General features: G+C 46.6%; 1 protein-coding gene across 1 annotated transcript; it reads left to right on the forward strand.

The window, feature by feature from the left end:
* Positions 1 to 3686: 3686 nt before the first annotated feature.
* On the forward strand, positions 3687 to 27508 carry CHMP6 (charged multivesicular body protein 6). The gene is made up of 8 exons (XM_088472850.1): positions 3687 to 3862; positions 13284 to 13393; positions 16823 to 16910; positions 19422 to 19508; positions 19598 to 19663; positions 19788 to 19868; positions 23520 to 23574; positions 27131 to 27508. Exons 1-8 carry the CDS (start codon positions 3800 to 3802, stop codon positions 27181 to 27183), a joined length of 603 nt encoding a protein of 200 aa, XP_088328976.1. The 5' UTR covers positions 3687 to 3799; the 3' UTR covers positions 27184 to 27508.
* Positions 27509 to 72089: the final 44581 nt, after the last annotated feature.

Below are 72089 nucleotides of genomic sequence, written 5' to 3' on the forward strand. Positions count from 1 at the left end.
GGGAAATGTCCAGTCCATCCGCAGTTCCAGCAGCAATAAACGTTGAATTCCCGAGACCTGTAGAATAGGAAAGCCCCACATTCTTCAGAAAAAAAATTTAAGACCACCACCTGCCTATTTTTATGCTAGAGATAGTTAATAATACCCCTTTTCCACTAGTTTGTCAGGTCGCACCCAGGATGATGTTCACGCGCCCATCCCGGGAGCGTCACGGCTGAGACCCGTCAGACAGGCGGCCCGAACCGGCACTAATGCCGGGTCGATGACGCCATCGATCCGGGTTACCCATTCACACTGCATCACGAGCTGGGTTGAACCTGCATTCAACCCTGCTCGACACTAGTAGGGATGAAATGCCGGGTCACTCGACCCAGCTTATTTCAACCTTGCCCTTTCACACAGCAAAATAGCCTGAGTTGCTGTGGGCTGACGTACAAAAACCTGGGTCATTGCTGGCAGTATTACACTGAGGAAGAGGAGGTACTGCCTTTCTCTATCTTGAAGGGAGCTAGCTAACACACTGTAAGGGCTGCAATGGAGTATTTAAAAGGAGATACTGGGCCTGATTCAGAGCCGCTTGCTCTGAATCAGGGCCAGGCTTTTTTTTTTTTGAGCGGCCTCTTGGCCGCTCGCATAGCTGTGGGTGGCCACCCACAGCTATTGTGAGCAGCCAGGATGATGGTCGCAATGGTCAAGACCATCGGGCTTGCGACGAGACCCTTGTGGTAGGGTCTCGCCCATCGCAAGCCCCAGAGAGCTTTCAGCTCTAACAGAGCCGGAAGCTCTCCACTGACATCACTTGTGAAGTCAGTGGGGCCGCCCCAAACGGCAGGCGTTCTCATGGGAACACCTCCGTTTGGGCAGCCACCCCCCCGGCCCGCCCACCAAACGGGGCGAGCTGTCACTCAACATCTACAGCTCGCCCCCTTTGGTGCGAGACTCGGAGCGACGAAGTGCCCGGGTATCGCGCATGCGCACGACGGAGCCGGCTCCGTCGTGCGCATGCGCTGTGGGCCACCATCGACCCGGTTGCGAGCGCTCAGCGCTTGCGACCGGGTCTGAATCAGGCCCACTGTTCTAGTGACCAATGTACAATACAGAGAGAATTCTAGTGAGCTATATATAATACAGCATTCATACGAACTCACCTCTATACAATGATCAGGGCATTCTAGTAACATGTTCACCAAACCTCCTGACTTTTAACCACAGAATCTGGACATCGTGTATGTGACTCATACCCAAGAAAGGAAATGTGCAACCTCACAATAAGGACATGACTACATCCTAGGCAGGTACCGCTTCTTACATTTCTCCATTTCCCTTTAAAGCTCCCTAAATTGCTATTCACGAGTGGTGTTAATGTCTCCTAACATTCAAACAGTTACGACAAGGGTGACGCAGCACAACAGACAGCTTAAATCGGGTCAGATGGGCAGTTTGTGTAGAAAATTAATATATGATCAGGAATATATATACATTCCTCCTGGCATATATGAATTTGGAATTGGGTTAGAAGGGGGAGTGGCCATGTCCCACAGTGTTTGTCACCCCTAGCTCCTACCCACATGTACTGGCATTTAAGTGTATCACCACTGAAAAATTGCAATAATTAGGAGCAATGTGTCACTGTGCAGGGCTTTTTTGCTTACCAATCAATTTCACGGTCACCAAGAACAGGGGTAGTGTTTCCCCTTAATGTTTTTTTCCTGACTATAGTTAAATTTGATTTTTGTCAGTACCAAATTTCCCTTGAAATCAGGTAAAATTACCTCTCCAGCTTAGGGGCATATTCAGTTAGCCGTGGGCTAATTGTCGAGCTGGACGGGATTCAATTAGCGGGGATTCCACGCGCGAGTCCCCGCTGTTTGACTTTACCTCGCACCTCATGTAGGTGCGAGGTAAAATCAGCATGAGGCCGACCCTATTCGGCCTTGCGAGAGAGGTTATTACACACTGATTCCGCAGATCTCGCAGTATCAGTGTGTTCTCACGCGGGAAAATAGCTATTTAATTGAATAGCTAAACCCCACGTCGCGGGGCTTTAGCCTGTCAATTAGCCGGGGGTGAAATCCAATGGCTAATTGAATATGGCCCTTAGTGTCTCCTTTTATGCTTTTTTTTTTTTATTTTTCCCCCATTCTTAATACATTTTAATGTTATGTATGTACCACAGCATTTTAACTCAAATAGTTTTTATTAAAGAGATAATGTTTCAGTACAGATCATATAAATCAGAAAAACAGACAATATTTTCTATTTAGAATACACACAAAAAAAAATTACATTATATATAAAACAGTATACAATATATAGCATAGAGACAAAATATAAAATAGAATAGGTTAAAGTAAATTAAAATATAAATCAGAATAGAATAAAAAATAATAACAATAGCATATACACTCATTGGAATTTAGAAACCAAATAAGTATATAACCACAGAATTACATACTACATCTATTTGAAACAATAACATTATTATCAATAGAGGGCATCCTTAAATCATGGGAATCATAGAAATCAGACCAAATTCGCCATTGAGTTAATGGGGATGAAACGGACGTAGAGTATTTAAAACCAAAAGTTTCCATTTCAAAGCTTCTTTGAATCTTAGGGATTATTAACGGAAGAAGGCGAGGGATGGGTCTCTTCCAAAATTGCGCCAAAGCCGCTCTTGTAGCTATAAAAATATGTCCGATTACATATTTATTATAAGTATGCACTGAAAGGGGAAAGTAATGTAGGAGGGCAATCTCAGGCAGCTGAGGAAGAACCTCCTTGGTTATCTGGGTAATTAACTGGAAGACTTCTGTCCACAGGGAGAAAATTACCACAGCATTTTAATGTTATGTATGTACCACAGCATTTTAATGTTATGTATGTACCACAGCATTTTAATGTTATGTATGTACCACAGCATTTTAATGTTATGTATGTACCACAGCATTTTAAGTGCAAATTTTGACCAGGTACAAAAACAGATCTGAAAATCTGTAGGTATGTACATACACTATATACAAATCATTCTAGTCACCTCTATACAGTACACAGAATTCTGCTGACTGATATACAACGAGGATTCTAGTGCCCTATATACAGTACAGTACAGAGTTCATTATACAATGAGAAGTTAGTGGGTGAGAAAGTCAGTTCTAAGTTGAGCAGAGAATAGAAAAATGATCAGGAGGAATATACATAACAGCCAGGGACCAGTGGCTTAAGTTCATCCCAGATGCCCGGAGGCAAGTTATAATTTGGTGCCCCCCATCACAGCCGCTGACACTGTAATGTAGCTATTCTCATGCAGACAGACTATAGATAGACGAAGGGAGCAGCTGATGGTCTGACATGGAGCTCTCCACTAGTGTATGGTGGCTTCTCAGGTGCCGGGAAGGGGTGCAATGTATTGGGCGGCTGTGACGGTACACTCCGGGTACACAGTTACAGCCCTAAGTGAGGTGAATATTGTCTCCCATAGTTCTGCCCCTGCCAGGGACGTATCTCCTGCCTCCCGCACAGTCGGATTCGTAACCCTCGTCGCGGCCCAGCATGGACATAGGGAACAGCGCCCACTCTATCCACTTCCCCCATTGTGAGAGGTGGGCGCGGTGGTTGCTGTAGAAAGGGAGCCGGCCGGCGTCTACTACACCATGGGTGCGGAGGCCGGACATACATCTAGCAGACTACATTTCCCGGCATGCTCTGGTGGATGACGTCACACTACACAAGCCGGTAGTACCAGAGCGTGGAGGCCCCGGGCACAGGGGGATGAGGAGACCGGCCACCGGGGAACAACATGGGAAATATCTTCGGTCGGAAGAGACGGAGCCGGGTCACTGAGCAGGACAAGGCAGTGCTGGTGAGAAGCGTCACCGAGACCGACTTCCTACACCCACACCCACCACACCTGGTTTTGCACACCGGGCCGATTCCCACTGCCGACACACACCCGACCCTTCACCTGATAAGGCTGGTTCTCCTTCTTGTTACTAATATACCTCCTTTTCCTACAGACACCCTCGTACCTGACTCAACATTCCTTCCTGTCCCTTCTACTCAGTGCCTCTGATGTCCATACACCTGCCTTCATCCTTTTTCCACCCACCTGCCTCTGCTGCCTGCATTCCCCGCCTCTGCTGCCTGCATTCCCTGCCTCTGCTACCTGCCTTACCCTGCATTCCCCGCCTCTGCTGCCTGCATTCCCTGCCTCTGCTACCTGCCTTACCCTGCATTCCCCGCCTCTGCTGCCTGCATTCACTGCCTCTGCTACCTGCCTTACCCTGCATTCCCCGCCTCTGCTGCCTGCATTCCCTGCCTCTGCTGTCCGCCTTACCCTGCATTCCCTGCCTCTGCTGCCTGCATTCCCTGCCTCTGCTACCTGCCTTACCCTGCATTCCCCGCCTCTGCTGCCTGCATTCCCTGCCTCTGCTACCTGCCTTACCCTGCATTCCCCGCCTCTGCTGCCTGCATTCACTGCCTCTGCTACCTGCCTTACCCTGCATTCCCCGCCTCTGCTGCCTGCATTCCCTGCCTCTGCTGTCCGCCTTACCCATACCCTCCAACATTTTAGAGTATGAACCCGGTACATGGGGGCGTGGCCACAGATAAAGGGGCGTGTCCACGGGGCTGGAGGCATCGGCGCTGGCTGGTTTAAAACTTGCAGTATAAGTGTTAATATACTGCAAGTTCTATATACAGGCGCTAGCGACGGTCAGGGCAAACTTTAGAGGAGGAAGGAGGACTGAGAATAGCCGGCTGTCACTCAGCAGCGCTGCGGGAGTCCTGTGTCCCAGCAGCGCTGCTTAAGAAATCGGGTAATTGTACCAACCCGGTACAAAACGGTACAGCCCCTGTTGCCGGTACAGACCATTAAAAAACGGTACTGTACCGGCTGAAACGGTATAGTTGGAGGGTATGCTTACCCTGCATTCCCAGCCTCTGCTGCCCGCCTCACCCTGCGTTCCCAGCCTCTGCTGCCCGCCTCACCCTGCGTTCCCAGCCTCTGCTGCCCGCCTCACCCTGCGTTCCCAGCCTCTGCTGCCCGCCTCACCCTGCGTTCCCAGCCTCTGCTGCCCGCCTCACCCTGCGTTCCCAGCCTCTGCTGCCCGCCTCACCCTGCGTTCCCAGCCTCTGCTGCCCGCCTCACCCTGCGTTCCCAGCCTCTGCTGCCCGCCTCACCCTGCGTTCCCAGCCTCTGCTGCCCGCCTCACCCTGCGTTCCCAGCCTCTGCTGCCCGCCTCACCCTGCGTTCCCAGCCTCTGCTGCCCGCCTCACCCTGCGTTCCCAGCCTCTGCTGCCCGCCTCACCCTGCGTTCCCAGCCTCTGCTGCCCGCCTCACCCTGCGTTCCCAGCCTCTGCTGCCCGCCTCACCCTGCGTTCCCAGCCTCTGCTGCCCGCCTCACCCTGCGTTCCCAGCCTCTGCTGCCCGCCTCACCCTGCGTTCCCAGCCTCTGCTGCCCGCCTCACCCTGCGTTCCCAGCCTCTGCTGCCCGCCTCACCCTGCGTTCCCAGCCTCTGCTGCCCGCCTCACCCTGCGTTCCCAGCCTCTGCTGCCCGCCTCACCCTGCGTTCCCAGCCTCTGCTGCCCGCCTCACCCTGCGTTCCCAGCCTCTGCTGCCCGCCTCACCCTGCGTTCCCAGCCTCTGCTGCCCGCCTCACCCTGCGTTCCCAGCCTCTGCTGCCCGCCTCACCCTGCGTTCCCAGCCTCTGCTGCCCGCCTCACCCTGCGTTCCCAGCCTCTGCTGCCCGCCTCACCCTGCGTTCCCAGCCTCTGCTGCCCGCCTCACCCTGCGTTCCCAGCCTCTGCTGCCCGCCTCACCCTGCGTTCCCAGCCTCTGCTGCCCGCCTCACCCTGCGTTCCCAGCCTCTGCTGCCCGCCTCACCCTGCGTTCCCAGCCTCTGCTGCCCGCCTCACCCTGCGTTCCCAGCCTCTGCTGCCCGCCTCACCCTGCGTTCCCAGCCTCTGCTGCCCGCCTCACCCTGCGTTCCCAGCCTCTGCTGCCCGCCTCACCCTGCGTTCCCAGCCTCTGCTGCCCGCCTCACCCTGCGTTCCCAGCCTCTGCTGCCCGCCTCACCCTGCGTTCCCAGCCTCTGCTGCCCGCCTCACCCTGCGTTCCCAGCCTCTGCTGCCCGCCTCACCCTGCGTTCCCAGCCTCTGCTGCCCGCCTCACCCTGCGTTCCCAGCCTCTGCTGCCCGCCTCACCCTGCGTTCCCAGCCTCTGCTGCCCGCCTCACCCTGCGTTCCCAGCCTCTGCTGCCCGCCTCACCCTGCGTTCCCAGCCTCTGCTGCCCGCCTCACCCTGCGTTCCCAGCCTCTGCTGCCCGCCTCACCCTGCGTTCCCAGCCTCTGCTGCCCGCCTCACCCTGCGTTCCCAGCCTCTGCTGCCCGCCTCACCCTGCGTTCCCAGCCTCTGCTGCCCGCCTCACCCTGCGTTCCCAGCCTCTGCTGCCCGCCTCACCCTGCGTTCCCAGCCTCTGCTGCCCGCCTCACCCTGCGTTCCCAGCCTCTGCTGCCCGCCTCACCCTGCGTTCCCAGCCTCTGCTGCCCGCCTCACCCTGCGTTCCCAGCCTCTGCTGCCCGCCTCACCCTGCGTTCCCAGCCTCTGCTGCCCGCCTCACCCTGCGTTCCGCACCTTTGCGCCCTCCTCAAACTGCGTTCCGCACCTTTGCGCCCGCCTCACCCTGCGTTCCGCACCTTTGCGCCCGCCTCACCCTGCGTTCCGCACCTTTGCGCCCGCCTCACCCTGCGTTCCCTTCCTCTGCTGCCTTCTCCACCCTTCAATCCCCATTTTTCGTTCCCGCCTCTGCTGCATGTCTCACCCTGCATACGCCCGCCTCTGCTGCATGTCTCACCCTGCATACGCCCGCCTCTGCTGCATGTCTCACCCTGCATACGCCCGCCTCTGCTGCATGTCTCACCCTGCATACGCCCGCCTCTGCTGCATGTCTCACCCTGCATACGCCCGCCTCTGCTGCATGTCTCACCCTGCATACGCCCGCCTCTGCTGCATGTCTCACCCTGCATACGCCCGCCTCTGCTGCATGTCTCACCCTGCATACCCCCGCCTCTGCTGCATGTCTCACCCTGCATACCCCCGCCTCTGCTGCATGTCTCACCCTGCATTCCACCGCCTCTGCTGCATGTCCACCTGCCAAACTACCTGTATCGGCCACCTGCTTCACTGTCTCTGCCGCTCACCAGTCTGCCTCTCCCTGACATGTCTGCCTGCCTTTTCCTGTCAGTGTGCCTCTCTCTGTCTGCCCCTCTCTGCCACCCACCTGCCTGCCTTTTGTCTGTCTGCCTTTTCCTGCCAGTGTATCTCTGCCTCCCTGCTGCCCACCTGCCTGCCTCTTTTTACCGATTCTCTGCTACCCACCTGCCCATCCCTACTGCCCCCCTTCTCCTCCTTGCCACCCACCTGCAACTCCATTGGCTTTTGCTTTTTTTTTATTTCACATGCCTTCATCTCCCTAATGATGAACGCTGCTAAATGTGGCTAATCGGCATTGTAATTATTAATGGGAGATTAAAGCATGTGTATGCATACAGCATATCTAGAGTATCAATCTAATGGCCATTTAAAATATTTGGGAATATGGACGTACACTTCTATTCTGATAATTTTACCAGTGAATGTTACTGTTATCCTATAATGCTGGGTACACACTATACGATGTGTGTACCCAGCGACGGCACGATACATCGCGCCATCCATACACACTGCACAATGCAGTGGACGACGGAGCGATGGGTAGTTCCATGCTGCATTTAGCAGCATGGCGTCGTTTGTGCTGCACAGCAGGTGAGTAGATGTGATGAACGATGCACAGGAGCGCGCAAAAGTGCATACATAAGAGACGATATGGACGATATATCTTTCCAATTCAGCTCAAAAGGACAATATCGTCCAAACGATATCATCTAGTGTGTACCCAGCTTTGGTATACAGGAAAGATGAACCCAATGTAGTAATCTGTATAATGTTACCTTGTATGTACCCCTAATGTTAATTGTCTACTAATGCTTATCTTCTTCATATTCCAGAAATTGTATCCAACTACATTATTATTCATGTACAGATTCAGAAAGCCTGCAGCTTTAAATGATCTTGTAGCTTGCTGTACCAATGTGACAATTTATTAATATAGCAATCCTAAACATTGTTTGCATTCCTGTCATTCTCACTTCTCATATTAGAATGGGAGAAGTTGTTGTGTTTTTGTTTTGTTTTTTTTATATTTACCCACTTGTTCACTAAACTATTGCCTTATGGGGGGTATCCACTTAGTGATTTAACGAAGCGATTGCACGATAACGACGTTATTGTGCAATCGCTTGCAAATCGGGCATGCTTTGGTCGGAAGCGACCAGCGATGCGCGTGCCCGCTGGTCGCTTCCCACATCTGACATCGCCCGTACATGCTGGTCAACCTGAAGATCTCGTCAGGTTCAGCATGTGCGGGGATGAGGGATGTGCCTGGACTGAACGAGTGAACGTTCAGTCTAGACACATCACTAGATATACAAACAAGAGCACGATTGCAATGTCGTAACCATGCTCTCGTTTGTATATCTATAAGTGGATACCCGCCTTAATAGACATGCCTTTAATACATTACATTTGTTAAATACACAATATTCTTCTGTATTCTCTTTGGCTCTTCTTTGTGGCAAAGACACAGCAGAGTTCTCCAAAACAGTTTCAGGTCTACACTTTCCAGGCACTCAATAAGCACTTTGCTAACTGCAATGTGCCGTTATTACCTATATGAGTTTAATTAGCATGCACCTCCCACATCTGAAATGCTGACTATATTATTAAATTCAATTAAAATGTAATAACAGTATATGCTTTATTAATTTATTAATTTATTAATTTTGTGACAACCATTACAATTAATATTTGTCATTTAGAGTTACACACGCCTTGATATTTTTATAGTAATTACTAAAAAAAAAAAAAAACACATTTAAAGAAAGTCGCATGTAAATAAATATTTATAAAATGGTTGTGTTTAAGTGACGTAAAGCATGTACTACTTGCTGTCATGAAATTCACAGACTGCCAGAAATGGAGGCTAATATGGATTATTCTGTAATCCCTTTGCCTAGAAACGCACTCCACAGGTAGATTTTACCATGATAATCTGTAACTACCATCCTGTAGTAACCTCCATTAATCTGTTTTTGCCCTCTGTGGGTCATATTATCTTTGGATTTCATGAATTTTTTTGCTAAGCAAGCAGAGTGCTTAAAATATAGCGATTACCTCCTTATTTCCAGATTGTACACTGTACACATCACTCACAATATTTTATTTTAGACAAAAATATATCTTAGATTCTTAGGGGTCAATCCATTTAGGTGCGAGTTTGTTTCATGAAACGTACACACTTTGCATGAACGCTCCCGAGAAACGCGAAATCCAATTAGAAATGCCTACTCACGCTACTCGCGTTGAGGGTGTGCAAATTTTCTATAGCATGCAACTTGAGAGAAGTGCATGAAAAAGTGGGGACACCATCCTGGACCCCCAAAAAGTGACAATTTCATTAGCAGAACTGTATAGAAGGCTGTTAGTGGGCATAAGGAAAGTACTGGGGTTTTCTTTTAAATGGTGTCAAAAGACTGATTGGTGCATTTAAAACAAATTATTAAAAGCTAACTTTTAATCTAATGCACCTTTTACACCCGAGCTAAAACCCGGGTAGCTCCTTGATGTAAAATGGGACAAAGTTGGATTCCCGGGTGGAGTGACCCAGCAATCCAGGTAATTTGCAGGGTTTAACATGGGAATAACCCATGAAACCCTGCAGTGTAAACGGCGCCTGGATCGCGCCGCATGCCTGCCGATTGGCCGGCTTCAGTGGCGCTTGGAGATGACGTCATCTCCAAGTGTCCACTTCAATGCCGGAAAAGCTGGGTCTCTGCAGACTCCTGGGTGAATGGCGCCGACTCGGGAATATCCTGGGTCGGCGCCAGGGAAATCCCGGTTCTGATCCGGATTGGAACTCTATTCCAACCTCCGGGTCAGACCCGGAATTGCGGTATAAAATGAATTAAATTAAAAGGCAGAAAAAATATGGTAATCTGAGGCCAAAAAGCAAATCTTTTTCACTTTAAAAAATACTTTAATTAAATTTAGGGTGCCTAAACTAACAAAAAAGTTGATTTGGGGTAAATTTGAGGCCATTTTTTTTTTTTTTTTTTTTGAACACCCAAACATGACATGTAATTATTGAGCCAATTAAACTAATTGAAAACTTTTTAATGTCTAATTATTGATTAGGGGGCTGTCTAAGCGACATTTTTAACTTAAAATGCAGATTTTTCCCAACCATCTCACACCCTCAGGAAGGTGCACACAAAAAATGCGAGTTTTCTCTGAACAACAAATGTGAGTTTGAAATTAGGTTGCAACTGTGCGTGCAGTGTGAGTTTGCAATGATAATGGCTTCCACAAGCCAAGTCGCACCTAATTGAATTGACCCCATAAAGTGTACCTGTCCCCTACAAATAGCAAGGTCGGACATTTTATATTTCATGTCTCAGTGATGTTACTGCTTCCTACTGAATGGAAAGGCTGAATGGTGATTTATTCCATTAAATGGCTGCCAGCCCTCAGTGTAGGTAAGAGGTAAACTTTTTAAGATGACTGCACTAAATTATCATTGCTTGTTTTCAGTCAAGTTAGGCTTTGTGTGATCTTGAAACTGATCATAATTTCTGATGAGATTAGATTTGGCAGCATGAATAATTAATTCAAATGATGGCGCGATAGCTGTATATGTGCAGCACATTGGCTAAGCATGAAGTATAATTGCCCATGTAGTCCTATCATTCTGCCCACACGATGTATACTCTGGACATCCACATGTCCTGTTTGTGAAACAATCTAGTTGAACGACTGTTTCATGTGGTGACCATTATTTAAAGAATGTACCCTCTATCCCCTGGCATTCATTGTAGTGTTAAGTGCAAATGGCTGGAACACACTGTAAAAACTGTGGTCATTTGGGCTGAAGAGGGTGCACTGTGCTATATGTTTAGATTTGACTTGAAGACTGCAACTTATGATGGTCTCTCAACCAATTGTTTGCCCAATTTGTCCTTGGAATGTCATGCTATTTTCAGTCACTACCACATGCAACAACAACCTGCATGTTCTGTAAGAAGAATCAGATGTTCTGGCAATAGGTCCTATAAAATGTAACTACAGTGGTGTGTGTCAGGGTCTTTGTATACATTGTCACCATAAACAGTCTGGATTCCTGGAGAGAGTGTTACAAGTTTCCTACCCCAGTTGTGAGGCTAAATGGTGGCTGGTAGAAAAGTGATCTTACTGATATCTTTGGACTAATAAAGGGACTTTTAATATAATGTCTGCTGAGGTACTCAACACCCTCCAAGATTTCTTAGCTTGTGCTAAATAAAATATTTGTAAAATTGTCCCCTTACATATGTGGACTCTAATGCTCTACACAATGGAAGATACTGTTCTCCATAGGATATATAATGTATAGGTAGCCTACTCTCATAGCCACTCCACTGATTGTCTCCCTACTCTCATTGGGTCACCAGAGGCCAAGTAATGCAGGTTGGGACTGCACATAGATGGAATACAGGTGAAATTATGATTACTTATACCTGCCTTTTTTGAATGTGTATTTTAAAGACAATAGCAAAGTTTGTTTTCTTATCATTGGGATCTCTGCTGATTTGTGTGTGAGTTTGGTTGAGAGAGAATGGGGTGGGGAGCATTCTTAGGGGTCAATCCAATTAGCTTTGATTATCTCGCAGGTGTGAGTCATCGCAGCAACAACCGCTCTTTATGGCAGCCCGAACTCGCACAAAGTGCTCGCAGCCACATAGGGCATATAAGTTATGGATTTCTTATATACTAGATGTGTATTTTGGGGGTCATTCAGACACGCTCGCAAGCGGGTCGATGTTCCCCCACTGCGCATGCGCACGACGGAGGGAGCTCCGTCGTGCGCATGCTCGAGACCCGGCGAGCGACGGGCTCTCCATCGCTCAGGGTCTCGCACCAAAGGGGGCGTGCTGTCCATGTTGATAGACAGCACGCCCCCTTTGGTGGGCGTGCCGGGGGCGTGCCTGCCAGACGGAGGCATTCCCATGGGAACGCCTACCGTCTGAAGCCGGCCCCACTGACATCAGTAGTGATGTCAGTGGGAGTGATTTTGGCTCTGATAGAGCCAAAATCACTCCAGGGCTTGCGGCAGCGAGACCCTACCGCAGGGTCTCCGTCGCAAGCCCGATGGTCGCGATGGTCAAGACCATCGCGACCATCATCATGGACGCTCGCATATGCTGTGGGTGGTCACCCACAGCTATGCGAGCGGCCAGGAGGCCGCTCCATTTTCATGGAGGAGGGCACTGATTCAGAGCGAGCGCTCTGGTCAGAGCGTTCGGCTCTGAATCAGGCCCTTTGTTCGATATCTGCACATGCTGTATCTATGCAGTTGGCATTTGTATCCTGTTAAAGCTCTGTACTATTTATTTTTGCCCTTTGCATTCTGATTTTTTTGAGGTCTCTTTAACAAACATGCACTGGGAAAATTAGCAATACAATAACAAGCATACACATTAAATTATTTTTTTATTGACGTGTTTGTACCTGTAAAACAGCAATGCATGCAATCTATTGTACAATAGCACTCTTTAATCCATAATAAATAGTATGCCATATTGTATTTGCCTCTAATGTATTTTATTACTGCATGGAACACACATTAAAAGCAAATAGGAATGTATGTAACTTATCACATTAATAAAAAAAAAAAAAAAACAATTTGCATATATGATTAAAGGGGTCCATACATCTGCAGCTAATTACCACAATAACCCAAATCCCCGACGCCTGGCTCAGGGAATCGGGGAAATCCAACATGTTGGATTTCACTGATTTGCCGATCCCAATGAAAAAATTATCGGAATCTGCAAATTAGGGATTTTTGACATGCAAACTTTCCCCGACTTATCGCATATCGGCATAGGGGAATTGCGGCGCTGATGTGTAGACCGCATAAGTGGTGTTAAAAGGTCTTATTAATAAACAAAGTCAGAACAGGTAACGGTGATAAATGATGCTGTGTTGCAGATGGGTTACCTATGTAGTTAGCAGAGTTATTCCTTAACTCCAAGCTAATAAGCCATTGGGCTGCTGGTTGACTCCTGTGTTTCTTGTCCTGTGTTGTCTCTCTCAGTCTTCTTTGATTAGTATACAGTATACTATGATATGTGTAATATCCTATTGCAGCAACTGAAGCAACAAAGAGACAAGCTTAAACAGTATCAAAAGAAGATCACATTGCACCTGCAACGTGAACGTGAACTGGCCAAACAGCTGCTACACGATGGAAAGAAAGAGTAAGTATAGAGATACAGCAATGTTTTTCTCAGGAAGAATAAACGGCACATTGATATTTACCCTTTTACCACTGACACTGGGTGCAAATGAGGTTTAGGAAGCAAATTCAGCAGGCAATCTAGTAGTGTATAAATAGATATGGTCATTGGCATGACAGTAACAGTAGGAAAAACAACTACATTTAAGCATTCAATAATAACTGGTTATATATATATTATAATGGCATTGTACTTGCTAACAAACAGTGCTACTGATATCATTGCTGTATGGAAGACATAATGCCATTATATTCTTGGAATTGTAAAAGTGACATCTACAGAGAGTATGACTTTATAAGGACAATTGTATTTGGTCAGTGTTTCATCTCTGCCTCAACTGTTGTTGAATAACTGAATGTAACTCAAACAGATCTTTAAAAAGCATCACTGGGGCTCGTGATGGGGCGCTAAGACGTGGGGTAGTATAGACATAAACGGCTACTTGGTTATCTCCCAGATGACCAATTTAATCACAGCAGGAGGTGACTAACTACCTTGCTGGTATATGAGCAGAATGTTACCCTAATCCCAAACCTACGAGACTGCAACCAAGATTCATAAACTAACAACCTCACACAGTACAGATGCATCTTTTTTTTCAAATCCCAGAAGAAGCCGTAACTAATACTTGAAACTGCGACCGGAAGAGCACACAGATATAACTGTCAGAGGTCATACAGATTTGGCCTTACACATCTTTGCTGCAGTCGCGCCAAAAAGCCACTCTCGGCTCGCCAGGTTTCATATGAGACTCTGCTAGTGCCGTGCATCTGTTTTGCGTCTTTTCTTTTGCAGAAAATGTGAGTCACAATGCGATGCAACTAGTACGCACAAGCCAACTGTGCTGATTAATGTGATATGCGACACTTGTATATCTGTGTGCGACTTCCAAGTTGCGTTGTGCATCATATACAGACTCTGGTGCACACAGTTATACAAATTTTGCATGTCAAATTAATCAGCGCAGTCTGTTGGCACATCCTAGTTGCATTGAATTGCAGCTTAGACAGATTTTCGTGAAAAGGGAAACCCGAAGCGAACAGAGTTGCAAGTGACCTGGCGGGTCACTCACACCACGCAAGTCGTGCTATGTAGACGCTAGATGTATGAGGACACATCAGTAAAGGGGCCTATCCATTTAATGACATGAAAATCTGAACGGCCAGCGTTCAGACTCTCATGTCGCTGTGGTGCGGGGAGCCCAACCTCCCTATCTATTAACATGCCGAACCTGACAACCGTCGTCAGGTTGACCGGCATGTTCGATAGACGGGGTTGGCAAGGACCCAGCGTGCACGCGCATTGCTGGTCCTTGCCGGCTATCCACTAGCAGACTTTCTGCACGTTCCGACCAGAACCTCCTAGTTTTGGTCGCATCGTGCAGAAAGTCGGCAAATGGATAGGCCCCTTTAGTGTGATTGACAAATGCCAATCTGAGCTGTCCGACAGATTTAACAATCCAGAGAGACACAAATCTCCAAATCAGTTACCACATGGTAGATACAGAATACAGCAGTTCTGAGGTGGAAAATTGCCTTCAGTGGGTGGAACCTTGGGCATTAGAGTCCTTAACACTTGTCACCTTTTCAACATCAGCACAGATAGCAATTCAGAGGACACACCAAAAGTACCATAGGCTTTAGCAAGGGAGGATGCAGTTACAGTATTAACCCTCTTCCACATTTGTGGCTGTATTGGTCTTGTACCATTTAGTTTGGGATGTTGAGAAATTTAAAGTAGTGTAACTCTGTTCAGGAAGTGAGAAGGGCAGGCCACACTGCACAAACTGCCATCGAGGGGATGGGAGAGTTGGGGTATTGTACGTAGGATTTATGTACAAGGTGCTCGAGTGTGGGGGAGATATAACAGCTGATATAATCCACTTGTAATGACAACCCTCTAGTTTGCAAATCGGAAATTTACTAAAGTCAAAACCGACCACAAATCCACTTTGGGCTTCGGACAAACAATCGATACTTTCACATAGATTATGATACAAACCAGAGATTTACTACCTACCGGTCAGTTTGTAAAATGACCGAAAAACAATGACAACCAGCACCAGGCTGCACAGCTAAGCTTACACTGTAGCAGAGAGACACACAGCGTAGGGTTCCTCTGCCATAATGTAAAACCAGCCCAGGACTGGAAATCCTCAAACTGGGGTCCCCCCTCCCGAGGATCAACTATTCCCCGCACCCCTGGAGGCGGTGGGTGTGGGGGTTAATGGTGTGAAATCAGATTTTAATATAGGTCCCAGCCAGCCTGCCCCTGCCAGCCTGGATTTGTTGATCAACAAGTTCCAGCATGCCCATACATTAAGGGCCTGCTGGCACCGGTAGTCCTCCTGTGAAGAAAATATTACAATAACGACAGGACACATACAACGAATGGGATAACACAAACGCACACTTCATACTTATCAACTGCTTGACTGTGCTCGGTCATCATCTTTACAGGGCGTAGTCCACTGGTCTTCAGAAAAAAACAAACTGGTCATTTGTTCCCATGAACTGTCCCAAAATGACATGTCACTCAGGAACACTGTCATTTGAAGTGAAGGCAAAGCACTTATTGGCCAAGAGACGGACGGTTTCTATGACAACGTCCGCTCTCAGCCAATCAGCAAGCTTTGCCATAGAAACTGTTCAGGTATAATAACCTGTATATTCACTCAATAAAGGGAGGATTGTCGGTGTGAGTATTCACTTTTATGTTGTAAAATATCCCAAAAGCTGGAGATCGAGGATATTTTACAAAAAAAGTGAGTACTCCCCACCAGCTCTCCTCAGTGGCATCATTGGGACGTTTTTCAAAATAAAGTTCTACTACCACCTCCTTTTGATATTTATACATCTTACATTTGTACTTATGCACTATCCTTTCTCTGTAAACCATGTTTATTAATTTTTAATGTATTATCATAACTAATGGTTTATTGTAGTACATTCTGGGAACAGCCATCTCGGAAGGCAGGCTGCAGTGTGTTTCAATAAAAAGTCTTGTATGTATTTATAATTTAATTTAAAATACCTTTAGTGTAGTGTTAAGATCCAACAACTTTGACTATGTAATGGTGAGTTTTATCAGTAGCTTTTTAAACCCTTCAGGGCCACAGTTGTTTGCAAGGTAAATAAGCAAACACATCTTGCGAACATGTTTTAGCTGGGAGTAGCACTGTCACTTCATGCACTGAGCTTTTGTTTTGCAGCACATTGGAATAGATATATTTTATAGGCACTAGGTAGAACTGACCAAACTGAAACCAATACATATTTTATGTATTATCATAGTTACCGTATATGCGATTATTCTAATATCCTTAAAGGTCACAGAAAGATCACATACTATACTTTTTACAAATTTTACATGTATTTATTTTATATCTAGAAAAGCCAAACTGCTGTTAAAGAAGAAGAGATATCAAGAGCAGCTACTGGAGAAAACGGATAACCAGATCACTAACCTGGAGAAAATGGTCAGTCTGCCCCATATGTGTTCCCAAATGAGTTGTAATCCATGTATCAGCTTTGTGTGTGTTTTTTCAGAGGCATCTCAGGCCATTTGAAAATCCTGTGTTTTCTTGCTGGGATGGTTATGTCCAGGGAGACAAGTAAATAATTATATTTTTTTTATAAATACTAGAGACACAGTACACAGCATATCCCTGCTGCTTAACATGACGATGTGATTACCTATTCTCACATTATTAAATAGTGATGCACAAATTTAAATATTGGGTCAAACACAATGTTTGGAGGTGTGACATTCAGTGAGAGACACTTGTTTGGGATAAATCTATAATTAATTTGTATTGGCCTTTGACAGAAAAACAAGCTCAGTATTTTGAACAACATACATATTACTGCAAAGATTTTTTTCTCATCAATAATTTTTCTTCAAAAAAGTTTTATTTTGGGGGAGTATATAAAGTAAAAGAATGGAAGTAATAGGGGGGGGGGGGGGGGTCCAGCAATAGAATACAGTCAATTTTGAACAATAGAACAACAAGTGAAGAAAAAGACCATAGCACAATAGAATACAATATGAATAGAGAGACTCACAGACTAAGGAGAGCTGCTTTTATCTAGTATGTATGTGTGCGTGTGTGTGTATGTAAAATATAAATATATATATATATGTATGTATAATATATATATATATATATATATATATATATATGTTTATCTGTTGGCGAATATCTTCTACAGCTCTCAAGCTAAGCTGGGAAATCTTACATAGTTATTTAGTATAAAAAAAGTAAGCTAATAGACCAAATAGCGACAGAGCAACAAATCTTGTATATAAAATTCATTGGTCTGTTTGTCTGTCTGGTTATGCATTTTGACACCCCTGCACTGATTGGGATGAAACCAACCTGAGGTGGTCCAGTTGAATCCTGGCCAGGTGTTAGGTGGGTTAGGGTCCCAGTTGGACCTCCTGTTGGTGTACGCTGGGCAGAACTTTGAACCGGGGAGCCTATTCTGGGCCTTCCACTGGATGGATTTGGACAACGTCACATAATAAAACATAACAACTTGAAGAACTTGAAGCTACTTCAGCTAGTTTAAACTAAAATTGAAGCAGATCAGATAGTGAGATATATGTAGTAGCTAGGCAAGCTCTCTTAGTAACACATTCGTGCCATGCAAACCACTTCATAATGGGAAAAGAAGCTGAAGAGGAGTATGGTATGAAAACAGTTCCCATATGAAAGTGCTATTGAACCTTATAGAAAACTTTATGAAGGAAGGGAGGGAGGGAGGAAGGGGGTCTTTACAACACTGGGCTAGGATGGCACAAGCTGCAATAAAAATATGACCTAAAACCGATCTTTGATGGGATAGGACCTGGGAGGGACAGAGATGGAGAAAACACCTCAGGCCAGAAACGCAGGGTGTAGGGGACATGACCAAAACACATGGAAAATCTGTCCCACTTCTCCACAGTTTCTCCAGCACGTCCTAGATTGTGCAGCTCACATAGCATGCAGCCAGTCAGGAGTGACTCCACAGCAATTTCATTTGCATGTTAGAAAGATTTAAACACTATGATATATGATGGAGCATAATGTATTTCAGTTCCCACTATGTGTTAGTAAGGGGAAGGCCCAGTTCTGATTCCCACTAATATTGGGAAGGTGGCTTAATAAAAGGGCACACCTAGAGTATATAACAATATCAATAAGATGTGTCACCTTTCCCACGACCCGAGATGTAAACCCGTGGGTGGAGCATGGATCAACCCTAGGGATTGAGTAACACTACTAAACCAATGTCAGGTAATATTTGAATACATAATAGGAAAGAAGGGAGTATTGCCCTTATAGGGAGGTAAAAGAGCAGAGAGAGCCACCAACAAGGATATCTTGTAGGGACACAAGTCGAGGATCAGCTTTCAAAGTACTGGGATACAGAGATTAGCAGTAGGAAGAAAGATCTCTTTATGCTGAGAAATGAACCTGACCCAGACTTGCAATGAGGCCCTCACAGTAGAGAGGCAAGGTCACGAGCATTGAGGTGTTCACAAAACATCCACCAGTGGGTAACCTTTGAAAGCTGCTGTTTCTAAAGCAACCCAGCATCTAGCAGGAGGGAGGGTGTGCCCAGTCCCAAAGTTGTGTAGTATGACAAGCTTCTTGACTAAATCAAAATAGACATAACCTGGGAATGCTAGCCTGTCCTGTTTTTTTTTGTTTGTTTTTTTCTATTAGAGCAGTTTTTGGAGATGTACCTTTCCCAACATAAGATGTTAATAAAGCCTGACATTTATGTAAATACTTCTTAGGGAAAATATAGGGGATAGTTTGAAATAAATGCATAAGTTTAGGGCATAACATCTTAAATGAAGCTAACCAGCCCAGCCAACAGATTTCATAGGAAAACCAGGATTTGGTAAAGGCCAGTAGCTGGTAAATAAGAAGTGGGAGGTTATAAAACACCTTTGCAAGGATTTTTTTTACATAATCATGATTTTCTTTAATCTACAGGTTGAAGATATAGAATTTGCACAGATTGAAATGAAAGTAATTGAAGGCTTAAAAATTGGTAATGAATGCTTAAAGAAAATGCATGAGGTAAGCATATCTTTGTGTAGGATTTCCAGCTCTGCGTACGGTCCTATATATGCTCTCCTGGCAGTTACAGAACCTTCATTCTTTGTCAGGTTATGTCCATAGAAGAGGTGGAGAGGATCATGGATGAGACCCAAGAAGGCATTGATTATCAACGGGTAAGCAGATAAGCGTTATATAATTGATGCTGTGTATGGTTGGATTGGGCGTATTGTAGCATGGCATCTGATCTATAATCTGTAAAGAGAATTAGATGGATAAAGATGTATTTTCTGCCTGCAGCAAATTGATGAACTACTGTCAGGAAGTCTAACTACAGAGGACGAGGAGGCCATTCTAGAGGAGCTAGAGGCTATGACTCAGGTGAGAGAAGTCTACTCTAGAGCCCTTTATCAACGAAGATGTAAGCCTTTATTGAGGCTGTTACTTTGAGGTCAGAAGACCATTATGGCAGGCACTTAGAAACGATGAGTCCTTTTTAGTGGTTGTTCTAGAGGAACGCCTTTACGTGTGTGTGTGTGTGTGTGTGTGTGTGTATATATATATATATATATATATATATATATATATATATATATATATATATATATATATAATAATGTGTGTATGTATATATATATATATATATATATATATGTATGTATTTTGCTCAGAGAAGAACTCAACTAGAAGAAAGCTGTACAGTAGCATTGGTATTTCTTTACCACTACACAGCACCATTTTTTAAATTTTGCATGTGCAAGATTAGACCTGTATATAGATGTAATGAAGACAGATATTAGTTGACTTTTTCAGTGCCTATTGAGCTTTCCAACCATTGTCCCAGGTTACAATGGTGGATAGAATAGATCACAATAACAGCATCCCTTTGTTTCAAATTCTCCTCTCTACCAACCTTTGAGCAGGGAAACCCCTTTTCCGTTTGCTAATCTTGAGGTAATTTTCCGCTGCTCAACTGTGTTTGAGAGTCAAAGGAAAGTAGGACCACAACAGTGCAGGTTTTGTTGATGTCGTCCTGCAGTTGTGTAACAAGTTTTCTACTGCTGTTGGTTGTTGATATTTGAATACAGATGTGTCCTTACACATGTTTGCTGCAGTCGTGCCAAAAAGACCCTTGCAGAGCACCAGGTTTCATGAGACTCTGCTAGCACTTGGCGCCTTTTTTTTTGCATCTTTTTTTTGCCAATAATGCGTTTTAGGCCGTATTCCATTAGCGGCAAAAAACAGCCATTTTTTTCACAAAAAAAATTGGCTACATTTTCGCAAAAAAAAAACCCAGGCGAAAACGGCACCAGGCGGCAAAAACTGGAGAAAAGTTTTCTCCATCCCAGACCAGGAGAAAAAAAATGCAAAATACCCATTTTTGGCTACAAATATGGGGTTTTCTTTGGACTAAACGCCACCCCCCTCTCCGCCACCCCCCTCTCCTAATGATAAATTACCGGAAAAAAAATTAATAGGTTGCGTACTTTGCCGAAAAACTATCGTGCAAATTTTGTCCCCAAAAAAAAATAGTTGAAAAACATAGAAAGCTATTTTGTTTCCCAGGAAATTACTGTTCCACGTAAATTGGGGGTACGTTGAAATGGGTGCAAGCATATTTTTGTGTTGTAATCACGCAATTAAAAAACCGCCTGCGGCGACTGCGTGCGATGTTTAAAACACTTGACGCATCCATACCACCCCCAAAAAAATGAGACCCAATTTGTTAAAACCATTTTCAATGATTTTTTTTTTTTTTCTCCCAAAATTTGCGAGGTCATTTTTCGCCAATGTATGCATCTTTACGAATTTTTTTTTCAGTCATTTATCATTAGGGGGAGGTGATGAAATGGTTCAAAGAAATTCCCACATTTTTAGTAAAAAATAGGGATTTTACATTTCTTTTCTTCTGGTCTGGGATGGAGAAAACTTTTCTCCAGTTTTTTTTTTCGCCTGTTGCCGTTTTCACCTGTTTTTTGTTTTTTTTGGGGTGAAAAACAGCCGTTTTTGCTGCTAATTGAATACGGCCCTTAGTCGCAATTCGATTAGACTAGGATGCACCAGCAGACTGTGAGTCATTTGATATGCAACACTTGTATATCTGTGTGTGACTGGGCCTGATTCAGGTTTGGGAATAGAGTAAGATAGAGCAGGTAACTGTGCAGGATGTAGTCGGCATCCCGTCATGTTCGGATGCCTATGGTCTGAATACCGGCGCCGAAATCCCGATAGGTTGGGATCCCGGCACCAATATCCCTACTGCCGGCATCCCGAAGGTAAGTGTCGGTTAGGTAGCAGGATTAGGTTTAGGCATCGGGGAGGGAGTGTAAGGAATAGGGTGCGGGGAAGAGGTGGTTAGGTTTAGGCATCGGGGAGGGAGGGTTAGGATTAGGGTGCGGGGAAGAGAAGGTTAGGTTTAGGCACTAGGGGGGAGGTTATGTTTAGGCATCGAGGAGGGGGTGTTAGGTTTAGGGTGCGGGGAGGGAAAGGTTAGGTTTAGGCACTCGGTGGGAGGTTAGGGTAGGGGTTAGAAAAATACTCACCGGTGTTCTCTATGGGTGTCGGGATGCCGCTGTCGGTATTCTGACCAGCGGCATCCCGACAGCCGGGATTTCATACCCAACCCACTGTGCACCTGGACAAACCATGTTGCAATGAAAGGGGTAAAAACACATACTTTTTTTTTTTTAATGTGAAGTACATAGTGGCTGCTTTGGCATGTAGCCCACATTTGTTGGACAGCTTTATTTTTACGCTGTAATTTAGATATCAGTTTGGACACACCTCCCTCCCAAATCTAAATCTCTCTGTACATGTTACATCTGCCCCAGCTGCAGTGCACTATGGTTTTACCAAGATGCTGAGTTACTTGCTCTATCACAGAATGTGTACACACTACACGATATGCTCCCTGAGCGATATCGTGTAGTGTGTCCCCGGCAGGCTGTGCTCAATGTCGTTCATGACATTGAGCACAGCCGCTGAACGATATCATTAACGATATCGTTCAGCGCCGGGCTCTCTTCCCCCATTTCCGATATCGTCAGATTGTGCTGCATGTTCAGGCGACGGAAACGACCAGCGGGAGTGCGCATCGCTGGTAGTTTCCGACATAATAGTGCACAATTTGTGCACGATTACTGAGCGATTGCACGATTACGATGTCGTAATCGTGCAGTCGCTCAGTAATATCGCCCAGTGTGTACCCACCATTACTCTACTCCCAAATCTGAGTCTCTGAATCTGTATACAAAGTGCTACAATGTAGCAGCCGTGGCTTTTTTTCATTCCAAGTTCTGTTGTGTTTCGTATACAGACTCAGGTGCACACAGATATACAAGTGTCGCATAAAAAAATAATCGGCACAGTCTGCTGGCGCATCGCATTGTGACTTAGAAGCCTTGTCAGAAAAAAAAAATATTCCAGACGCTAGCAGAGTTGCATGGGACCTGGCGGCTCACTCACGCTAGGCAAGTCACACTGCGTGGCATATAGAGGCTAGATGTATGAAAATGCATCTGTATGTTTATATGTTCATGGATTTGGACTGAGTTTGCTTATTTGCAGAGTTAACCAGCCAAAAATTGCATCAGGGTGTTAGGGGGAACTGGTGGTTACCCAGCAAAGTGTTTGAATTAAGCCATGAACAATATAGGTATTGAACAAAGAGTGAATAATTCAGAACGGGGATTTTTAATGTGTGTGTGTATATAATGGTCCTTTTTAAGCTCACCTTTGTGAACATAACAAAGGTGAGCTTTAAAAGATGAGCTTTATTTTACTAGTATAAAATGCATCATTTTGTATATATGTTTTGTAATTCTGTTCTTTATGTGCACGATGTTCAATTCTGTAGCTGTTTATAACCTGATGTTGCCCGTAGTCAGCTAGGGAATAGAGCTTTGTACCACCAGCAGAAATGTATAAGGTAGTATGTTGGGCTGCAAGAGTATTGTAAATGTTTAATTTAAGTGCTGAACAGTTATGTAGCAGGTAGTTACCAACAAGTGCTTGTTATCTGGTTCCTCACAGGAAGATCTGGAACTCCCAGAAGCTCCCACGGAGCCACTTCCAGAGACAACTCCAGGTAATTTATATATGGTAAATTTGTTTGCCCAACATGGTTGTGTTAAAGGCACACTAACCTAAACATGATTCTGTGCCTGATCTAGGTAAAGACCCGCTACACCTAGTTCACACAGATGGAGAGTATAAAACATTTCCGCTATATCTAGCATCACTCTTGATGATCCATGCCATATTTTATGTCATTATATTACACACACACACGTCCTATATCTATATCTGTCCTGTCTATATATGTACAGTATTTATTTAGTGTATGTATACACACACTCAAGGATTAAAAATAAAGCACCGAATCTCCTGGACGATCAATGTTTCAATGTCTGTCAAACATTTTCGTCAGGACAATCATACATCAAACACTCACGGTTTATAAATGCTCCCTTTCACTATAGCTGAGGGCTTCCTCCTGCAAGTCCCACCGATAGGCACGCCCCAATGGCGTCAAGACGTGCACCTATCACCATGGTCACAGATGGTATACAAATACATAGGTTTACATATGCCGAAACAATTTAAGCATTACAAATGCTGTATAAAGTGCTGGATATAAACCGTAAAACAAGCTATACTAGCAATAAAGTAGTAATAAATATTGATTACATAAATGTATCAAATTCAGGTATATATCAATCTTATAAATAATGGAGACATGTTGTAAATGCTACCATCTAGTGGTGACATTTTAAAATTACAATATTAATGAAAATTTATAGTATCTAGTGACCATAACTTGAAAACTAAGGACCGAAAAGATGGTGAAGTCATTCTAAAAAACATTGGAGCCCCTTGGATTCATTAAGGCCTTCATATCCCTTACAAATATCAATTTGGCTTCTTTCTGTGTCAGCAGTTTGCTGCGATTCCCTCCTCTTACCATTGGAGGCACATGAACCACAATTGTATGCTTTATTGATGTCAGGGAGTGGCCCATGTCGGCAGATTGCCTGGCTACAGGCTGCTCGCTGGTACCAGAGAGGATGGCTGCACGTATTGCAGACCTGTGAAATGCCATCCTCTCTTTAAATTGCCTTTCTGTCTTACCAACATACACTTTACCAACTTAATCTATGGTAAAGCTTAAATATTTGTCATGGGACGATGCAATTCGCTATGACACAGGTTCTCAAACTCGGTCCTCAGGACCCCAAACAGTGCATGTTTTCCGGGTCTCCTCACTAATCCACCTGTGAATCTTTTAAAATGTGTTAGTGAGTAATGACTACACCTGTACTATTGCTGGGTGACCTGCAATATGTGACCTGTTTGGGGTCCTGAGGACTGAGTTGAGAACCACTGAGCTATGGTGAAGGGGAGCACTTACAAACGGTGAGTGTTTGATGTATAATTGTCCTGATTAAAGTATTTGATAGATATTGAAATGTTGACTGTCCACGAGACTAACCAAAAAGAAAATTGCAAAGGAGAAAGCGCAATAGGATTTAACAGACATGTTATTAAAGCCAAGATTCTACAAGGTGCCATTGGAAAATATATTTATATTTGGATATTCAAGAGACAAATTTTCTTGTCAGTATCCTTTGAGAGTTGCAACTATTACAAGTATTAAAGACTCTGGCCCTCATTCAGAGCCGTATGCTCTGAGCAGAGCGCACGCTCTGAATGAGGGCCGTCCTCCATAATTATGGAGCGTCCTCCTGGACGCTCGTATAGCTGTGGGTCACCACCCACAGCCTATACGAGCGTGCAGGTTGATGGCCGCGATGGTCTTGACCATCGCGACCATCGCCACTGCGAGCCGGAGCCTGCGGTTGAGTTTTTCAACCGCAAGGCCCGGAGTGATTTTGGCTCTATCAGAGCCAAAATCACTCCCACTGACATCACTAGTGATGTCAGTGGGCCGGCTTCTGACGGTAGGCGTTGGGAACGCACCCGTCAGGGAGGCACGCCCACCAAAGGGGGCGTGCTGTCAATCAACATCGACAGCACGCCCCTTTTGATCAGACACGACGAGCGAAGGAAAGTCCTTCGCTCGTCGCGTCTGGCGCATGCGCACGACGGAGCTCCCGCCGTCGTGCGCATGCGCAGTGCACAACATCGACCCACTTGCGAGTGGACAGCCGCTTGCGAGTGGGTCTGAATCAGGCCCTCTGTTTCTTATACTCAGGAGAATGGTTACATTTTTTATATTGTAAACCAGAAGGATTGACCATAACATCAGAGGATATTTTAAGTGCTTCATATATGTGCAACCACACTGATAATAGGGATAAGAAAATATATGAGGGACTTGTGAAACCTGTGAATTTTTATATATATATATATATATATATATATATATATATATATTATAATATAGAATGCGCATAGGCTCGGCACTCTTATTTCCAAGGAGATGATAGTGGGTGCCCTCTGCAGCAACAAAATGTATATGGACAATATGGCAGCGGCACTCCTCAAAAGAGACAAATTACGAAAGGGTTGAAAACACCTCTATATTGCTTCAACGTTTCCATCTACAACGATTTTCATCAGGAAGAATATGACAAAACGTACAACACTTGCCTAAATACATGTGCAAACACCACGAGTGCTGCCGATCGGGTCCATCGGGGGTCAGGGTCTGAAATCATTGCGACGCACTGTGCAACGTGCGTGGCGCCTGACTCAGCCCTCACCATGACAACCAGACAAACAAATGATAGTCGTGACAAACACAACCACCAAAAGCAAATATAATAAATAAAAACAGACGAACTAGGTATATAAGCTATAGAAACAATACAGTGAAAATAGACATTCATGAAAATTAATCAGCTCAATGTCATGAACCGCTGGATAATGATCTTATGAGTCATCCATTAATGTGACCAGACACCACATACATAAAACACAGAACAGTATCTAGATGAACAGTAAATAAGGCAGCATCACAACAAGCACGAACATATTAATAAATGAAAGCATGATAAGGACATATTTTCTTTCAAGCCATTAGGGTGCAGCGTATTGAGCCGGTGTATCCACCGCGACTCCCTCTGTAGCAATACTCTGGATCTATCACCACCCCTAGGGCTAGGGGGAACGGGATCGATCATTTTATAGCGTAAGGTGGAAAGGCTGTCTACAATCCCTGAAGTGGCGCGCCACAGGTTGATCGCTACACCCACCAACCAATGCTTGTCGGATGGCAGATCTATACAAAGCCATCCTCTCGAGCAATGTGCGAGTAGTGTTCCCAATATATAACAGGCCACAGGGACATCTGATAAAATATACAACATCTTGACTAGTACAAGTCAATATGTGATTGATCATAAATCTGCGACCCGTATGTGGATGCACAAAACTGTCACCAGGTCGCAGATTTATGATCTATATATATATATATATATATATATATATATATATATATATATATATCACACATATATATATATATATATATATATCACACACATATATATATATATATATCACACATATTTTAGTATATAGTGGTCACTTTAAGATAACATTTTGCTGAACAGTTTTAATTCCCACTGATAGGGCAGAACTAGTAAATACTACTATTTTTGCTTCCTTTCCTTCTACAGAGAAACAAGCGGTGAAGAACAAACCCAAACCACAGCAGGTGGCTGCTTCCTAACCTCATGCAGAGTTCCTGCAATCAAAACGGTGGTTTCTACTCATGGAAGAAGCTCTGTTCAGTGATGTGCTGGAAAGTGCCGCAACCTTTTCCCTATAGAGGAGCTGGGGCCCCTTCTCACATAGCCTGGGGGCTAAGCAGTAACATCCTATCTGGTTGACATTGGAGAGTCTCTTCCTGCCTTGTAGGCCTGAAAAATCAAACAATTCCGTTTGGAAACCCTCACACCCTCTCCAGCAGCAGAAGAGTTGATAGGGATATAATGGTCAGTCATGAATCTCCTCTCCAAAAATTAAACAGCAGTATTTACTATGTTTCACCATCACAGACTGTGTTGTCTGTTTATAGATTCATTGCAAAGTCCATTTTCATTAGCTGGAGCAATAGGGTACTACCCAGTTGTGCTCTTATTTTGATATTTAAATGGATAATTACATATAATCAGTTTTTGACTTTCCGCAGACATAGGCACATGTCAGGTTCTAATGGATTACTTTAGATTGGTCACACTACTTGCACGCATCGTGCTGACAAATGATTACAACAGTGTGTTTACAAATCCAAAGTTATACTTCAATTTATTTTTGAAATAAGGTGTTGGTAAATATGCGTGTTAGGCTAAATTCCTTTTTTTCTGATAGCTGGTTTCTTATGAAAGAAAAAAAAAATATCGACTGAATAGGGCTGGCACTAAGAATGTGTCACTATGTATGTGACTGGCGCGGATAAAGATGGCTAATCATGGTGCTGGAACCCATAATACTGGAGTGCCTTATACTCATGGCAGATACATACTGCAGGCAGTGCAAGAGCTACCCACTTCACAGTGCACACATGTGTGTCATGTATTGCTGTCAGCCTCATTCTCTGCTGGAGAGGGCAACAGTGTTTGGTATTGGTAGGCAACTTGTGGCTTTCCAACTGCTGTGCTACTACAAGTTCCAGCATGCCCTGACATTTTTGGCTTGGATCTGCACTACCTGCTAGGAGAGCCATGGGTTGCCTAACTCTGATCTAGAAGTTATTATTTATTATACACTCCTGGAAAACACAGCCTCCCCCCTTATTGGTGACTAAAGGCATGGTATCTGATAACAAAACTGAGTAGCATATGTTTATCTTAATTACATCTTGTTTAAATCACCCACATCTTTAGATTTGGGTTGATCACAGTAATCCTGCTATCCGGAAGGAAAGATGTTTTACAGTATAGTCATGGTTTATCTTTGGCTGCCATTCAAAGAAGTGGTTGTGCTACAAAACACGCGTTGGCACTCCAATGAACTTTTTATGCTCTTCCTATTGTGTTTTTAAGATCGTAATAAAACCTGTATATACCAAACACGGCTTCGAGTGGTTTTACCATTTTAGAGAAATGAGCTTGTATCAGCCCATGGTTCTTAAAGCTTGAAAGATGCCATGTACCGCTGGAAATAGATAGTGTTACCCTCACCTGGAGCTTGCAGCCAATAACAAATGGACTTTTTAGAACTTAATGAAGTTCAATGGAAACAAAGTTGATAGATTATGAACAATATATCCAGGAAAATGCAAACCTAAAATTCTGAGGACATTTCCGTTATGGTCACAGCCATCCATTGTGTGTAGAATGAAGGTGGTCTCATCTATCGTAAACGATATGTTCCACATGTGTTGTTGAGAACATGTTCTTGAGTAGAGGATTGCTTTGAATTGAGGTATGTTATGCATGTTTTCTATTAATGGCTCTTGAGTTAAACAGGGGTACATCACTTCTTAATTATGTTGTGTTCAAAAGTCACTGGTAATGCCAATGAATCATCCTACCTCGGTTTGGCAATCCTGTGGCTCTCCTGGATGCGCAGCCCTGCAAGCCTTTCCTATGCTGGCACTTTTAGTTACCTGTGAACTACCATGTTTCATAGCTTTAACACTAGATGCCAGTTTTCCATTGCCATAAAAAAGTTACATTTATGCATCTGGGAAGCCATGCCTTAGTATGGAGAAATGATGTGCAAGATTCCCTACAGCTGGCTCTGTCACTGGGTCTGGTGAGCCCAGAATTGTACATTTCAAAGAAATTGCTGCATCTTCAAGTTATACCCCTTTCACACAGAAAAGCAAATGACCATATAAAGCACTCTTACCCGGTAATTTGCTGATCAAAGGGGTATTTTTTCTGTGTGAAAGGGTTAACCCGGGAGGTAATTCCTGGGACTTCAACCCTGGTTTTTACAATGGTCGGAGACGCGGCAATTTCGACCTGGGTTGACCCTTTCACACAGAAAATTACCCGTGCTGATCAGCAAATTACCGGGTAAAAGAGCTTTACCTGGTAATTTGCTTTTCTGTGTGAAAGGGGGGTCAGGCTAGAACCAGCAAACCGACCCGGCACTCAAATTCCGGGTAAAAGCCAGGATTTTGCACACATTCTATGTGAAAGGGGTATTAGAAGTACAAAAAAACCTGTGTGTGCGCCTGCATGTTTAATAAAGCTACAGTATCCTGATCAGTTCATTATTTACTACTAAAGTAAATTACTGTTTGCAGTTGATCTTCAAATTGGCCCAGCATCAGCCAAAGTGGTGCCCCAAAATGATTGGCATGTCAGATCAGTCACCCATGCCATCTGGCGAAACCAAACATGGATATTGTCCTGAAGGCTGAGTCCCCTGTATTGGGCTGGGCATAGCCATCATTATACGGGAAAGGAGAAAGTACTTCTCTTCTACCTGTCTGAGAATTTTCTGGGGCTTTAATGTCCCATCAAAACACCTGGTTACTGACATTATTGCCACAGTGAGTTTGAGAATGCCAATTTTCTCTATATAAAAAAAAGCACAACATTAAATGTGCCTGTGTGGCACAAGCCTGTGTTATCAAGTTTTTGTTATTATTTAATATTAAAATACTGTTAAGCTACTTATTATTTTAGTGATGAGAAGTAACAGTGGATAAATACTTCAGGTGTGATTCCAACACCAAGCAGTTTTCAGCTTTATTTATTATTTTTTTGAGTGGCCTTGACCTTTCCCATCTGCTTTATGCTTGAGTTTGCTGCTTCCTATACATACCAATATTTATCACATAACTGTCGCTTGCTGCAGCCTGGGTGGGGATGCGGAGAGTGTAACCCTGGAGATGGCAGAGATGTGATTGTGTTGAAGCTGGGTTGGAGCTAATGCTGCCTACAATCCTTCCACGTAGTACTAGCGTGGGCTGCTCTCCTTGACTCAGCCGCATCTCACCCCTCGTATTGTGATTCACACATAAGCAAGGCCTTTTTATCTAGAACTGAGTAGGATGCTGAGAAAATCACCCCATCCCCCCCAAACACACACACACACACATATATAAGGTGTTGCATAGACCTAAAAATACCACATTAAATATGTAAGCTGTCTGCATACTGTACAACCCATCAATTAACAGTTCATTATACATTATGCTGGGCTGATCATCACCTGCAGTTTTTATACGAGTAATCCTATCAATATCTGATCTTACCACCAGAGGGCAACCTTACGCCACAGACACTAAATTTTGCGGTATGTATATGCAATTTTAGTGTGTGCAGTATGGTACACAGTACAATGACATTCATAATATATAAAAATACAGTACTGACCTGTTATACAATGTGCAACTATATAGGCCATCAGTGTCTGAATTAATAGGACAGTTGAAGTTTACGACATCTGGTGTGTGAAATACTGTCCGCATATGATCAGTTGTCCATTAGCTAAGCCAGTTTATTTTTTTATGTTAAACATATCGGGGGAGAGTTACTAAAATGCCATTTTGCAAATCGCATGGTTTTTTGTGACCTTCTGTGCAGCTTGTAATCCAAAAAGTCTTCTTGCTAGTTTATAAAGCTATCCTTCTGATTTTGCACAAGTAAAGAATACAAATCATGCATTGTATCATGCAGCATTTTTCAAAAACACCATCAAACTGCTAGAAATAGGCAATATTTTTAGAGCTGGATTAAATAGGCTAGACTCTTTACAGTATATTCAGTTTGAGTTTACTGGCCTCTTATGATGGAAAAAAATAAGACAGTCAACATCGACTTATTAATTATGGGTCAATAAATATTTCAAAGATAATATGAATATATCAGACCCCTTTTAAATCTCTTCCTTCTGCTTAAATGTCTACCATTCAGCAGGGCTGGAGTAAAGTGTAGGCAGAAAGGCAGCTGCCTAAAGCACAAGAAAACCTTGGAGTGACTGTGCCACCTCAATGATCATTGTCTTTCCTGCACTGACTCTCGCTAAACAGGTTCAACTGCAATTACATAACTTTTTATGTTGGTGTTGCTGCACTAGGAGGGTTACTTTTATAAGAACTTGTAAATAATATAGTAACTACTATCGAGGTGTCTCCGAAAATACGTGTTGTGGAGTTGGGTGGACTGGAAAGTAAATTGCCCCTTTTTGCAGATGATATATTATTGACACTGCAGTAACCGAGTACGTCCCCTCCCAGCCTGTTACCCGTAATCATTCACTATGGCTCCTTGTCTGGCTACAAAATTCATTTTATAAAAAGTGTATTTTACAATTTTCAGCTGCGAGGGGCATAATATTACCTAAACAGAAATTAAAAGTCAAACAAAAAGTTAAAATTATTTGGAGTATTTCTCACTAATCCTATGACTTTAGCGGGAAAATTATCAGTGTCTCTTTACCAAAGTTCAGCAAGAACTTTTTTCCTGGCATTCTCTTCTGATATTGTGGTTGGGCAGGATCATTGCATGAAAATGGACATTCTTCCAAAGCTGCTTTACTATTTCCAAACTCTCCCCACCATAGTCCTGATATCTGAACTCCTTTCCCCTCAAAAATGTTTAGGAAGATTTGTTTGGAATGTCTGGGAGTCCCAGAGCCACATTGCCACGCCTTAAAAAACTCACTAAATGGGGAGGATGAGGTTTTCTAGTTTTAAACCTTTTACTGGATGGCTCTCTTAGATTGTACCTCCATGAGCCCTATCCAGGACAAACATTGGATCTACACATCTCAATTTCCCATTTCTACTTCAGGGTCCATAGGGGGTCCACAGGGTTGACCTTGGGGTATAGCTGGATCTGGATCCACGGGCACCACGCAGTTAAAGCTTTGCTGCTCCCAGGATGCACTTGGGTCCGTCCTCCTCTATACCCCGACCCCGGCCACAAGTTTTAGTTGGTGCCCGGCCGGAGTCGGGTCACCCTGTTGCAGTGGGGCTGTTTTTAGCAGCCCCTAAGCTTTATTTTTGAAGATAGAAGATTTTATTTTATTTTATTTTTTACTCTTCAGAGCGGCAGCATCAGACTGTCCAGCTGGACGTCCACGCTGCCGCTCCGACGTCCACGCTGGCGCTGCGACGCCAGTACTGATCTGGGGATCGCAGCGGGACCCCGGAGTCAGTACTAGCGTGGCTCCAGGACCTCCCACTGACTGCTGCCGGGCTCACGGGGATTCAGGTAAGCCGCGTGTAGCGCTGTCAGCGCTGCACGCGGGGGAAATGCAGTCTCTAGCCGCCGGTCTCTGGGGACAGACCGGCAGCGCTAGTAGCGGCGGCGGGCTCCCCCCTCTGCAGGCATACCCCGCGCCAGGAAATAATGGCTGGAGGGGAACCAGCGTCCCTGGGGTTAATTACTAGCCAGGGGAGGCAGCCTTCCCTGGTTTAGCGGCTCCTCAGCTCAGCGCGCCTTCTCTCACGTGTGCTGGCGTCGCTGAGCTGTTCTTCATGCGGCCACTCCTCCTCAGAGCTCTCCGGCGGCCATCTTCAAGGCTGTAACGCAGACTCCCAGGCGGTGCATGGACCGGTCCCCCTGGGTACCTCTCCTCTGCAAAGGGACAGTGTACGCAGCGCTATAGCCCTCCCAGACACTGAATCTGGGAGGTTGATTGTAGCGGAAGGTGCGGTGAGTCAAATCCTTACTGCATTGTATGTGACTTTTGCTAGTGCTGCTGTCTGTGACTTATTTCTAACTTACTGTCAGCTTGTACCTATCCCATTCCTTTTCCATACGGCCCGACAGGTGTGTGGGGGAAGGGCTTTTTTCTGTGGACCTCGCTTGTATAAATCAAGTATTTGCGAGGTCGGTCACATACAGTTGTGTGCTGCACACTTCCATATTGTGGGCTGTTTGTGTTGCATGCTGTGAGTGCGGAGGGGTTTTCACCATATTCCCTCTGGTGATACGTTTTCATTGAGCATTTCTGTATCATGTCTGATGAGGAGACTGAGCACTCCGGAGCTCCTGTGCTGTTTTCCTGCAGACGCTGTGCTGCTGGAGTTGATAGGGGGGATCTATCTCAGGATGGTCTGTGCGGGCGGTGCCAGCTGGTGCCTGGCCCCTCTGTGCCCCCTATTTCACAGGATCCTCCTTGGGCGATGTTTTCCCAGGTGTTGGCATCTATTGTGGATCGTTTAGCGGTGCCGGCTGCGGTGCCTGTTAGGGCGTTGCCCCAGCCTAACATCCCCCATTCTCCGGGTATTCCGCATTTATTGCAGTCTCCCCCCGGGTCTCAAACCGTGGGTCCTTATGCGGGGGTGCCTGTGTATGTCCAGTCCCCCCCTGTGACTCAGCAGTCGATGGTGCCTTTTCAGGGTTATCCTCATGCTGCGCCTCCACCTTGGGTGGATGTACTCTCCAGCTCTGTGCAGAGTCTGGCGGCCTCATCCTCTGTTTTTGTGTTGCAGAGTGATTTGCCCCCTAAGGCGCCCAAGCGTCAGGTTGTGAGTTCTCTAACAGTGCAGCTGTCGGACTCGGCTGTGTCTTCGGATGATGGAGAAGTTCATGAAGACTCTGACGCCGCGGCCCAGGAGATGGAGACTAAATCTTCCATTAATGTACCGGCATTGGTTAGGGCGGTGCGCGCTATCCTTCATATAGAGGATGATGCACCGGCCCCTAAATCTAAGTACCCTAACTTTAAAAAAGCTAAGGTTACGTCGAGTGTCTTTCCCTTGTCTGACCAGTTGACTGATCATATGACGGGGGCCTGGCAGTTGCCCAGTAAGAGATTCCAACCACTAAAGAGGTTGGCATCGAATTATCCTTTTCCTGAAGCGCATTGCAGGAAGTGGGAAACTCCACCGGCTGTGGATTCCCACGTCACTCGCTTGATTAAGAGCGCTACGCTCCCATTACCGTCTATTTCCTCTTTGAAGGATCCCACAGACAGGAAGGTCGAGATATGTTTGAAATCCATTTACTCCCTTTCAGGGGCGGTGGCGCGCCCGTCCATGGCCATTTCATGGGTGGCTAAGGCCATTGAGAGCTGGGCTAACGCTTTGGACGATACTTTTCCAGAGGATGCTCCGGAGATCCAGAGAGCGTTAATTGGTCAAATGAGGGATGCCGCTTCCTATGTAGGGGAAGCTTTGTTGGATGCTAGTCTGCTGACCTCTAGGGTGTCGGCTGCAGCTGTGTCTGCTCGTCGGTCCTTGTGGCTGAGGTCTTGGCGAGCAGATGCGGACTCTAAAAGGAGTCTGGAGGCATTGCCTTTTAATGGTGAGTTGCTATTTGGTCCGGACTTGGACAAAATAGTGGATACCTTGGCTAAATCCAAGTCGGCCTTCCTTCCTTCGGGTTCAGTGCCGGCTAAGGTTCGGAGCTCCGCCTTTCGGTCCTTTCGGGTTCAGGTAAGGCCAAGGGTCAGTCCTTCCCGAGACATTCGGCGACCAAGGCTGCACCCAAGCCCAAGAAGCAGGCATGGAGTGCTCGGCGCCCTTCTTCCAAGCAAGAGGATAAACCTGCTGCCTGATGGGACGGGCCTCTCTCTGGGGGACCCCAGAGTGGGAGGCCGACTTCTCCTATTCGCCCAGTGTTGGCACAATACCACCACGGATGCCTGGGTTCGAGAAGTAGTCTTTCAGGGGTACGACCTGTCTTCGGTTCAGGCCGCCCCGCCAGTTTTTCTGTATGAGTCCTTCTCTGGACAAGACCAAAGCTGTCCAGATTCAGGTAGCTATAGAATCCTTGCTACAAGCAGGGGTCATTGTTCCCGTTCCGCAGCCTCAGCGCGGGACGGGGTACTATTCTACTCTGTTTTTGGTGCAGAAACCCAATGGTTCTCATCGCCCTATCCTGAATTTGAAGTCTCTGAACAAATACCTCAGAGTTCCCAGGTTCAGGATGGAAACGTTACGTTCCATCATTCTGGTGATGGAACCGAGGGATTACATGGTCTCCCTCGATATCCAGGACACCTATCTCCATGTGCCCATAGCCACGGCTACGTGGGTGTTCACCAAGGTGATGGCAGTTATGGCTGCCCACCTTCGTGGTCAGGGTATACGGCTGTTGCCGTACCTGGACGATCTTCTTCTGCTGGCAAGCTCCCCAGAGGTGCTTCTTCGACATCTCCACCTGACCATTGCTTGTTTTCAAGCACGGGTGGTTGATAAATTGGAAGAAGTCCTCTCTGATCCCATCACAACGGATGGTCCATCTGGGAGCACTTCTGCATTCTGGTCAACAAAGGATTTTCTTGACTCCGGAAACGGTGTCCTCCCTACGACTGAGGATACACAGTTGCCTGAGCAGTGGCAAAGTGTCGGTCCATTCAGCAATGAGAGTCCTGGGGTCCATGGTGTCGGCATTCGACATGGTGGAATTTGCCCAGTTCCATTCCAGGCCCCTGCAGGGGCAGATTCTATCGGAGTGGAACGGGTTACCTCACCGGATCCGATCCCAGATGCTGGTTTTGTCCCCGGAAGTGCGCCGGTCTCTGGCGTGGTGGCTTCAGTCAGCTCATCTCGTCCAGGGTCGCCTCTTTTGGATGCCGGACTGGGTTCTGTTTACGACAGATGCCAGTCTCCGGGGTTGGGAGACAGTGACCGGCTCGTTGTCACTTCAGGGTCGTTGGTCTGCGGAAGAAGCTCTTCTTCCCATCAACATTCTGGAACTGCAGGCAGTTTATCGGGCCCTGCAGTCGTCCGGTCCCGCTCTTCACGGAAGGGCGGTTCAGGTGCAGTCCGACAACGCCACCACGGTGGCGTATATCAACCACCAAGGTCGGCAGCGATGTTGGAGGTGTCTCGCATCCTTGCTTGGGCGGAGTGTCACATTCCAGCGATCTCGGCAGTCTTCATTCCCGGAGTCCTCAATTGGGAGGCGGACTTCCTCAGCCGTCACGACGTGCATCCCGGGGAATGGTCGCTTCACCCAGAGGTATTTCAGCTACTCGTGGACAGGTGGGGGCTGCCGGAGCTGGACTTGATGGCCTCCCGTCACAATCACAAGTTGCCCGTTTACGGGTCAAGGACAAGAGACGAAGGCGCCAGTCTGGTAGACGCGCTGTCGGTGAAATGGACGTTTCACCTGGCGTATCTGTTTCCTCCGATATCCTTACTTCCTCGGGTTCTGCGGAAATTCAAGCAGGACGGCGGCACGCTCGTGCTGGTTGCTCCGGCGTGGCCCAGACGTCCTTGGTACTCCGATCTGAGGTGTCTCTCCATCGACGCTCCGTACCTTCTTCCTCAGCGTCGGGACCTGTTGTCTCAAGGGCCCTGCCTTTACCCGGATCTGGGTCGGCTGTCTTTGACGGCGTGGCTCTTGAGACAGCCGTCTTGAGGTCTAGGGGTTTCTCCAGTTCGGTCATTGGTACCATGCTTAGGGCACGCAAGCCTGCCTCCGCACGGATTTACCACAGGGTGTGGCGCACTTACTTTCAAGGGTGTGAATCCAGAAACTATGATCCTCAGGTGTTCCGGGTTTCCAGAATCTTGGAGTTCCTTCAATCAGGTTTGGACCTCGGCTTACGCCTGGCCTCTCTGAAGGTTCATGTGTCTGCATTGTCCGTGTGGTTTCAGCGACGGATTGCTACACTACCGGATGTTCACACCTTTTTCCAGGGTGTTCTCCGGATACAGCCTCCCTTCGTGCCTCCTGTGGCTCCTTGGGACTTGGCCGTGGTGCTACGGGTCTTGCAGGGTCATCTTTTTGAGCCTCTTGAGGCGGTGGACCTCAAGTGGCTGACGTTCAAGACCGTTTTTCTCCTAGCAATTGCTTCTGCCAGGAGGGTGTCAGAGTTGGGGGCGCTTTCCTGTCGCCCTCCTTTTCTGATTTTTCATGAGGACAGAGCGGTGCTCCGCACTCGTCCTGAGTTTTTGCCCAAAGTGGTCTCGAAGTTCCACATTAATCAGGAACTTGTTGTGCCAGCTTTTCAGTCGCCTGATCTTTCAGCTGGTGAGGCTTCCTTAGATGTAGTCCGGGCACTTAGAATCTATGTGGATCGGACTGCTTCGGTTAGGAAGTCGGATTCTTTGTTTGTCCTCTTCGGTTTTCACAAGAGGGGTTGGCCTGCCAACAAGCAAACGTTAGCCCGTTGGCTTCGTTCTGTTATTTGCGAGGAGGGTTTACCTGTGCCAGCCTCTGTTAAGGCTCATTCTACTCGTTCTGTGGGTCCCTCTTGGGCTGCTAGACGTGGCGCCTCTGCTGTTCAGCTGTGTAAGGCGGCCACTTGGTCTTCAATCCAAACGTTTTTGAGGTTCTATGCGTTTGACACCTTCGCCTCTCAGGATGCATCCTTCGGGCGCCGGGTACTCCTTTCAGCACAGGAGCGTCCCCGCCCTTAGTTGAACTGCTTTGGGACATCCCCAAGGTCAACCCTGTGGACCCCCTATGGACCCTGAAGTAGAAAACAAGAGATATGGTAAGAACTTACCTTTGTTATCTCTGTTTCTACGAAGTCCATAGGGCCCTGATGCACCTGGCTTCAAATGGGCTGTGTGGCTGGTCACCGGTTTTCCGTCTCCCATTTCTGTGAGTATGGTTTCTTGTGTGTTCCAGTCTTCCTTCTCTCTGTTTAGTCTCCTCCTCCGGCCTTAGCTGCTTACCAACTGAGGTGCCTGTGGCCGGGGGCGGGGTATAGAGGAGGACGGACCCAAGTGCATCCTGGGAGCAGCAAAGCTTTAACTGCGTGGTGCCCGTGGATCCAGATCCAGCTATACCACAAGGTCAACCCTGTGGACCCTATGGACTTCGTAGAAACAGAGATAACAAAGGTAAGTTCTTACCATATCTCTTGTTTTTCTGTCCAGCATTGGGGCTCCGCCAGGAATCTAGAGTCACTGTGATTAAATCCCTCTCCACTCTGACATTTTTGACACAAATTTGGGAGGCTTGCAGGTCTCATTTGTCCCCTCCACTCCCCTTTCAATTATACCCCTATGAGACAACTCTTATTTCTCTTCTGGCTTCTCCAGTGCCACCTCTCTTCCTTGGATTGCCTCTGGGTTTAATTTTTTGGACCTAATACACAAGGGAGTTTTCCAGTCTTATGCTGCCCACATACACTACACGACATTGTAATCGTACAGTCGTTTCTATGTCTGATGTGCCTACACTGAATGAGCAGTCGTTCAGTGCAAGCGCAACCAATCACCTGGTAACATGCTGGACCTGACATTATCGTCAGGTTGACCAGCATGTTTGCCCGATGACAGCTGTCCAATACGACCAGCGTGCACGCACATCACTGGTCGTAATAGACCTTAAACTGCATGATTTGCGGGCGATTAACAAGCGATTGAGCAATAACGACCGTCGTTATCGCTCAATCGCTAGGTTTAATCGCCTGGTGCAGGGGTGGGGAACCTCCTGCCTCGGGGGCCTTATAAGGCCCTTGGAATCATTTAGTTTGGCCCTCTGAGCTTTTTCTGCTAGCCTCATTTGGCTAGCATGGTGCCTAGAATGGCACCCTGCAGCCAGAATTTATGCAGTAGTGCCACCTGGAGCGTCCTTAGGATGCTTCAGACGGTCACACCGCTGCCCTTACAACTCCCCTGAGCTCTCTGGTGCGTTCTTTATTTTTAAGAATGTTCCAAAAAGTTGATTTGGCCACACCTCATGTTTTTGCTATCTCTCTGATGGGTTTGTTTTGATTTTTCAGCCTAATGATGGCTTGCTTCACTGATAGTGACAGCTCTTTGGATCTCCTATTGAGAGTCGACAGCAACTGATTCCAAATGCAAATGTCACACCTAGAATCAACTCCAGATCTTTTACCTGCTTAATTGATAATGAAATAATGAGGGAATAGCCCACACCTGTCCATGAAATAGCTTTTGAGTTGATAGTCCCATTACTTTTGGCCCCTTAAAAAGTGGGAGGCACATATAGAAACCATTGTAATTCCTACACCGTTCACCTGATTTGGATGTAATTACCCTCAAATTAAATCTGAAAATCTGCAGTTAAAGCACATCTTGTTTGTTTTAATTTCAAAGCCATTGTGGTGGTGAATAGAGGCCAAAATATGAAAATTCTGTCAATGTCCCAATATTTATGGACCTGACTATGTGTCTAATGCCACATACACACTAGATGATAAGTTGAACGATATCGTCCAGTGTGTATGCAACACATTGTTAATGATGCACGCTCCCGCGGATCGTTAACGATGTCTTTCATCACCGTTCTTGCAGGGCAACCTGACAATATCGTCAGGTTCTGCAATTACGGGGATGAGGGAGGGTGCCGACACTGAACAATATCGTTCAGTGTGTCTGCTCAATGTTATTAACGGCATTAAGCCTGGCAGTGCAGGAGAAACACTTCACGATATCAGTCATGGAGCATATCATTAAGTGTGTATGCAGCTTAACACTCATTTCTCTGCTGTCTGATGATTTGTATGTGAATATGGAAAACCAACTATGCACAAGTATAAAATGCCACCAATTCTTCTCTTGTGGCTGACAGCTTGTTTTTGCTGGTAAATTAAGATTGTGGGGAGTAGCCTTATGGAATGCTCGCTTTGTCTGTAACAAATTAGCATCCATGACCTCTTTATCTCAAACAACCTTAACCTTCTTTCAATAACAGAAACATGGCTCACACAATCAGACACTGACTCCCCTGCAGCACTCTCACACAGCAGTCTCCACTTCACACACACATCCAGGCCTTGAAACAGTAAATGTGGTAGGATCGGAATATAACCGTTTCAGTTTTGCACATTCACAGTTCTACCACAGGTTCCATCACTCACATTTTTACGTCTTTTGAAGTACATTCTATCAGTATTTTCACCCCATTCTATCTGCGTGTTGCTGTGATCTATCATCCACCTGGGCCACACCAACAATTTCTTGAAAATGTTTCTGCCTGGCTCTCACGTCGTATCCTTGGACATCCCCAAAATAATTATGGGTGATTTCAATATCCCTCTTTGTAGTCCTTATCTCTGCTCAAGCTTCTAACCCCTATCAACTTTTTAATACATTCAAATCACTTCTTACCCCTCCCAAACCCAACCCACTAGCTACTGTCAGTGCAGAATATCTTGCTTCCTATTTCAAGGACAAGATTATTAATTTCTACATCAGGGTCCATAGGGTATCCACAGGATAACTTTGGGTATAGGTGATGACGTCAGGCATCGGGCACCATAGAGTTAAGTTTTCAGTCTCCCAGGATGCACTAGGGTCCCCCTCCTATACCCGCCCCCGAGCCAAGGCATCTCAGTTTCGTTGGTGCCCAGCTCGGAGTCGGAGCACCTGTTTAGAGGGGGGCTAAGGATAGTCCCTGAAGTTTTCTTCGTGGCAGCTGTGGCTGCCCATCTGGAAGGACAGCAATGGACAGTCACTACTGACATCCATGCTGTCTTCCCTACACCCACGCCGGTACAAGAACGCCGGTACTGATCCGGGGATGCTGGTAAGCATCTGGGGTCACAGCTAGCGGTGACCCCAGATGTTTTGGACCATGGCCGGATTCAAGGGGGCAGCAGGTAAGCAGCGGGGTCCCGTGGTGGGTCCCTGCTGAACACATGGTCGAGTCCCCAGGCAGGGGGCTCCCTGGGGACTGGCTGCAGCGTGGAGCCAGGTAACCAACCTGCGCTTCCACTACCCCCCTGGGACAGTGGACTGCAGCTGAGTGGTAGCGCTGCGGCGTCCCAGGGGTTCATTGCATGCCAGGGGAGCGCGCCTTCCCTGTACACAGCCGGCGCCTCCCCCGCTGCACACAGCCCTCTCTGCACCTGCCGATTGGCCCTGTGGAAGCGCTCCTCCCCCAGACCGGCCTCCTTTCTGCTCCTCGGTGGCCATCTTTGCAGAAGCATGGTGAACGCTGCTGGGTAGCTGCTGATCGGTGGCATCGCGGTCTGGGTCCCCCGGCATACCTCTCCTCCGTTGAAACAGGTCTGTGTATGCAGCGCTGTGTCCTACCAGGCTCTGTGTCTGCGTAGTTGAGGATCAGCGCTGTTAGTGCAGGGATTAATTTCTTTGCATTGTAAGTGACTTCTGCTAGCGTCTGCTGCCTGTACTTTCACTTTCTACTGTCAGCCATTTCACTGTCCCTGCTCTTCTTCTGCTAAAGCCCTTGCGGTGCGGTGATTGCAGGGTGGTTCTCCCACTATACTAACGAGTATCAGTGAGAGAGGTCACATACTTACCATCATGTCTGAGAGTGAATTTCCTCTCCAGCTTCTGTGTACTACGTGCAAGTACCAATAGCTGAGGGGGAGGGTAACGCGGAGGGGCTATGTCGGCAGTGTTATTTATTGGCGCGGCCAATTTCTGTCACGGCTCCAGTACAGGAACCGCCCTGGGCTTGTTTCGCCAAAGCGCTTACAACCCTAGTGGGCCAGTTAGCTTCGCCACCTGCGTTTTCACAGATGGGATTGTCCCAGCAGTCAGTGGTGTCGTCACCCATGCAGGGTTTCCCGAGACAACTGATGGTACCCCACAGTCTCCCTATTTCCCCTCCCCAGGTCTCTCAGGAGCCTGCGTGGGTTAATTCACTGACGAGTTCTGTATAGCATTTGTCGGACATGTTACAAGGGGAGTCTGTGTTGCGGCCGGTGGCGTCTGTCCGCTCCTTATGAGGATGATGACGTGACGTCCGATGATGGGGAGATTCTGGATATATCTGACCAAGAACCTCTCCGTACTAAAGAGTCGGACGCTACGTCTAAGGTTTATATTCCTGGCCTTATTCGCGCAGTCCGCACAGCTTTAGTTATTGAGGATGACGATCCTCCGGTGTCCAAGTCCAAATATGCCTTTTTTAAGGATATTAAGGGTGACGCCACAGTGTTCCTCTTTCGGGTCAGTTAGTAGACCATTTAGAGGAGGCGTGGAAGCACCCTGGTAAACGGTATCAGCCTCAAAGACGCTTAGCGGTGGCTTACCCGTTTGCGGACAATTATTTTTCTAAGTGGGAATCCCCTCCACAGGTGGATTCTCATGTGACATGCCTAGTCCGAAGTGCCCCATTACCCATGCCCTCCATGAAGGATGCTACGGACCGTAAGGTGGAGATCTGCCTAAAGTCCATTTATTCCCTCGCGGGGGGGGCATCCTAACCGGCTATGACCGTATGTTGGGTAGCCGGAGCTAAGGAGCGCTGGGCCGATAGTTTGGAGGCGTCTTTGGATTCTGACTGTTCGGCCGAACAGGCCGAGTTGGTAGGCAATCTCCAGGATTCGGCCACTTACATCAATGAAGCGGCCTTGGATATCAGTACCCTAACTTCTCGGATTTCTTCGGCACCTTATGGTCGCGATCTTGGAAGGCGGACGCTGATTCCAAAAAGGGCTTGGAAGCTTTGCCTTTTAATGGAGAAGTCCTATTTGGTCCGGATCTGGACAAAATTGTAGCCACGCTGGCGGCAGCCAAACCTGCATGTCTCCCGTCTGCTGCAGTCCCTTCCAGTTCGGGTACGTCGGCCTTACAGGGCCCAGGGTAGGCCTAAAGCACAGTCTTTTTCCCGACAGGCTGGCTCTAAAAAATCGTCCAAGCCCCAGAAACAGGCCTGGAGTACTAGACGTCCGGCCCCTAAGTCAGATGACAAGCCTGCGGCCTGACGGTCCAGGCCTCCCTTTGGGGGATCGCAAAGTGGGAGGCCGCCTGCTGCAGTTCGCCCAGTGGGTCGATAACCACGACAGACAATTGGGTTCACGAGGTGGTTTCTCACGGGTATGCCCTCTCCTTTCGGCACAGGCCCCCATCCCGATTCTTCACCACGGGCCTTCCATTACACCGGAACAAAGCCGTGGAACTGCAGAAGGTTTTGCACACTATGCTCCAGGCTGGAGTTATAGTGCCTGTTCCATTCTCCCAGATGGGCCAGGGTTTCTATTGCAATCTATTTTTGGTGCAGAAACCCAATGGATCGTACCGTCCGATTCTCAACCTCAAGGCCCTCAACAAGTCCTTGCGGGTGCCGCGTTTTCGGATGGAGACCCTACGGTCCATCATTCTGGTGCTGGAACCTGGGGATTACATGGTGTCGTTGGACATACAGGACGCTTACCTGCATGTCCCTATTCTTTTACGCCATCAACAGTTCCTCAGGTTTGCAATCCGCAACGATCACTTCCAGTTTCGGGCGTTACCTTTTGGCCTGGCGACAGCACCACGGGTGTTCACCAAAGTCATGGCGGCTTATATGCGGCTGCAGGGAGTCCGCTTGTTGCCGTACCTAGACTATCTTCTGTTGGCAGCAGGATCTCCAGAACTCCTTCTACACCACTTGGACCTGACGATTGCAGTTCTGCAACATCACAGCTGGTTAATAAACTGGCAAAAGTCCACCCTGATCCCGTCTCAGAGGATTCTGCACCTCGGAGCCTTATTGGACTCCAGTCAGCAGAGGTTCTTTGTGACGGGGGGAAAAGATCTCTGCCTTACAGTTGAAGGTGCGCAGTTGTCTGCATAGTCGCCGAGTGTCTCTGCACTCGGCGATGAGGTTACTGGGCTCCATGGTGTCAGTATTCGACATGGTGGAATATGCCCAGTTTCACTCCAGACCTCTGCAGCAATTGATCCTGTCCAAATTGAATGGACTGCCTCAGAGTCTAAAGTCCCAGACTATGGTGCTCACTCCGGAGGTTCACCTGTCCCTAGACTGGTGGTTGCAGACGACCCATCTCAACCAGGGTCGTCCGTTTTGGGTGGCGAACTGGGTCCTGTTAACAACGGACGCCAGTCTTCGGGGCTGGGGAGTGGTCACGGGTCCATACTTGTTCCAAGGCAGGTGGACTCAGGCAGAACAGGAGCTTCCAATAAACATCTTGGAACTCCGCGCGGTTTTCAAGGCTCTCCAGCATGCACATAGGGTTCTCCAAGGTCACCCCGTGCAGGTCTAGTCGGACAACGCCACCACCGTGGCCTACGTAAATCGTCAAGAAGGAACCCGAAGTCGGGCGGCACTCGTAGAGGTGTCCCGCATCCTGGTCTGGGCAGAGCGCAATCTCCCGGCCATATCAGCAGTATTCATCCCGGGAGTCCTCAACTGGGAGGCGGACTTTCTCAGTCGCCAGGACGTTCATCCGGTGGAGTGGTCTCTGCACCAGGATGTCTTTCAACTTTTGGTGGACAGGTGGGGACTTCCAGAGATAGACCTCATGGCGTCACGGCACAACAACCAGTTGCCGGTGTACGGGTCTCGAAAAAGAGACGAAAAGGCGTCTCTGGTGGGTGCTCTGTCCGTCCAGTGGACGTTCCGGTTTGCTTATCTCTTTCCTCCATTTTCCCTTCTTCCACAGGTAATCTGGAAATTCAAACAGGAAGGGGGGACGCTCCTGTTGATAGCTCCCACGTGGCCCAGGCGGCACTGGTTCTCAGACCTTCAGAGTCTGTCCGTGGACATTCCTCTGCGGTTGCCGCTATGACCGGACCTGCTGTCACAGGGTCCTTGTCTTCACCCGGACCTGACTCGGCTGTCTTTGACGGCGTGGCTGTTGAGACAGCCATGTTAAGGTCCAGGGGGTTTTCCAGCTCTGTAGTGCAAACTATGCTAAGAGCTCGGAAACCATCTTCTGCAAGGATATACCATCGTGTGTGGCATACGTTCTTCCAGTGGTGTCGACCAAGAGGTTACGCCCCTCGGGAGTTCCGTCTGTCTAGAGTGTTAGCTTTCCTACAGGCGGGACTAGACCATGGGCTTCGCCTTGCTTCTCTGAAGGTGCAGGTGTCTGCCCTGTCAGTCTGGTTCCATCATAGGATTGCTGCAATCCCTGATGTGCGCACCTTTATGCAAGGTGTTCTTCGAATTCAGCCACCTTTTGTTCCACCGGTGGCGCCTTGGGATTTAGCTGTGGTCCTGAGGGCTCTCCAGGGACCGCCGTTTGAACCACTGGGCTCAGTGGACCTTAAATGGCTGACAGCTAAAAAATTTTCCTTCTGGCCATCGCTTCGGCCAGACGTGTTTCTGACTTAGGGGCTCTCTCCTGCGCATTCGTCCTGAATTTCTTCCCAAAGTTGTTTCACGTTTCCATATCAACGAGGAAATCGTTGTGCCGGCTTTTAACTCACCTGATCTTTCAGTGGGTGAGGCCACTTTGGACGTTGTGCGGGCCTTAAGGATTTATGTTGACCACACTTCTTCGTTTAGGAAGTCGGATGCCTTGTTTGTTCTCTATGGCTTCCGTAAAAAGGGTTGGCCTGCTTCAAAGCAAACTTTGGCAGGTTGGATTCGTATGGCAATTTCAGAAGCTTATCTTCATGAAGGCCTTCCGAATCCATCCTCTGTGAGGGTTCATTCCACTAGGTCTGTGGGTCCTTCGTGGGCAGCTCGACGTGGTGCCTCTGCAGTCCAGATCTGTAAGGCTGCCACGTGGTCCTCTGTCCATACCTTTGTGAGGTATTACGCGTTTGACACCTTTGCCTCTCAGGATGCTTCCTTCGGGCAGCGGATTCTCCTTTCATCACAGGAGCGTCCCCATCCTTGAAGGATACTGCTTTGGGACATCCCCAAGGTATCCTGTGGATACCCTATGGACCCTGATGTAGAAAATAGGAGATATGGTAAGAACTTACCTTTGTTATCTCTATTTCTACAAAGTCCATAGGGTTCTACAGGACTCCCGCCCTATCGCACCTGTGCTGCAGATGGGCTTTACTCTGGTCACCGCTTTTTCCGTCTCCCTCTGGTGAGAATGTGATTCTTGTGTGTGTCCAGATCTTTTTTTCTCTCTCTTCCTTCTCCTCCTCCGGCCTATGGCTTGGTACGTAACTGAGATGCCTTGGCTCGGGGGTGGAGTATAGGAGGGGGACCCTAGTGCATCCTGGGAGGCTGAAAACTTAACTCTACGGTGCCCGATGCCTGACGTCATCACCTATACCCTAAGGTATCCTGTGGAACCCTATGGACTTCGTAGAAATAGAGATAACAAATCTTACTATATCTCATATTATCTGAAATGAAATGGCATGCTCTTCCTCAGCCAGCAACCTGCTCAATTCCTTCCCTGAACCCTCTGGCATCAAAGCAAGATAACATATCTACACTCTTACAGCAGAAAAAAGGGGAGATACAGGTGCACACTATAAGCATTAAGAATTCTAATGATCAAAATATTTATACTAAACTCTAACAATTAGCATAGTTTGTTAAGTAAGGTTCTTAGTACATTGCCACTCTTCTCATCTTCCTATTCTACTACCACTCCTCTTGATCCTATACCCTCACAAATCAATATATCTGTCTCCTTTGCTAATCCCAACCTTAAATAAAATTTGTAATCTCCCTCTCCTGGTATCTTTCCGTCATTAAACAAGCATGCAGTGATTACTCTTATTCGGAAGCCACATTCTCAAATTACCATCCCATCTCTCAGTTCCCATGCTGCTCTAAGCTACTTGAGAGACATACCTACACCCACCTCATACAATTTCTTCACTGGCACAACTTATTGGACCAACTTCAGTCATGCTTCGTTCCCAATACTCATCACTGGCAGCACTGACAAAGGTAATGCATGATTTGATCATTGCTAAGGCCACTGCTTCGTATTCTTCTGGATTTCCCAGCTGCATTTGACACTGTTGACCTCTCATGTAAACACTACAATCCCTAGGTCTTCAGGACACAGCCCTATACTGGTTCTCATACTTCTTTTCAAAACACTCTTTCAGTGTTCGTTTCCCTGAATCCATCAGTTGGAATACTGCAAGGCTCAGCCCTAGGTCCTCTGCTTTTCTCAATCTATATCACATCCCTTGACAAACTCATCAGCTCTTTCAGATTTCAGTATCCTGTGTATCTACCTATCTACCATCTGTATTGGTCCGTGTTACTGAATGTCTTTCTGCTATTTCATCTTGAATGTCATCTCACCACCTCAAATTTAATCTTTCCAAAATAGAAATATTTTCACCGCCCAATAGTCGTTACCAATCTGATATCTCTATCACTGTTGATACCTTGACACTCAACCCTACCCCACAAGCTTGCTTCCTTGGTTTCATCCTTGACTCTGAACTGTCCTTTGCTCCACAAATTCAATCTGTTTCCAAATCCTGTTACATACATTTAAATAACATATCTAGAACACACCCAAGTCTTACAGAAGACACTGCAAAAACTCTTATTCATGCACTCATTATCTCCTGCATTGATTATTCCAATAGTCTCCTCTATGGTCTTCCCCAAAACAGACTTTACCACTACAATCCATTTTGGATATGGCTACAAGGCTGATCTTCTCGCTAAATGTTCGTCTGCTGCTCCGCTTTGTCAGTCACATTGGTTACTACCTGTACTGTACTGTATTGAAATGAATATAAAATATGTTTACTTACACATAAGGCTATTAACCAAACTACACCAACATATATCTCCCAGCTCGACCTCTCCGCTTTGTGCCAGATCTGCGTCTCTAATGCACACACATTACCTGCTCTCAGTCACAGTTACAGGACTTTTTGGGGCTGCACCCACTCTGTGAAATGCCCTGCCATGCACATTAAGACTTTCCTCTAATCTACAAACTTTCAAGTGTTCCCTGAAAACTCATCTTTTCAGACAAACTCCAGAGCTACCCACAATCCCACATAATCTCCATAAGCAATCCTACCCAATTACATCTCCTCTACACAGTCCACACATACCTTTTAAATATTTTCTCTTTCTTCACTATTACATCCTGCTGACCCTAGGCCAACATTCCTGTGTGACTGGATCATACAGCCCATCAAGAACCACTGCCATCAGACTGGACTAATTTGCAATAGAAAGCACTTATCCTTGTGCATTAATGCCTATTTCCCTATAAATTGTAGGGCCCTCTTACCTCTTTGTCAGTTTGTTATTACCCAGGCTTTTTTCATAATTTTTTTGTTAAAAATTGTAAAACACGGACAAAACATAAAACAAAAACATTTTTAATAGCTAATAATCTTAGCACACAATGTACATAAAATTAGATGACACATCAACAAGCGTTTGATACATAAAGACATGGAAGCTAATAAAGTTAAGATAATAAAATAAAGTGCTGTGCTTTATGTTTAGAGGGTTAATCCCATCATAGCTGGATAGACTGTAGGATCAAGGTTTACGTGCAGCAAGTGCTATTTGGCAAAATAACATTGTATGTCAGAATTTGAGAACAAAGCCATAACCACTGTTCATCCAATAATAAGCGTTCAATGGTGCAAAGGTCAGTCTGCATTTCAGACACCAGTCTGTGGTGCATAAGCACCTAGTGTAGACAGTACCCCCGGTATATGTGAAGGGGATGTTCCCCTAGTGACCGTGCCTCCGACCTGACATTACTATACAGCCAGCGTTCTAATGGTTGTAGTCTGGATGTAGCTCTTGATCTTTAGGCTTTTGATGTTAGGCTGTGGAGCAGTGAAGTGCATGGTAATTGGATATACTAAGAGTAGGTCACACGGTTGTTGTTAGCCAGGAACCAGGAAATGTGTTGCTAGTTATGATATAGTATTTCTCTGCCATGGAATTATACGGTAAGGTGCACTCACTGCTGTATTAGTGTTGTATAAGTGTAGATCTAAGCAGGCACCATATAGCAGGAACTGAATTTCCCTGTGTCATCGGGTGCCGGGTATGATAGGGATTGTTCCGGCAGTCCCAGCGGTGTATTCAGCACTCGAGAGCAACACGTTTCTTTACCAAGTTGTACTTTCGTCAGGAGCATAGTTCTCACTTCTTGACCCCTCTTTATAATGGGCAGCTAGTCTGCAATCTTAATTTCTACTTCAGGGTCCATAGGGTATTCACAGGATACCTTGAGGTATAGGCGATGGCGGCAGACATCGGGCACCTCCAGAGTTAATTTTTCAGCCTCCTAGGATGTACTGGGATCCCTCTCCTATACCCTGCCCCCGAGCCAAGGCAAATCAGTTTCGTAGGTGCCCGGCTCGGAGTCAGATCACCTCTTCAGAGTGGGGCTGTTGGACAGCCCCTGAAGTTTCTTCCAGCAGCTTTTGCTGCGATGATATGAGCGGGCAGCATGGACAAGCTAATCAGAGGTCCATGCTGCTGCTCCTTCACCCGCCAGGCCAGAACGCTGGTACTGATCCAGGGTTGCTGGTGGGTACCAGGGTCTCAGCTAGCGGGGACCCCGGTATTCCAGACTGTGGCCGGATTCACGGGGAAGCAGGTAAGCGGTGGGAACCTGCGGTGGGTTACCGCCGATTCAGTCTAATTTTTCCCTAGGCAAATCTGGGGACAGGCTGCGCGTGGAGCAAGGTACTGATCCTCCGCTTCCACTATACCACAAAGGACAGCGGGCTGCAGCAGTATGGAAAATGCTCCAGCGTTCCAGGGGTTAATAGCATGCCAGGGGTGTGTGCTTTCCCTGTCTCACGGGCGGCACCTCCCCGCTGCACAGTGCCTTTCCACAGCGGTCTGGCAGGCTGTGGCAGCGTTCCTCCCCCAGGCCTGTCTCCTATCGGCTCCTCGGCGGCCATTTTATAGAAGGGGCGAACGTTGCTGGATTCTGATACAGCGGGCATCGCGGTCCGGGTACCCCACATATCTCTCCTCAAGTCCCTCAACAAGTCTTTGAGGGTCCCTTGGTTCAGGATGGAGACCCTGCGTTCCATCATATTGGCTATGGAGCCTGGGAATTTTATGGTGTCCTTGGACATTCAGGATGCCTACCTGCATGTCCCAGTTGCTTTAGCTCACCACCAGTCCCTCAGGTTCGCAGTGGTCAATCAACATTTCCAGTTTCAGGTATTGCCCTTTGGCCTTTCCACAGCACCTAGGGTGTTTACCAAGGTCATCTGTCTTTGACGGCGTGGTTGTTGAGACAGCCCTTTTAAGGTCCAGGGGTTTTTCCAGCAGTTATGGTAGCCCACCTTCGGATGCAGGGGGTCTGCATGTTACCCTATCTGGACGACCTTCTGCTATTAGCAGGGTCTATGGTGGTACTTCAGGGCCATCTGCAACGGACAATATCTGTGTTGCAGACTCACGGCTGGCAGATAAACTGGAAGTGGTTCCTCACAGACAACGAAGGATCTTTGTGACAGAGGAAAAGATCTCTGCTTTACAGGCAAAGATTCATACTTGTCTTGAAAGTCGCCGAGTGTCCCTTCACTCGGCAATGAGGTTAATGGGGTCCATGGTGTCGAAGTTCACCGTGGTAGAGTATGCCCAGTTTTCAATCCAGACCTCTGCAGAACTTGGTCTTCTCCAGATCGAATGGGTTGCCCCATCGGATAAAGACACTGACCATGGTGCTTTCTCCAGAGGTACGGCTGTCTCTGGCCTGGTGGCTATAGACGTCCCACCTCAACAAGGGATGCCCCTTTTGGATCTCAGACTGGGCCCTCCTGATGACAGATGCCAGTCTCCGAGGTTGGGGGGTTGTGACAGGTCCACACTTCTTTAGGGAAGGTGGCCATCAGCAGAATCTGCTCCTTCCATTCAACATATTGGTACTTCGAGCCGTATTGAGAGCTCTTCAGCAAGCTAGACTAGTTCTTCATGGAAAACCCATGCAGGTCTAGTCAGGCTACGCTACCACAGTGGCTTACATAAACCGCCAAGGAGGAACCAGAAGTCAGGCGCCCCTGACACAGGTGTCCCGCATTCTGGCTTGGGCGGAAGGCAATCTCCCAGCTGTCTCGGCAGTGTTCATACCAGGAGTCCTCAACTGGGAAGCAGACTTCCTCAGCTGTCAGGACGTGCATCCAGGGGAATGGTTGCTTCACCAGGAGGTGTTTTAATTCCTAGTGAACAAGTGGGGCCTTCCAGAGATAAACCTCATGGCCTCCTGACAAGACCACAAGCTGTCTATGTACGGGTCAAGAACAAGAGACGAGGAGGCTCTTCTGGTAGATGCTCTGTCGGTCCGGTGGACCTACCAGTTTGCGTACCTCTTCCCTCCGTTCTCCCTTCTTCCTCGAGTACTTCAGAAGTTCAAGCAAGAAGGAGGCACGCTCCTGTTGACAGCTCCAGCGCGGCCCAGCAGTCACTGGTACTCAGATCTTCGGAGTCTCTCCATAGACACTCCGATGCTGTTGCCTCAACGTCCTGAGTTATTGTCTCAAGGTCCTTGCCATTACCCGAACCTGGGTCATCTGTCTTTGACGGCGTGGTTGTTGAGACAGCCCTTTTAAGGTCCAGGGGTTTTTCCAGCTCTGTAATTAACACCATGCTCAGAGCTAGAAAGCCTACTTCTGCAAGAATTTACCACAGAGTGTGGCATACTTTCTTTGAATGGTGTCGACCTAGAGGCTTTGATCCTTAGGCGTTTAGATCATGGTCTTCGCCTTGCTTCCCTGAAGGGGCAGGTTTCTGCTCTTTCAGTGTGGTTTCAGCGTAGGATTGCTACCCTTCCTGATGTCCGCACCTTTCTGCAAGGTGTACTTCGTATTTAGCCTCCCTGGGATTTGTTTGTGGTCCTGAGGGCTCTCCAATGACCGCCGTTTGAACCACTGGGCTCAGTGGATTTAAAATGGCTTACAGCTCAGATGTCAGATTTGGGGGCTCTCTCATGTCGCCCTCCCTTTCTGATTTTTCATAGTGATAGGGCAGTGCTTCACACTCACCCTGCTTTCCTACCTAAGGTGGTATCTAGTTTCCACATTAATGAGAAAATTATAGTACCGGCCTTTAATTCCCCAGACCTCTCAGTTGGTGAGGCCTCCTTGGATGTGGTACGTGCTCTAAGGATTTATGTTGACCGTACCAATTCATTTCGGAAGTCAGACTCTGTTTGTCCTCTATGGTTTCTGTAAGAAGGGTTGGCCTGCCACTAAGCAGACTTTGGCAGGGTGGATTCGCATGGCGATTTCTGAGGCTTACAATCATGAGGCAAACTAATCTGCTCTTATGGATTTCAGTACCATCTGTATGCAGATGATACTCAAATCTACCTCTCCTCCCCAGATTTATCACCATCTGTATTGGTCCGTGTCACTGAATGTCTTTCTGCCATTTCATCTTGGATGTCATCTCACCACCTGAAACTTAATATTTCTAAAACAGAATTAATTATATTTCCACCAGCCAATAACAGTTACCAACCTGATCTCTCAATCTCTGTTGATAACTTGACAATCCATCCTGCCCCACAAGCTCGCTGCCTAGGTGTCATACTTGACTCTGAACTGTCCTTTGTTTCCCACATTCAATCTGTCTCAAAATCATGTTACATACATCTAAAAAACATATCCAAAATTTGACCATATCTCACACAAGACACTGCTAAAACTCTAATCCATGCACTCGTTATTTCCCGCATTGACTATTGCAATAGTCTCCTTACTGACCTTCCCAAAAACAGGCTATCGCCATTACAATCCATTGTGAATGCTGCGGCGAGGCTCATCTTCCTTGCCAAACGTTCATCGTCTGCTGCACCACTCTGTCAGTCCCTCCATTGGCTGACAGTTTTCTATCGTATTCAATATAAAATACTTTTACTTACACATAAGGCTATTAACCAAACCACACCAACATACATCTCTTCACTCATTTCAAAATATATCCCAACCCGACCTCTCCCCTCAGCACAAGATCTGCGTCTCTCATCCCCACGCATTACTTGCTCTCACTCACGGTTACAGGACTTTCTTCGGGCTGCACCCACTCTATGGAATGCCTTACCACGCACATTAAGACTTTCCTCTAGTCTCCAATCCTTCAAGCATTCCATGAAAACTCACCTCTTCAGGCAAGCTTATCAGATTCCAGAACCACCCACATAACCTTCATAGCTTCTATATCTAATTACATCCCCTTTCACAGTCCACACATAACCTCACACATTGTCTTTCTTTCACATCCTCCTGATATTTGGCCAACATTCCTGTGTGACTGGATCATGCAGCCCACCAAGAAACTCTCTGTTCTGGCTGGACCAAAATTGCAATATATAGCACCGATCCTTGTGTATCAATGCCTATTTCCCTATAGATTGTAAACTTGCGAGCAGGGCATCCCCAAGGTATCCTGTAGATACCTTATGGACCCTGAAGTAGAAAATATGAGAAATGGTAAGAACTTACCCTTGTTATCTCTATTTCTACGAAGTCCATAGGGTTCCACAGGACTCCCGCCCTGTCGCACCTATACTGCAGATGGGCTTTGTTCTGGTCACCGGTTTTTCCGTCTCATTCTGGTGAGAATGTGATTCTTGTGTGTTCCAGACTTTCTTCTCTCTCATTCTTCTCCTCCTCCGGCCTATGGCTTGTTACGTAACTGATTTGCCTTGGTTTGGGGGTGGGGTATAGGAGAGGGACTCCAGTGCATCCTGGGAGGCTGAAAAATTAACTCTGAGGTGCCCGATGTCTGTCGCCATCGCCTGTGCCCCAAGGTATCCTGTGGAACCCTATGGACTTCGTAGAAATAGAGATAATAAGGGTAAGTTCTTACCATATCTAATATTATAGTCACAGTCTTGGTCCTGTTTCACACAGGTATAGCCAAGGCCTCCTGGCCTAGCTTGGTGGCAACAAAGTCATATAAAGTCTCTCTTTTGATCCTCTCTGCGCCGCATGGGAGTATGGACACCGGCCTCCTGGCTTGTAGCTTGGCTGCTAAAACTTCACATACACAGTCACAGATTTGTGGTCATTCCTGCCTGACTGCAGGTCTGGACACAGCCTCCCCACTGTCCTGGCTTGGCACACTGGGATCTATTGCTGCCACAGTTCCACTTGGACTTTCCACAGGCAGCCTAATTGGCTTCCATAACTCTATCTGGGCTGTATACACACTTGTCTACCTCAGTCACAACTTGGACTGAGGGCCTGATTTAGACCCACTCGCAAGCGATATGCGCTCGCAAGCGGGTCGATGGTGGGGCATTGCGCAAGCGTGGCGTGCGCAATGCGTGTGCGCAAGCCCCAGAGCGAGAGAAAAATTATCTCGCTCCGGGGCTCGCTACAAACGGGGCGTCTGTCGATGTTGATCGACAGCTCGGCCCGTTTTGTAGGCGGAGTGGGGGGGTGGTTGGACAAACTGAGGCGGTCCTGAAGGAACGCCTGCTGTTTGTGGGCGGCCCTATTGACATCACGAGTGATGTCAGTAGTGAGCTTCCAGCTCTATTAGAGCCGGAAGCTAACTGGGGCTTGTGGCAGACGAGACCCTACCACAAGGGTCTCTTCGCAAGCCCGATGGTCACGATGGCCGTGACCATCACCTGGACGCTCGCTAGCGAGCAGCCAGGAGGCCGGGTTATTTAAAACAAAGCGGCCGCCCTGATTCAGAGCGAGCGCTCGCTTTTTGCAAGCGGCTCTGACTCAGGCCCTGAATCAGGCCCTGAATCCACTGGGCAGCAATTAGGTGTGGTCACACCTTTTTTTTCCCTGTGTAAGCAGATCCCTTCAGCCCAACAAAGAATCCATGGCTGACTATTGCCACCTAACTTGATATTGCCACAGAATATATACAGTATATATATAACAGAATATATACATTACTTTCTAATAATACAAATTTATGTTTGGGTCTTCACAATCATGTATTATGTGTGGTAAACTTTTGGCAAATTATGTTTCTTGTAAGGAATATATATGAACATTGAATTAAACAAAGGTACTAAACATTTTTTTTTATCCAGAACTTCAGCATGTCCAATACGCCCGATAAATCAGGTCTGAATATGTCTCTACTTGATTATGAATTCAAAGAGGTCCGTAACATGGCCAGAAACAGTCATTGTGGACTTAAACACAGTAATCCATTGGGGTTTTAGTAATAGTTTTGCGAGCAGCAGCCGCTGTGGGCACTCCTTTGAGTCTTCCTGTATTATTAAACCAGTTTGATTTTGCCAGCTCTCCCGTGGAAAATTCTGCTTTCCATCCTGTATTTTTGGAAGTTCCTCCCCAGGTGTGCCTGTTTTGGTGAGGCATACTTTCCTGTGTCCCTGGAGTCCAGCGCTGGGCTGTTTGTTAGATGGTGAAACAACGGGGAGACAGCTCACAGTGTGGCTGGGTCCTCTGCGTCTTAGCTCTATGATGTTCCCGTCTCCTTCCCCGGCTCTCACGGCTGAGTGCTGAAGTGCTCTTACCTGCAGTACCTCTTCGGGTTAACAGCTATATTCTCCAGTGTCCTGGGTGTGAGCTCCGCTGCCTGTCCTCTCTTCAACTCCTGCTGGTGAGCTCCGGTGACTGGGGTGAGCGGTGTGCTAACCGCCCCCATCTTGCCGCTGGGCTCCTTCAGGGGTCCTATTACAATCTTCCTGCTGTGCTGGATTTCCTGGGCTGCAGACTTCAGGCTTAATCCTTCCTGTGGTGTTTCTGCTGCTTCGATGACTTCGCTGGATCCTTTTAGTGCTGGTAATTTCTCCTGTTGCAGGCAATTATCTTTATGGAGTGACGTGCGGTGCATCCTGGCTCTGTGATCTCTCCAGCTCCTGTGGTGTGCTGGCTGCATTGTCCTTCCACTCTGAGTCGTTTCTGGATGTCGGTGTATATCTCCTGGCTGTTACTTGGTGTGGATGTGTGCCTGCTCTCTCCAGCTCCTATTCCTCCTGGATTGTGGTCACACGCACAGCCTCATTCCTGTGAGTTCTTCGTCTCTGGCTATCCATTACGATCATGACTCCTCTTCAACAGATCCTTCAGGCTATTGGTGCCTCTACCCAGAGGCTTGTGGACAGAATTGGAGAGTTGCGGATGGATTTTTGTCCTCCCTGTCATGTGGATGAGCCTCTGATACCCGATTCCGAAGTTCGTTCTTGTTCAAGTCCAGTTCTCTGTTCCATTGATCCTGGTTCAATCCAAGACTGACCACCATTTTGTTTCTGGCCACTGAGATTCTGCTCACAACATATATGATGAATCTTCCGGATATTTTTTGTGAATGTTTTCTGTATTTTTATATATCAGACAAGATGTGGCGGGACATTTTCTCCTTGTTTTTTAACCTACAGGAGTCTGAGGGCTGGCCCGATTAAACCTCTGGAGCCTATATATTTGTCTCACTGTCTTGTTGCATTGTATGCAATTTCATTTGTTTCTAAAATGTGAAGATATTTTGTCTGTCTCTTTTTTTATTTATTTTCATTTGTTTTTCATACTGTTGGGTTTTTATATATCCTGTTTTATTTACTGTCTCTTTTAATTTTATGTGTTCTTTTATTTCGGATATGTCTACCTAAAGCTCTAAATTTATATGTTGGTGGAACTCCTTATTTTTTTTGCACGGGCGAGCTGGGCTGAGCCATGTTTTTTGGTCAGTTAGTAACCCCAGTCATTTATCCATCATTTAGGGCCTGATTCAGAGCCGGACGCTATTTGCGCTCGGTCGTTCAGAAAAAGGGGCCAGATATTTAAATAGAGAGCTCGCTCTTTGCGGTCTGTTGACGCCTCTATGTCTGAGCGAGCGAACGAAACATGCGCTCGCTATTTTGTAAAGACGCCCCCTGGCCGCTCGCATCCTACGTCATCTCCGCTATTTATTTGATTAATCGAGTACATCGAAAGGCGTATGAACTGCTCGCAGTGCTTGTGGTAGCATTTTCCTACCGCAATCATGCGAGCAGTTCAGGCTAAAAGACAATCAAGTGACGTGGTCGATGACGCTGCTTTGTTAATTATGCACACCATTTTGACCGTTTGGCACGCCTGCGTTCAGATCTCCACTCCCCGTTTTTAAGCACCTTCCCCTGTTACCACCCACAAACGCCTCATTCTGTCACTCAAATTAACAGGCATTCACTATTTTGCGAGCACACAATTTCCGACCGCAATGACTGGTTCGTGCATGCGTATTACAACCCATACACATGCGCAGTTGTGTGAACATCGCTCGGAGCGAACGAGCGGCCGCTTACGAGCGGCTCTGAATCAGGCCCTTAGATCCTTTACTTGGGTTGAGGGGGTTGTTAGGTAAGCTATATGTAGTGTAGTTAGGATGGGGTTAATATGGGGTTCCAGAAATACCTAAGTTGGGGTTAGGCTATACAGGGTGGGGGAGTTTTAGGGAGGTTTGTTTTGGGTGTCATTTTATTATTTTTCTGTAGTTGTCGTAGGTTAGGGATAGGGTATTTTGTTGTTTTCCATATTATTGTATGTCATCTATTCCCCCTTTTTTTTACTTTATCTTGATGTACGCCCGGATGGCGCAATCGGGTGTTTCCAAAGTTATCCGTGACTGTTGTTGGGTAGTTTGGTTGTAACTGTTCCTATTTTTGGTCTCTCATGTCCGTCAACATAATGGCTAACTTTTATTTTGTCATTTGTGTACTGTTTTTTATATCCTTTTATGATGCTCCTTATATCTGCCTTCACATTTATATGCCTTGTTTCCTTATGTGGGTGTATTTCTTTCTCAACATTTTCAATAAAAAATTACATGATTGAAAAAAAAAAAAAAAAGAAAAGGAAACTTGCACAGAGAATGTTATGGCTGGCAACAAGTAGAGGTGATCCAAATTGCAGCCAAATGGAGAAAAGAGGGACCTTCCGAAATAGTCCTAGATATATTTGGCCAATTGGGTATCTCCTGCGCACAATTGATTCGCCATCTTTTTCTTCTATGCTGGAGGACACTGGACCATTGGATTGTAGATGGGACTGCAGGAGCTGGCACTTGACTAACTAAACCTGTAGCTTTAACACTAAGCTCCTTCCCTCTGCAACCCCATCATGCCAGTGTAGATTAGGTGCATACTTGTCTACCTTCCTGATTCACCTGGGAGCCTCTCGAAAATTGTGTGCTGCTCCTGGCCCCCCGGAAGACAGGCAAGCCTCCCAGCAGCTGCAGACCCCTCACCCTCCGCCCTCCCCCGCTGAATCGCGTCACTTTGGCCCCGCCTCCGCTTCACAATGCCGGTAATCTCGCCATTGTGTAGTGGGGGTGGGGCCAAAATGACGCGATCACGTGGCCATGCCCCCGCTCTGCCATCAAATGCTGACCACGCCCCCTTGCTTTGCCGATCTGGTTGCCTCCTACCGGAAGGGGCAGCCTGAATGTCGGTAACCCTGATTAAGTGCCTGTGGAGTTAGGAACATTTTGGAAAGGCTGCTCTGAAGCCCTTTTTAGCTAGGAATTGTTTTGTTTTTCTTTTGTAATTTTTATTTTTCATTTTTGGTGATGTACTGTGCACTGTTTCCAGCAGCGCACAGTTAGAATGTATCGGCTGTAGGAGCCACAGCTTGCCGGGAGCCTCGATGGGGATGGGTGCACTATCTGGTACCCCCCCATAGTAAGCCAGTCTCATTCGAAACAGCCTGGCCCGGCCACACAATGCGCACCCGCACCCTGGTAGAGTGTGCAGGGCTTTCTGAACGGTGACTCCTATAGGGAGAGTGCCAGACACAGGCTGCCCATCTACAGGGCATACAAAGTGTTTTCCCCAGAAGGGGAAGTAACACTTGGCAGATGGAGTCTGCCAGCACAGAGCAGGGGGGCAGAGCCTATCAGCACTGGTCTCCCCCCTGCTACACTGCAGCCGATGGTACAGTTTATTGGCTGCAGCTGAAGTAACCATCGCATCTGCTTCTGTGGGAGAAGTGTCAGACACAAAGGGTCCACAAGCTCCTATCTGCTTCTGCTAGCCTCTCCAAGGAAGGCTAAGTATTTGTAATTTATTATTGCCTGCTTGTTTCACGGTCGTTCCTTATTTGGATGATCTGCTCTTGAAGGCAGATTTGGCTTCCCAGTTGAAAGGTACATTTGGACCGCAGTCCTGATCTTTGAGAAGTCTCACCCAATACCTTGCCAGCACATGCTGTTCCTGGGAGTGTTCCTGCCCAAGTCGACACCTCCCTCCTGCGAGTCTTCCTGCCCAAGTCCAAAGCTCGGACCCTTCAGGATTTGATCACGAATGTACTGTTGATGCCTCGCCCTTCCATTTGGCTGTGCATGAAGCTGTTTGGTACGATGGTCTCCACTTTCAAGGCCATTCGTTACGCTCTGTTCCCCTCACAGAAATTTCAGTGGGAAATTCTCCGGAATTGGTTGGGGCGTACCGCAGACCTCTCATCTCAGCTCCGGTTCTGTGTGCGAGCACTCTGCAATCCCTCCGTTGGTGGCTGGTTTCTGATCATCTGCTCCTCGGTCGTTCCAACCTGGATCATTGTGACCATGGATGCAAGTTTCATCGGTTGGGGCCATCTATCTGATTCTACTGGGAGCTCAGTCCGTCCTGGCCGGATGACCCGTGTGGATTCAATCATACAACACCATGGCAGTGGTGTACGTGCATCATCAGGGCGGCACCAAGAGCTCGGGTGCAATGGCGGAGGCATCCCGCATTCTCTCTTGGGCAGAAGCCTTTGTTCTGGCACTCTCGGTGGTGTTCATTCCGGGTGTGGAAAATTGGGAGGTGGACTTCCTCAGCAGGACCACCTTCCTGTATCTCCACCAGAGGTCTTCCAGCAGTTTGGGTGGGGTCTTCCGGAGGTGGACCTGATGGCGTCTCGTCACAACTGCAAGGTTCAGGGACCAGGGACCCACTGGCCTTCGCAGTGGATGCCATAACCATTCCATGGAGCTTTCATCTGGCATACCTCTTCCCGAAGGTTCCCATGTTACCTCGGGTACTTTGGTGGATCACAGAGCAATAGGTACCGGTGAGCCTCTTGACTCCGAACTGGCCGCACAGGTTGTGGTATGCCGCCAACCTCAAACTGGCGGTAGGTCTCAACTGGCGGCTTCTCTTCTGCAAGGTCCGTTTTGGCAGGAGGACCTTCCTTGATTTTGTTTAATGGCCTGGCTTTTGAGGCCGGGCTTTTGAAGTAATATGTTACGGGCCCTGAAACCGGTTTCGTCATGCAACTACCACAGTGTCTGGAAGATCTACATCTTGTGGTGTGAACGGCGTGAGGTTCACACATCCAGGTTTTACCTTCCTCGGTTTTTGGTCTTTCTTCAGGGAGGTTTGGAGGACAATTTTCGGCTTCGCTCCATGAAAGTACAAATTTCGTCTCTATTTAGTTTCAGTGGCATATGGCCCTTCTGCCAGAAGCTCTGACGTTTTTGCAGGGGGTGTTGCAGGTTCAACCACTGGTTCAACTGCCGCTGGCTCCATGGGATCTCAACTTAGTACTCTTAGCTCTCAAGCAGGCTCCCTTTGAGCTTTTGGATTCCATGGACCTTAAATTCGTCACTTGGAAATTTGGTTTTCCTTATGGCCGTTGCGTCAGCTCGGCAGGTTTTCGAGTTGGGCGCTTTGTCCTTTCCAGGCACTTTTGAAGTTGTACTGGCATCAGGGGCATAGAAATCCCGGCCGGGCCCAGTTGAAGGGGGTGTGGCCTAATTTGTGGGAGGCGTGGCCACGCCCCTTTGACCGAAATAAAAAAAACACTTTTGCAGCACCGCGTAGCCACGCTGGGGAGAGGGGCGCTGTGAGCCCCTCAGTCTGGCGCAAAGCCAGAAGTGGGCGCAATCAGTGTAACCGCTCTCCCCAACAGGCATAGGAGACTGCTGCGGCTGCTGCTCAGGATGAGGGAGGGAGGGAGGGTGAGAGCGGCGCAGGTCCTGGGCCCCCCCCGGCTCCCTCCAGTAAGCCCGGACCCGGGTAAATAGTACCCGCTCCCCCCCCTCTCGGCGCCCCTGACTGGCATGATGGGGGTTGTAGGGGGGAGGAGCTTAGTTTTAAAGCTACAGGTTTAGTTAGTTAAGAGCCAGCTCCTTCAGTCCCATCTACAACCCTATGGTCCAGTGTCCCCCAGCATGAATCAGAGAAAAGGATTCAACGGTAAGTACCCAAAAATACACTTTTCTGAACCTTAAATATTGTGTTTCATTATCTTTCTACATAACAAAGGTATCACTTGCAGCCTCTTTGGTTTTAGAACCTTACAAAACAGATTGCATTGCTGAAGGAAGTGGACTTTGATTCGCAAAATGTGTTGACTTTGAAGTTAGAATTCACTTTATTAATGATTTTAAACTTTTATTTTTATTTCATTTTTTTTACTTTCTTAAAATATTATTTTTGTGGTGTTTTATTCTTGATACTAATTCTCCAGTGGAAACTGTTGTTATTATTGCAGTAATATCTATATATACACTAATTACAAAATTTGGATTATAAGACTTTGTTAAACATTTCAAAAAAGGATAACTATTTTACACTCACCCAGATGGACATTTTTCTGTGTTTCTATCTTATGGAATTGAAATTAGTAAAATCTGTTCTTCAGTATTGTTCTAAAAACAAAGTAGCTATAACCTATGTGACACCTTTTTTATACATATGTTATTATCAGCAGCTTGTATTTAAGCCTTCAGCAAATTTTTGCAGCATTTCTGCAATAATAAGACACTGATGTGCTACACAAATTTTGATTCTGGTACCTTGTAAACTGCAAGGCAGCATTCCTGACAGTTGGCCACAGCGGTTGCTCTAGGTTAAATTTCCTGTATAGTATTTTGCAACGTCTTACATTATACTGGCTCTCCTCCCAGTTCCTGACCACTGACAATCCCCTGCAGGTTGTGGGTGTTTGAGACAGGAAGTCCGCACACCCAGTTTTGGTGATATTGTCTGTCTTAAATTGTGCTGAACAGGATACATTTTATTCCTGTTGCTGATCTGTTTGATCTATTGATATTGCTACCTTTACATTCCTGATCTTGGCTTATTTACTGGTTATTCTACTATCTGCTGTCTGCCCTGAACCTGTATTATGACCCCTTTATTCTTCAGTTTCATGACTGCCCTGAACTAGAACTATTTCTGACCATTCTGCTTACTACCATCCCTGACCATCTATTCACCTTTAGACTACACCTTTGTGGCTTGCACTAGTACCCAGTTATTTCTTGGTATCCTGCTCTAATCTCTCCGGTCACACTCCGTACTTACTCAGAAGACAGCAATCTGTGGGGTGTTCGTCAACTGGGGCGCCAAGAGGTGAGGTGAGCGGGTACTAATTACCAGTGCCCAGGCTTGTTGGAGGGGCCCGGGTCCGCCCCTGCCTCCCCTCCATCTTACCTGTCAGCAGCCTATGTCTCCAGCCCAGCTCATGCTGCTGTGTGCTGGACTGCAGTGGAACCAGGAAGGCTGCTGCCACTGAGCAGCAGCAGCAGCAGTCTGCTCTGCCTGTGCGGAGGATGAGGGAGTGGTCACCCTGATCTCGCACTTCCTGGATCTCCCCCTGGCTGAGGGGCTCACATCGCCTCCCTTCTCAGCATGTGCAAATAATTTTTTCACTTTTTTTTCTAAGTGGGGGGCGTGATGCCTCCCACGATTAGGCCACACCCCGAGAGTATACTGGCTCTAAGAGCTGTTCAGCAGCATGGCCCATACTTCCTTGTGGGAGTCCCTGGCAAAAACCTTACCCTTGTCATATTCTGAGCTTCTGGGATAATTAGTGCCAGGGCCAGATTAAAGGAGCCCCAGGGCAACTAATTTATAGGGGCCTCTACCAATAAAATGGCATTATGCCACAGTGTCACCATTAAGAATGTTATGCCATACTGCCCCAGTATAAACATGATGCCACACAATGCCCCCAGTATTAATATGACACACTATACCCCCAGTAATGTTATATCCCACAGTGTCCCCCCCACGATGCCATACAATGCCCCAATATTAATATTATGCCCAGTGTCCCCAGTATTAATAATATCCTCAATGCTTCCATACAATGCCCCCAGTATTACTATTATGCCCCACAGTGCCCACCACCACTACACTATGCCACACAATGTGAATTCTCTTCCACCTCACCCCACCCTTTTCATTATATATTTAATTTGTTTCTCCGCCCTCAATCCCCACCCTTTATATAATATATATAATGATATATAATGATTATCTCTCCCCACCTCTGCTGACTGCGGTGGGTTGTCTTCCCAGCATTCTTACTGTGCTGTGCTCCAGGCCTCTTGCGTCCTGCTCCTTGTCAACTTCTAGGGGGATAGGACATCATGACGTCTCATCCACCAGTGTCAGTAGCGCGGCGGCGTCACAAACGGAGGAGGGAAGCAATCGGGGAGCAATTAGCAGCGGGGACAGACTGGTGCCGTGCCGCTGCTTCAGTGCATACAGAGCGTCGCTTTGTATGATTATACCATCAGAAGCAGCGATTCGGCAGCCCCGTGAAGTGCGGGAACAGGTGCCGTGGCTGGGCACCTGCACTCAGACTGACCCTGTGTGGGGGCCTCGGGGCAGCTGCCCTTGTCGCCTCACATTAATCCAGCCCTGATTAGCGCAAAGCTGTACTGGCGTATCACTGCAGATGAGATTCCTAACAACATAAGCATATTTAACCACAATATTTAAAGTTCAGAAAGACATTCTATTGGGTATTAAGTTTGCATCTGAGATAACCACTTGAACAAATTAGAAACTGTCCAGTTAGATTGATGCAAGGCCACCCATAGACACAAATGGACACCACCTCTTCATTGTAACCCATGGGTAAGTATCAAAAATAAATCTAGAGTATGTTTTTTCAGCTATTAATACCTACAACTACAAGCAAGTTAGTGTTTATCCAATAGGATTGTCTGTTTTGTACTATAAATGGGTCCCGTGTATACTTACCTACTTTTGAAAAAGCATTTCGGGAAAATTGTGAAAGCAGCACCTATGAGCACGTGTTACAGTGGGCGTGTACTGCTACATATAAGAGGGGTGTCATAATACTGACTTACTAACGGCTTTTGGGCTCATTATCATTTGGGTGTAAGATCTATTTGTTGATGAAAACACGCTGATACTTTTCAGAAAATGCCTGTAGCTTATACCGCTTCGACCCAATGTATGATCAGGGGTTTGGCGGTAAAAGACAGGGGCGCTATGCGCCCCTGTCATTATCGGCATTGCTATCTACAAGATAGCAGCACCGATAGCCTGGGCCATGTATGAACGGTCATATCACTTGACCGTTCGGCCCGCTGTAGCTGTCGCTATCGACAACTACAGCCTGGCGATTCCCTATCCCCACGGCAGGGACAGCGCTGTCCCTGCTGCAGCGGCTGCTGGCTCCAGGCTGCGTGCGGGGATCTCACAATACTTTCAAGATCCCTTGCATGCTCAGTGGAGCCGTCAGGGACTGACATACAGAGCAATAGCACTAGGCTGATGCGCTGTGGTCTCTGGTGGGTAGCGCCGGAGGGGGGAGTTATCGCTACCCTCTCCGGCCGATGAGATGTTCATACATCTCGTTACATACGTTAAGTGCCGCTATAATACTTCTACCCCATTGTGCCTTATAACCAATGCAAGGAAATTATACTAATGATCCTATTTGAATATATATATCTGTTTTTTTAAATATAACAGCTTCATAAAAGGGGTAAGGTGCAATTAGGGAGATTGCTAGACTCTTCAGGAAGTCAGGGAGATTGCTACTTTTTCAGGGAGTCTCCCTGACAATGAGGGCAAGTTGGCAAGTATGGCCCAGTGCAGTGCCCACTTCTGAACAGTCTGGCATCACGGCCCTGCCACCAGATATAGAACGGTCATTCTGGCTAGATCTGGGGAAGAATCAGGTCTAAATTTATAGTTTCTGTTTAAAAAGTTGGGTAACTTTATGTGAACATATTATATGTGGCAGAACAATACTAGCACAGAAATGTTCATTATCCTGGAACATGTTATACCATGTGTATAAATTTACATCCCCAGACCATTTATTTTTTTGCTTTTTTATTTTATTAATCGGTCTGTAACAAGACCAACAGGCATACTGTTACACCACATCAGCCCCAATGTGTGCCAACCATACTCCTTGTCCTAAAATTTCATTGCCAGGGCAAATAACAGGGCCCCTGCTACCTACCCCAGCAATCTGCAAGTAAACAGTGGATACTTTTAACCTGTTTACACATCACAGGGTATAATTACTATGCCAGTGTGAGTTTATAGAAGTGGAGAAGTTGCCCATAGCAACTAATCAGATTCTACTGTACTTATTTATCTAGGACCTTCTAGAAGTTAATAGAATCTGGTTGCTATGGGCAACATTCTCCACTTCTATAAATCCATACTTTAGTAAATATACATCCACATGTTTAAGAAATGAAAAGAGGATATCATGGCCAATTCTAATTCAGCAAACAAACTGTAAATAAGTTGTGAAAGTACCATTTAAGAATAAAAGCCTTTAATGAGTCTCTTTCATATCTTACCAAAGCCATGCTAACAAATATCAGAGTTGCAAAGCTTTGAAGCTTAATATTGAGAAGGGGGAAACTTTCATGAACCAGCGTTTTATTATTATGGTTTCATTCTGTGAATGCAGAAAGATGAATGGCCACAATCTCCTGCTTTGATTTCAGATCATGTTTGTAAAAAGACACTCCAGTAATGTTTAAGTACATTTAGGACATACATGTCTAATCTCCCGGATCGTCTGTGAGTGCAGATCACCCCCTACATCTCGCCCACTTATTTGTGAGATGAGCAGGACAGGGGGTATGAGGACACAATTGATTCTTCACACCCCCCACAGTGGCCACCTGCAGCAGAAAACGTAGTTATGTATTATTTAAGCTTGCTTTCCTTTTTTATATGATTATTGATTTGTTTTTGTTTCGTTTCCCAGTAGCAATGAATTATTACTACATTTTATTTTTATTCAGCATGGTACAGCATCAGATTGGGAAGGCGAGGCACACAATGAAATAATACATGAATAAATAATAGACATAAACATAAATAATAAACATAATACAATATGAATAGGACACATATTCTACAATAAATTACACAATGGCCACATTTGGTTAATTAATTTATGATACAAGAGGGCAGTATATCTACTTTCGTCATTTCCTTGATGCTGACCTGAAAAAAAGATTCTGCTTTGCACCCACAGGAGTTTGCAGTAGTAACATTAAACTAGAGATGTGCACGAACCCCTGTGTTTTGGTTTTGATCCTAAATCTTCGCTTTGTTTTGGCAAATCCACCATGGATTTCTTTAAAATTGATAACAAATAGCTACAATCATGTAATTTGGACCTGTTTTCATTCCTACAGTTTTATCAAGGTCAATAACATTAATTTCCTGTCAATTTTGACCACCTCACTACTTGCAATATTGTTTTCACCCATATTTGCCAAAGGCTGCAGCAAGCTATCTGGTTAAACTAAGCGACAGAACAGCGGCACATGGCAGTTTAAAAGAATATAGTACATTTATGAAACATGATGGCACAGCAGTGACAGACTGAGTGGCAATAAGACCCTATAGAATGTTTTCATTAATCAAGAACTAGATCAGAGGTCTGAGGTTAGCACAGGTAAATTGTACTGTTGTTCCAGCAATCTTCTACATGTGGTTGCTGAATCCCGAAAATAGGCAGCAATTTTTCGGGCCACAGCCAGATTCTCCTGCACAGACCTGTCAGGTTTTAAGGAATTCTGAAACACCAAGTTTATTGTGTGCGCAAAACATGGTATGTGTTCAAATTCCCCAAGTTGTCATGCCTGTATAATGTCACTTGCGTCATCGGAAATGGCAAATCCTAAGGAGAGTCTTAGTGGGGTAAGCCATTTTGCTATCACATCCCTGAGTTTTTCTAACCGATTGACACCAGTATGCCTCTTAGAAAAGCTAGTGCTGCTGCTGCTGAAGGCAATACACCCACCCAGTGGGCTGTCAACCATGTAATCTTTAGTTTGACCAGTACCGCTTGTCCACATATCTGTAGTTAAGGTGACACTTCTAGACTCAGAGTGAAAAGCTGTGATATTTTCTAGGCAAGGAATAACTTTTTTGTTTAACGTCCAAATAAAGGTGAGGAATTGCTGGTAAAATGGAATAAAGATGACATTTTGTAGCAGGGACACATGACCTCAACTAATTGTCTAAAAAAAATTCTTTGATGGCGGATCATACTTGCCTACTCTCCTGAAATGGTCGGGAGCCTCCCGAAATTGGGTGTCACTCCCGGCCCCCCGGAAGCGTGGGCAAGTCTCCCGGCCAGCACCACCCGCCTGCAACTCCCCACCGGCATCTGCTCTCACCTTGCAATAGGTGGCCGGTCTGGGGGGAACTGATGACACGATTCATGCTGAATCACGTCATCATGGCCCCGCCCGCGGCTACACAGGGCCAGTAATCTCAGCATTGTGTAGTGGGGGCGGGGCCACAATGATGCAGTCCCGCCCACAAAACAGTGCTATGCCAGCTTGTTGTGCCAAGCTGGCTGCATCTCCCGGAAGAGGCAGCCAGATTTGTCGGCAAGCCTGTGGCAAATATTAAATGCTAACATAGCCATCATGGCTTCAGTGATCCACTGTGCAACAGGATGGCAGTTGTCATACTTGAATCCTCTTACAAATGCTTGTTTCACAGTAAATTGATGTTTGAAACTACTAGTCTTCTTGGTCCCCTTCTGTGGTAAAGATTCACCCTCAGTGGCAGCAGCCCTAGCATGTAGGGATTCTTCTTGAGAATCCTGGATAGGGGTGGAGTCAGTTAGCCTTTGCAAATAGGATGCAGGAGGATTACCTCTGATCATTAATGTGGAGATTGATGCCTAGAAGGTTAACCTCTACTTACTATGGCCTCACAAATGGTACAGAAGCCTTGACTAATGTTGTCAGGATTTGGAAAAAAATTATTCCATATGGAAGAGGTGCCTTTTTTTGTCTTATGCCTAGGCATGACAATGTCCTTATCACTTTTAAGAACTTTTGCCATTGGTGACAGACTTACTTTGACACAAACAACATCCTCCTCCTGAATTTTATCAACTTGTTCTTGTCCAGCACATTCATCATCAACATCCTCATTAGTGTCAGATACACAAATATCCCCCTTATCCTGTTGCACTTCCACGGTAGCATCCTCAATTTCTATGTCATCAATATTTTCAACACTACTCATCCTAACATTTGTAGAGGATTCATAAATGATTACAGTGTCAGAATTGCCAGACTCACACATAGCACTCATGGACACACCAAGAGTGGGATGTAATAGAGATCGAGTCTGCCGTTTGTGCGGGATGCAGACTGATCTCAATAGTATTTTTAAAGTTGCAGTCATTTACAAGACAAAGCCAGTTCGGCTTTGCCTTGTAAATTACTGCAACTTTAAAAAAACGATCGAGATCAGTCTGCATCCCGCACCTCCGGCAGACTCGATCTCTATTACATCCCGCCTTAGCCTCTCCTCAGAGATCTGTGAAGTTTATAAACACAGGGCCTGATACAGCAAGGATCACAATTGCAAAGCTGCATGCAGGCAGCTTTGCAATTGCGATCCTTGCAGATATGGTAATACAACAGGAGGCATCACACCTCCTGTGCATTACTTATCTGAGCTGCTTGTCCAACGCAGCATCGAATAATCTGTGTAACATCGGTTGGCTAAGGTGACCCACGGGGTCATGCAGCCGGCTGTTGCAGTTGAGAGGAAGAGGCCGGGAAATCTCCCTCAGCCGACGGAGATCCTGGCCTCTTCCCTCCCCCCAACGGCAGCAACACACCTCCATTTGTGGAAATTGAGGGCATCGCCGCCCCTTCCCTGCCCACAAACTGCAGCAGACTGTCAATCATGTTCCCAGTCTACGAATGGGATCATGCGCCTGCGCAGATTCCTGAACATTGAGAATCTGCATGCACTGCTGAATCAGGCCCACAGTTTGTTATTCAGTATTAGTATTTTTTTTTTTTTTCTGCACTGATTTACATGTTTTAAAGGTGACTCTTCTAGACTCAGGGTGAGAAGATGTTGCATGCAAGGTTACAGAAGAAGGTTACAGGGGAAGCACATTACATTGCTTAACTATAAATAAAGGGATCTAGAACATTACATCAATAATATTACATTTATATTAACAACAGAGGTGCAGTATTTATCTATAAAGCAATACATTTTAAATGCTGATTAAAATAAGACTAAACATCCATATACAGTTAAGTAAAATTATAAATATATTTAAAGTATATTTAACCACTTGCCTGTCACCGTCGTATCAGTTACGACCACACCAGGCTGGGCTTTCGCTGACATGGTAATGGTGAAGCTAATCTTCATGCAGCCGCCTACATCAGAGGGACCTTCAGGTCCCTCTACAAGCGTGGCTGCCTCTCCAGCGGGTTCCGAACACTGCTGGCCAGCAGTGATCGGGCAGCCAGCTCCACACCCTTCAGTAAAAAGCAGTAGCGGCAGCTCTGGTAGCCGCCGCTGCTGCTATGTATCAGGGCCGCCAGCGGGACACCCTCCCACTGCGGCTCTGGAACTACAGTGATCACTAGGTGATCACTGTGTGTGAAGGAGCAGCAGCAGTGTCTCTGGTAGCCGCCGCTGCTGCTGCTATGTATCCGGGCCTCTAGCGGGACACCCTCCCGCTGCGGTTCCGGATCTACAGTGATCACACTAGTGATTACTGTTATGTACAGGAAGCAGCAGCCACGGCTTTGGCTGCTGCTTCCATGTACCCAGGCAGCACAGCACACTCCATCCAGCCTCAGCTCCTCCTCCTCCCCAATGATGCCCGCCTTTATAAGGGCCATTATATATGGCCCTTATAAAAACGGGGTTACTTATGGTGGAGTCATGGTGGTGAATTTCTCGTCTTGATAAAGGTCTATTTGGACCGAAACGTCGACTATTGGTTTATATCATGTGAGTGATTAAAAAACTTTTTTTCACTGACTGGTGAGTGCCTATTCCATTCATTTGGACATATATATATATATATATATATATATATATATATATATATATGTGTATGTATATATATATATGTGTGTATGTATGTATACATTACATATGTATATATATGTATATATAGATGAAAGTATATAGATGTGTGTGTGTGTGTATATATATATATATATATATATATATATGTTTGATATATATATCTGTATACCTTTATATATATCGATACATATCACAGAGCCTCTGATTAGGGATGGCAACCGACCATCGATGGTCTGACTGAAAAACAAGTGGTTTGTCATTGCTGGTGGTCATCAATGTTGCACCATCGCTGGCAGCCCTCGATCGATGTTTAGGAAACATAGGCCCTCATTCAGAGCCACTCGCAAACAGCAGTACGCTCGTTGCGTTCCGATGTTGACTAACCGCGCATGCGTCGGTGTTACACTGCGCATGTGCGTACGGCAGATTGCAAGCTTTTTTTCTCTCATTCCTAAAATAGCGTACAGGAAGTGACATGTCAAATGTGATTGACAGAACAGGGCGTTTTTGGGTGTTGACGGGGGTGGAGATGGAAAAACGCAGGCGTGGCGAGGCGTTTTTGGGGCGTACATACATTAGCAGATGCGAACGTCAAATGTGTTCGGACCGTCACATACGTCACTGGAACATCCTCTTTCCCTTCAAAATGCTCGCACAGTTTAGGATCTGGATTACTCGACCACATTGGCGATGGCCTTCTCCTCCGTCCCGGGACTCCATGATGTTGCAGCGATTAATCGCGGGTGGTCACAAAAGCAATTAGTGTTGTATTGAAAACCGGCTTGGTATGTGTTTGGAAAGCAGTTTATTGGGATAGCACAAAACCGTACGCAGGTGGAAATCATACCTGCTAATGTCAGGATTACACAATCAATTGGCGTACATTTTTGGGGGGTTTTTTTGGCCTCAATTTGTTGTTTATGGCCTATTGTGACAATAATGTCATCATGTTTTAATTAGCTCCCCTTTTTTTTTTTAATGTGGAATTTGCATCATTATGTGTTTTTTTAAACGTTCCTTCAAGAGGCCTTTTTTTTATACAAATGAAATGGTTTTTTGTGTCCTTTTTTGCCTTTAGGGCCAGGATTAAATGTAACCCATTTGTACAATAATGTCACAATACAATGTCAGATTTTTTTCATAAATTTATTGTTTAAACACAAACCAATTGGCATAATATATATATTTTTTTTTTCTGCCAAAGATACTTTTTATCAAAAATAAATAATCAATAACTGATAACATAAACGTACAAAAATAACTTAAAAATATTTCACAAGAAAGGAGAGGGAAGTTTTGACCAGAAAGGAATATGAGCCAAGCACAGAAGGAGTGTGGGAAAAGTCGCCATTGCTGTCACCGTTTTTTCGCCCGTTTGGCTGGGGGAGGGTGGGCGCCAGACCGGGTCCGGGATGCCATCGGGCTGGCCTGTCCAGAGGCAGATGTTGTGGCCTCTGGATTAGGCACAGGGCTAGGCACATTTGGAGGATTGGCTGATGTTGTGCCAGAGGTGGAGGATCCTGATGTTCCGGCAGGAAGGGAGGTCGGCTCCACCATGTGCTGGCGAACGAGCTGCTCCAGGGCATCGGCGATGCGGATGTTGGCCCTGGTATTTTCCGCCAGGGCCTGACCAATGGTCACGTTGGCCGCAGCATTTTGCTCCAGGGCCTCAGCCACCCGTATCAGACTGGCGTCCATCCTCTGCAGAATCTCCGTATGGAAATCCGATTTGAAATTGAGTTCTGTTAGGAGGCCCACTGCCTGCGAGGGGGCACGCCCTGGACTGGCTTCTGCAGGGTCCTCAGCCGGATGTACTGGTTCCTCCCCTGCAGAGCCAGCAGAAATTCTGCGGCCAAGGCTTCCCTCTGGAGCAGACTCATCCGCCTGTGTCTCTGTTGGAAAAATGAGAAAAGAGTCACATTAGAATCTACATATTGGCACAATAGCATTTCAGAGTTGGTGACATCACAATACTTACCTGGGCCAACATGAGGAGCCGCAAAGTCTGGCATGTCCGTATCCATGTTGGACACGCCAAACACCTCCACAGGCTGCACACACCCCTGTGCCAGCTCTTCTAAATCCGTCAACTCCAATGACACAGGGGTGGGACCCCCACCTGTCCCCCTTGCATGCCTA

The sequence above is a fragment of the Taudactylus pleione genome, unplaced genomic scaffold, assembly GCF_031769625.1.
Source record: "Taudactylus pleione unplaced genomic scaffold, aTauple2 ptg000016l, whole genome shotgun sequence".
Taxonomy (NCBI): domain Eukaryota; kingdom Metazoa; phylum Chordata; class Amphibia; order Anura; family Myobatrachidae; genus Taudactylus; species Taudactylus pleione.

Coding starts and splice junctions, on each gene's coding strand:
- CHMP6 (XM_088472850.1), top strand. CDS start 3,800: ATGGGAAATATCTTCGGTCGGAAGAGACGGAGCCGGGTCACTGAGCAG. Junction 3,863..13,283: donor AGCAGGACAAGGCAGTGCTG/GTGAGAAGCGTC, acceptor ATCCTATTGCAG/CAACTGAAGCAACAAAGAGA. Junction 19,664..19,787: donor AAGGCATTGATTATCAACGG/GTAAGCAGATAA, acceptor TTCTGCCTGCAG/CAAATTGATGAACTACTGTC.